Source organism: Ursus arctos, unplaced genomic scaffold (assembly GCF_023065955.2).
Source record: "Ursus arctos isolate Adak ecotype North America unplaced genomic scaffold, UrsArc2.0 scaffold_12, whole genome shotgun sequence".
NCBI lineage: Eukaryota > Metazoa > Chordata > Mammalia > Carnivora > Ursidae > Ursus > Ursus arctos.
The window spans coordinates 34,256,151-34,328,239 of record NW_026622786.1 but is presented as its reverse complement, the minus strand read 5'-3'; the positions used below and the strand labels follow the sequence as shown (position 1 = coordinate 34,328,239).

Sequence of the window (72,089 nt, the reverse complement as noted above, 5' to 3'; positions counted from 1 at the left end):
TGTCAGCTGAAGACAATTTCAGGAGCGGCGGGAAGTGCATTTGACAGGGCACGGCCGGGGAGGAGAATGTTTTTAAAAGCGGTTTTATCTGGTCCAAGATGGCGACGTAGGAAGACGCGAACCCGCCCCTGCCAGGGGCGCACCAATCCTAACCCTCTGTATAGAGCGGTTCCTCCCGAAGAACTGAGGGCTGATTGGACAGCTTCTGCACAACAAAGGATAGGGCGACCACACGGAGCACGGCAAGTCTGCGACGTGCGCGGAAGGGAGCCCACACCCCCGATACTAGGGACCACCATGCGGCGACAGGACTAAGAGAGGTGGACAGATTCGTCTGCGCTGGGGCACAGCCTGCCGCCTCAGCACCCTGGCAGGGCAGAGCACGGAGGCTCTGGGGAACAGAGAAAAAGTCGGGCTTTGAACGATCAACTAGAAAAGAGAGGAACCAGGCCTAGGACCCTGCCAACAGCGAGGGAGCTGGTGGAACTTTCTCGGGGTCAGAGGGGTTGGTGAGCGCCATGGTTTACTTCCCCCTCCACCTTGATAGTGGGTAGTGTGGCCGGGAGCAGGATTCCGAGTGTCCCAGCCAGAAGGCTGCCTTAGTGAGCCCCACTGAGGCACAAACGGCGCTACCCCTGGTCCGTGATCACTACAGCTCCAGCTGTGACACAAAGGTGATACAGGCACAAGGCACCCTGGAATACTCCTTGTCTGCACGACTTCTGCTCCAGATGGCTTGCTAGGGCACCTTTGGCACAGAGACCTCCTGGCTCATACCTGCTGCAGCTGTAGCCGCGTGCCCGGGTGCCCCCTGTGCAGAAAGCCGTCGGACAGAGCAGCTTGCGCTCACTTCAGCCTCAGCTATCCTGCCAGGGTGTTCTCTGTCTGGAGATCTCCAGGAATCCCTAGCCCATGCCCACTTCAGCTCTGGCCATCACACCAGGGCAATCCCAGCACAGAGTGCCCCGGGACCCCCAGCCCATACCAACCACAGCTCCAGCCAGCCAGCCAGAGTCACCAGACACACACAGTGTACACAGGGGACAGCTATACACAAGACCATTCCTTCAAGCTTAGGAGAAGTAGCTGCTCTGCCTAATTCACAGAAACAAGCACAGAAAGTGAAGCAGAATGGGGAGATGTAGGAATGAAAGAACAAGGCAAAAACTTCAAAAGAACTAAGTGAAACAGAGATAAGCAATGCCCCTGATAAAGAGTTTAATGATTGTAAAGATGCCCACTGGGCTGGAGAGAAGAGTGGAAGAACTCAGAACTTCAACAGAGAGAAAATATAAAAAGGATGCAGAATCGCAGACAAGAATTGAAATGAAAAATACACCAGGGGAAATCAACAGTAGGTTAGTGGATGCAGAGGAGTGCATCAGCAATCTGGAAGACAGGCTATGGAGAGCCCCCAAGTGGAACAGCAAAAAGAAAAAAGAATTTTAAAAATGAGGATAGGTCAGGAGATCTTTTGGACAACATCAAGCAATCAAATATTTTCATGATAAGGGTCCCAAAGGAGAACAGAGAGAGAAGGGACAGAAAATTTATTTGAAGTAGTAGCTGATAACTTCCCTAACCTGGAGCAGGAAACAGACATCCAAGTTCAAGCAGCACAGAGAGTTCACAACAAGATGAACCCAAGGATGTCCACACCATGACACATAATAGCTACAGTGTCAAAGGTTACAGAGAAAAAAATCAGGTAACAAGTGTGGTTGTACAAACTGAACACATTTGAGAAAAAAAGAGGCTGAGTGTTTAAGACATTCTGGACTAGAAGACATTCCTATCTAGGGTTTTCATTCTTCTCCACCTGCATTGATTAACTCAAGTCTCTGTTTGGGATGCATCATTACTCCAATGTGAATGTCTCCAGTGGTAGTTGGAGAGAGCGTGACACACATGGAGTTTGCCTCCAGATTTTACCCCCTACCAGCATTGCAGTCAAATAGACCTATGTTCTGATCCTGGTTCTGGCACTTACAGGTACGTGAAATTGGACCATTTACGTTACCTTCTCATCTATCAAAGAGAGATAATGCAGAGCTCATCTAGGATGTCTGTTATCTATTGAATTTCTTAGGGTACCCCAGACATAGGCCTATTATTAGTGATTGTGTTTCATATAACACTTTGAGAATAATTCCATTGAACATTTTGAAGTCACCCTATTTTTTTTTTTACAAATTTATATTTATTTATTTTCATTTTTAATTTAAATTCAATTAATTAAATATAATGTATTATTGGTTTCTGAGGTAGAGGTCATTCATCAGTCTTATATAATACCCAGGGCTCATTGCATCACAGAAGTCACCCTGTATACCTTTGTCAGTAACTTAGATGAAATAGGTTCTCCTTATTTATAGTTTATTTTTTATTTTATTTTATTTTTTAAGATTTTATTTATTTATTTATTGAACAGAGATAGAGACAGCTAGCGAGAGAGGGAACACAAGCAGGGGGAGTGGGAGAGGAAGAAGCAGGCTCATAGCAGAGGAGCCTGATGTGGGGCTCGATCCCGTAACACCAGGATCACGCCCTGAGCCGAAGGCAGACGCTTAACCGCTGTGCCACCCAGGCGCCCCTCCTTATTTATAGTTTAAACTGAGTCAATGCCCAAGAAGGTTTCAAAAGACCTAGAATAACTAAAATATCATTTATAATGCCTTATTTTCCCTTAGCATATTATGTAGTTACTAATAATATATTCTCCAACAACCCTATGAAATAGGTGGTTTATGTTTTCATTCTGTTTCTCAAATAAGTGGGTAGTAGACCTTAAAGGATATATATATATATATAATTCTTCAGGCCATCTGTGGTCCAACTGGGACTGTCAGTGGCCTATCTCGCATGTTGTATGTTGGGTCATGGTCATCCCTGCATCTTCTACTTAAGGTCCTCTTCACTACCACTTCCACAAATGGGCAGTTGTCCGTTCCAAAAATAGTAATGGTTTCACTGTGTCTGAAATGGTCAGGGCCTCATCTACGTTAAGGTTATGTAACAGCATCAGAAAGAAGGCAGGCCCCCACAGGCATAGACCAAGGTGATAGGTGAATGAAGTGAGGGACGGGCTTGTGAGGCTTTGTCAGTTACCTTGACAACACCGTTTTACAGATGTACGCATGCTGATCTGTGTGATTTAAAGCAATGAAATGATTGTATTTTCTTCTTTTCATTTTGTATTTCTAGGGAAGGGCCTGTCAGTAGGCTCAGCTTATAGCCATAAGGGAGTAACTATCAGATGTAGTCTAACAACTGGCTTGATTTGCTCCCAAGCTTCTTCAAAGAGACTGGGGTCCACACTTGCTGCCTTGATATTTTCTTTTTCTTTTTCTTTCTTTCTTTTTTTTTACTCTTCCTCACTCCACCAGCTGCTATTAAATTCACTGAGGAGGTGTTACTGCCAAAGCTGATGGACAATGTTTGGTCCTTACTTATTTGACCTTTCTGAGGACTCTGACTCTGCTGGCAGACTTTCTCTTCTCCAGTCTATTTGTCTCTTGGCTTCTAGGACACCACTTTTTCCTGCTTGCCCTCCTTCTGTCCAGTGTCCCACATCTTGGGTCTCTGAGCTCAGCCCTGTCTCACTTCATTTGAATTCTCTCTGGGATTCTCAGTTTCAACATGGCTTCAAACACCCATGACCCTTGAATCTTTACCCCTACCACTGGTAGCCCAGATGTGATTTCTTTAACTACTCGACCCCTCCTCAGCTACTCCCTCCTGTGCCATTGCCAAAATGACAGCTCTTCTGTAATCTCAAAGTAATGTGCTTGCTGTTAGCCCCCACCTCCTATCTTTCCAGCTCATTCTGTGTAGTACCCGAGCCTGAACAAACCCTTGGTCACCAGGACCATACTCTATTGATTCTTCCACATTTTCACATCCCTCACCGCTTTGATGTCCTCATTCTTCTTCATACTGGGCTTAAATTCCATGCTCAATCATCATAATTACATCCTGCCATATACTGTTGACCCCCTTGCCCCTTTCTCATTTCCTCAGACTCATTTGGCAAAACCACAATCTTGGTTAAAACCAACTCTCTTCCTCCTCCATCCGTGCACCTGAATATGACTGGGAAAAACACACAGCCATGCAGATAGGCCTCACTTTAAATTCATGACCATGAACCTTTAGTGGGCCCTTAACGCTTAGTTCCTGGTCCTTTCGTTTTCTCAGTTAACTCATTTCCTCCCCCAACACTCACTCTCAGCTAATGACCTTGGTTCCTACTTCACTGAGGAAAATTGAAGCCATCCGACGAGAAAGTGCACAGTTTCCCACCCCACCTCCACCCACCTACTACCATCTGCACCTACAGACAAGGCCTTGCACGCTGTTCCTGCAGAAGAGCTACTGTGTTCCCATTTCCAGCCAGTCCCTCTGCCTGTGCGTGTTGCCCTATCCTCATCATTGACTCAAGGGTACTGCTACAGCACCTCTCCCATCTTCGATGTCTGACCCTCCACGGGGATATTCCCATTAGCATGGCTCCCAACTCAGAGGAGAAGCCAAAGTTCTTACAGTGGCCACACAGCCCCACAGAATCTGGCTCCCCATCAGCTCTCTGACCTCATTTCCTGTGTCTCTCTCCTTGCTCCCATTACACACACTCCCTGACTGCCTTGCTGGTCTTCCAACCTCAGGACCTTTTTCCTTCTCTGCCTGGAAGCTCTTCTCCTGCATCTGCTTGGCTTCTCCCTTATCTACTTCAAGTCTTTGCTTGAATCTCACTTCCCAGGGGAGTCTTCCCTGACCACCCTAGTTAGAACCACAAAATCTGTCTCCCCAACCTCTGTACTGCTGATCCTCCCTACTCTGTCCTATATCCTACTCTTTTTTTTTTCTTTTTGCTTATCATCTATCTTCTTATGTAGTTTGCTTGTCTATTAGGTTTATTGTTGTCTGTCTCTGCATTAGGATATAAGCTCCTTAAGGGCAGGCATCTTTGGTTTGTTCACTAGGCACCTGGAAGAGTACCTGGCACAGAGCAGGAGCTCAAGAATTTCAGCAGAGGCTGACTACCTTGTTGGTGTTATCCATGTGGATGCTCTCTCTTATCGTTCTGGCTGAATTTCATACATTAGTTCATATAATGAAAAACTTGCCATTTCTCATAAATACTACAGCCTCTCCTCTCCACCACTCCATGGGATTAACTTATGTTCCAGTCACACAGACATTCTGGCCATTGATTGCTTATGCCGGGCTCTTCTGTACCTCTAGACTTCTGTTGTTCCCTTTCCCTGGGAAAGCTCTCCACTCCCTTGTCCAAATGTAGAATTCTGCTCAAGAGTCAGCCCAAATAAGTTCTCTTTTGTGAAGCTTTCCTGGGAATTTCAGGCTTTTCCTGGGCTTCCAGACCACCTTGTATATCACTTTATTACAGGGGAAGAGACTGTCTTCATCTTCTTTGTGGTCCCAGTGCCTTCTCAGTGTTTGACACTGGGTGAATGAGTATACATTCAGTTCTTCCCCACCCCCAGCTTTATTGAGATATCAATATATAACACTATATAAGTTTAAGGTGTACAACATAATGATTTGATATCTATATATATTGCAAAATGACTGCTACAGTAAGTTCATGAGCAACATCTAGCTCCAGGAATAGTTGGATCCGGCACTTCAAATAATGTTTATCATTTCTTTTCTTTGCATTGCCTATGCTTGGTTTAATTCTCAGGAAGTTTCTTTCCATGAATACCAAGATGACTTCTGATAACCCCAAATAATTATATTTCTCAAGAACTGTGATAAAATACCAGGAAAGATAGATTGGTTTGACTGAGTCCTGTGCCTACCTCCGAGGTCATCACTGTGGCTATGAAACTGGAGGATTCTATCAGCTAGGATTAGGTTGACACAAAGACCTTGCATGTGTTGTGTGGAGGGCAATTTGTGGGTATGTTGGCCCAAACTAAGCTGCATGGATTGAGCCATATTATTATAGAATGGGTGAAGGATAGAAGAAGGATAAATGATGAAGGTCTACAACAGAAGCAATCAAAAAAAGCTATCAGACTATGTGGAATAGAGATCTTTTGCCCTTTTCGCTCCACAAATATGTTTAATAGATGGCCATTCTGTCCCTTACTTGAATCTTCTCAACTGCCTGGCCTTTCTGTTTTCACCAATTTCTAGATTTCCAATCGTTGAACTCAAGAACCATGTGTTCATTACCTTGATGACACTGATCATTGGTCTGATGGGTAAGTTAAATCCTACATCCTTGTTTTTCCTTATCTGCCACATCCCATTGCTGATTCCTGGATCAGTTTCAGTCATGTCCTGAACGTGACAGGGTTAGCACCTCTGTTTTTGGTGTAATGCTTAGCATAATTTTTTGATATGTTACCACATTGAAATAGTGTTTTGTCTGGTAAGATGATACATGAGGATTATGGTTAGTTTTTTTGTTCTTTAGGAAAATTGTTTCTTTTGCTTCAAGTAATCTTTTGATTTAGAAACAGTGATATTTGCAAATTTTTTTTCTGATAATACTTGTTCATTGAAGAAAATCTAGAAAATACAAAGGAGTATGAAACAGGAAAAATGCATATTTCCTTACCCCTAGTGAGAATAATTATTAAAACTGTTTTCTATTTCTTGCTAGATTTTATTAATGCATAAGTAGGTCTATATGTGTGTATAACTACAAAATTCAAATTATATACATCATTTAAACCTACTCATTTGCTTCATATAAACATGTAATGTTTCTTGTATCGTCAAATATTCTTCTAAAAGATGATTTTTTTAGTGGGGCAGAGTCCAAATATATGGCTGTTGCTAAATTTATTTAATTAATTTTCTCTATTTTGGGTATTTAGGTTGTTTACAATTTTATATCATAAATAATACCGTACTATGCATCTTTGATTTTTCATGCTTTAAGTGTGTTTTTAGATAAATTCCTGGACACTGACTCCTGAACTATTTTAGGGTTTTAATACATATTCAAGTTCAGAAAAGTTATACTGCTGCACACACCTACCCAGTATGCGTGAGCATATACATTTCCCTGTATCTTCTTCAACATTGAGTAGTAACATTAAAAACTATTGATTTGATGGGGGTGGGGAGAAAGCATCTCATTTTGTTTTAGTTCATATCCTTGATTACTGGTCAGTTTGCCCAATTTCTTCCCATTTATTGGCCATTTGTGTCTCTTCTGTGCAATGTCTGCTCTTAGGCTTTGCCTATGTTTCTTTTGCTGTGTTTGTCTTTTCTATTTTGAGTAAGACTTTGGTGACAGACCCTTTGGTGGAATACCACATACTGGCCAAGAGACAGAACTATTGGGTTCTGCAGTTTCCATATCTGTAAGATAGGGTAATATTAGATGGATCCAAAATCTATTTTAATAGGTCACAATAGTCAAGTATCCCCATTTCAGATAATTCAACCCGTAGACTTTGCCTTGCCTCTCTCACAGGGAGCTTAAGAGACTCAAAATGAGTTGAGTATGCAAATGTTTTATGAGCAGCAAACACAAACCAAAGTAAGGAGTTCAGTAGTACATCCATGGTAATCTAGGCACAAGCCATTTTACCTGTGATATCTCACTTATTTCTCACCACAACCCTGCTAAGTATATTCTTCTCCCCATTCAGCAGATGAGGAAGCTAAGTCCTATAGCTCACAAGAGGCAAAGCTGAATATTAGCCTAGGATGTTCGGCCCCCTGGCTGGTGATCTCTCTACTATGAGATCCTGCTTCTCTCCAAGTCCTTTATAAAGGACAGTAAACTAATTTCCTTCCAGGCATAATCTACTTCCGTGGCGTGCTAAGCAATGGACATTAGCCAAAGCTATGCAGACACAGGATCAGCATGGTCACTGACCAACTCTCGTTAACAGCATAAAGAGCATTATTGAGTGTAATTATTTTCTTTGGAAGTGATTGTGTTTCAGAGACTTGCAATTTTGGGCACCTATGAATGTGTTTGGTTCATAGGGCTAACTGCTATAATGATTTGGAATCATGGCCATCTTGGGTAATTCCTTAGGTCATTCTCATTTACTGTCGCCTAGGTTATGACAAGGCAGATTCACATCCCTTACAATGCAATTGGGAGAATAATGCTTTTAGAATTCTGAAATTTCCGAAGAGGTATCATGTGCTTCATAGTCCCTTACCTCTCCATCTGGGCATGTGAGAATAAACAAAATCCCTGGAAGAATAATATTTCTAGAAATATGAGGAAAAACTTAATTTCTTTCATTTTATATCCAGATGTTTTCCAGCAGGAAGGAAAATCTCCATAGAATGTAAGGTTTCCAAACAAATAAAACTTCCAAAAGAATTTTCCTTTTAGCAGATCTCATTGTATTACTTGCAAACTAGCTGGTGAATAAAAGATGCTTTGAAGTTTGCATAGTCAATTAAAAATGTTTCTTAGGGACAAGGAGACACATTCATAATCTATCAAGGGGTATTTTTTTCTTGATCATCTCCTGTGTTTAGTTAATCTTTCTATGTAGCACTTTAGCAACCAAAGCAGCAGTTAGAATTTATGAACAAGACCCTAGGCCAGGTGGTGTGGAGATGCCAAATGAATAAGTCTTGGTTATTGACCAAAGTGGCCTCGCAAATTAGGAAGGGGATTAAGTCTAAGGCAGAAACCTATAAATTTCATGAAGGAGTTACATAGGAAATCCCTTGGGAGTTAAAGTGGGAAGGGCTCACCTCTGCCTGTGGAGAGAGTAGACTCCGAGGAGGAGGTGGCATACGGGATGGGAAGGCTTTGGGCAGACTGAGAGCGGAGGTAGGGGATTCTGGGCAAAGGAGATAGCAGAAGCAAAGTTGAGGGGGTTACAGTGGCATGGGGCTAAGGTGAGGTGGGGTCAGGCTAGGGGGTAGGTGGGATGGAAAGTGGGTGCGGAGGCAGGGGATGGAGCTCTGGCAAAATGAGCCCCCTGGGGTTGCTGCCATCCACCTTGCTCCTCACCACATCCTAGTCCCTGGCATAGTGCCTTCCTTTCCCAGGAGGCGCTTCAGGATATCAGTAAACTCAGGAAATGAACAAGCGAAAGAAAAAAGACCAGAGGAGCAATAAAGGAGGACAAAGCCTTCAGGTTTGTGGCTGCACATTCTCTTGTCTAATTCACTGTCTGGGCACTTTGTAAGTTGGTATATTTATCTCCTAATGTGGTAGAATTTTCCACTTCAGACTGGTAGTTGGTTACCTGAAAAAATCAGTTAAAAGGAGTATTATAGAAAACTATGCGTTTATTTCTTAAATATTTTTATTTTATCTTAATATATATAAATGAACTTTCATTTACTAGCCCTTTCCTTCCTCCTTCCCTCCCTTCCTCCCTTCCTTCTTCCCTTTCTTCCTTCCTTTCCTTCCTTTCTTTCCTTTCTTCCTTTCTTTCTAATATAGAGCCAAGGCTTTTTTCTTTGAGTAAAAGGTCCACTGATTGGATCTCCCCCCATAGTTTTGCATAAGCCACACCCATAACTCAATACCTATGATTTCCAGCTTGGTTTCTTTTAATGTAGGAAGCAAACTGAAAGACTCCTGTGAAGCAATCTGAATGCAGGGCCATTTTGAATTTTTACTATTTTGCCCAATTATTTACAGTTGTTTTGCCCACATCTCATTAGACAGCAATTTTTTTAAACAACTGCCTTTACCAATTCTTTCCAGATTATTCTGGTTTAGTTTTCACAGAAACAGCCTTTTTTGGTCCTCAGAACTCATATTTCATCAGGTTACATAATATTGACCAAAATTATGTAATTGTAATAGCAAGGTAATTTGGAAGAAAGAGTCTAAGCAACAACACAACTGATTCTTGATAAGCACACACCTGAGATTGTAGGAATAGAGGCCTGTGGATTCCTAGAGTGGCCCTTGCTGTTGGGTGTTCACATGCTGAGGGCCTCAGTCAGCGTGTCCTCCAGGGGAATGTGAGAGCATCTGCAACCTGAGCAGCTGGCTAGTCTTGAGTGAGAGAGCTTCTAGGGTTCCACTAGCACCTCTTCCCCCAGTGCACTGAAACCTCAGCCAGACCGCATGCGTGTCCCGCACACTCGACATAAAGCCGATCTGCCTTAGAGTGCACCTGAGGTGCCTAACCTTAGAAATGCCAAGGAGATACTGCTTTAACACTTCTACTTATCACAGCGTCCCATGGGGCGGCCTTCACAGCAAGCGTTTGAGTGAAGCTCCAGAGTGTGTAATTGTTTTAGCATAAATCAGTCCAAAGTGGGGAGGAAAGCTCTTGGGGATCATGGAACAGTGCTTGGCATGTTGCTAATATGTATTAAATAGCTCCAAATAAAAATGGACATGGCTTTCTGCTACACTAGGCAGATTGCTTGGCTCTCTGGGAGTTGAGTACTTGGAGGAGAAAAATGAAGGCTTCCAAGACTCTGGCTGGTGTCCTAGCAAAATTCATTTTCCCTTGTCAAGGTGACTGGTTCCCTGCAGGAAGGAAGGGAAGGCAGGCCCACCTGAGCATGTCAGGCCAATGCCTTAAACTCTGATGATTCTTGTCCTGCACAAAGCAGGTACAATGACCTCCTGCAGAGAGAACCTGGGTGGGGGTCAGGAGCCAGCCATCCTGTTCTTCCTGGTGCTAAACTGGCCACATAACCTAAAGAAAATTCATTGATCCAGGAGTGCCTCCATTTTTTTTTCTCTCTAAAATGAGGATAAACTGAAAGTATTTGTGAAAGTCATTCACCATTCATACCAAGTCATGTGCTATTCAGGGGCAAGGACCATGCACCCATCTGCCTCCTCATCCTCTCTTCACTTGAAGGAACTGAGTAGGATCTGACTGACGTGGGTCTCCCCAGTGGTCCACCCACAAGAGTTAATTAGTGTCTCTGCCCTTGAAAGTGATTCTGCCCCTCAGGATTATCCTTGAAGCATACAGATCATCGCCTACAAGAATATGGGAGAATCAGGGAGCTGAAATACCGCAGTTGTTTTGATTTGTTTTTCTGTCTTCTGACTGCTCTGAGGATTTTGAAGATCCTTTGCACCTACACAATCCCCTTCTCTGAATACCTAGCATCTCCCTCTTCCTGAACCTCTACCACGGAGCACATGTTTAGAACCTCCCATCATGGAGCATTGTGGCCTTTCTCTGCATCCCAGTCACCTATGGAGTTGAGAAGTCAGGCGGCAGAGGAGGCAAAACAGCTCAGCTAGTGACTCCAGGAGCCCTGGGCTTTGTGATTCAGTCTCTGGAAACTCCGTGCTCCCGCATTACGGAGAAAGGAGTCAAACAAGCCAGCGGGTGAGTCCGCTGGTAAAACGTTCCATTACCCTGCATGGCCACCGCCGTGAAAGCAAGTGACACCAAAGTAAAACACCGGCGAACAAAGTGAATGGTGGTTATATCTGATAAAGAACAAGTGAACCTGTAGTGCTTCCTGTTTAATAGTGGCTCAGGCCCAGGAAAGGGTGTAGAATGTGTTTCTGGAAGTCGTAGAAAACAAGACTTTCTTTAGAGCCACCTTTGAGACCTGGGGTTGGGGTGAGGAGGACGAGTAAGTGAAGACCCAGGGAGGGAGCTCTGAGGACTGGCAGGGCTGGGAGGGCCCCAGGCAGCTGGGACCAGGTGACACTGCCATCTGGCTCCAGTTTCGTGGGCTTTGGAAAGTAAGTCGGTGTTCTGAAGGCAAGGCAAGAAGGTTCCCAGTGCCAGAGAACAGAGTAAATGAGAATTTGTCTCTAGGCCACGGATTCTGGAATTTCCCATAATTAACATTCCAGCTGAACATTCAAAAGGCCCAGGCTTTTGGTAGGCCTGTAAATTAAAGCAGGATAAACTATTTAGAGTCTAGTTGTGAGGGTAGTGGTCTAAGAAACCATTGCATTTGTTATCTGTGAATTGTGACTCAGTTTTTGCATCTGTAAAGTGGCAATAGATTCAGAAACTTTAAAAATGTTAATTCTGGCAAGGATCTTAGAATTAATCTAGTCTAATTCCTTTATTTTGGAGAAAAGGGGTCCTGAAGCCGGACAGGTGAAACTTGTTACTCTAATAATATTATTACTAGAATTAGTGCTGTGCTGAATGACCTAAATATAGAAATTCGTTTAATCCTCAAAAATTCTATTACCCTACTTCACAGATGAGTAAACTGAGACTTAAGAAGGTTGAACGTCTTGTCTAAGGTCATGTAGCAAGTAATGGGCACAACTGGGACTTGAGATCAAGTCTAGTGCATTCTGGATTCCAGGATCTCAGAGAAATAGGTCACAGCAGCACATGCAGAGAGTTTTTCTCTTTCATATCTCAAGGGTCTGGAGAGAGCCGTAAAGGTGAGATGTAAGGAAGAAAAGGGTGCATTTTAAAATAGCCCCATGCTGCAACATCTGACAATAATAATGACAATAATAATAATGACAAAGAGTGCTATATGTTAGATACTGTATTGATTTATATGCCTGGATTACATCAACCATTTAATCCTTATTTCAACACTATGAGAGAAGTGATCTCATTATTCCCATTTTATAGATTAGTAACTTGAGGTGCAGAGGTAAGTCAAGGTCACACAGGTAATAAATGGTTGAGTCAAGGTAACCCATGGTCCTGACGTTTCTGCTGTAGGTACAACTGGCATGCGTGTTATTGAATATGTTTCCACACAACTGCCATATAATGGCAATTAACATTTATTACGATGGCTTTGATCATTAAAGACAGATTATAATGTAATCACCAAGATGCATCTTATTGTACTCAAGTATTTTGAAGACGAATAGACCATCTAGTCTCCAGATAACACTTCTAGATTAATGTCTCAATTCCTGACCATTCACCCGTAAGGATCTATTTGCTTAGGGCAAAGGGATTGACCTGGCTGCAGCTCACCCTTGTTCTGCCCTTTCCTCTTCAGAATTGGGAACCCTGCCCTGGCTTTCGTCCCAGCTTTGCCCCCTTTGATTGGTGGTATTGACGTCATGTTGCCGATGGGACAAACATTAGGTTTTGTGAAATTGTGGCATGTATTGGGGTTGAAAGGTACAGAATGAAATTACTTAAAGTAGAAGCTCTTTTCCAAATGATTTCATGTCTAAGATTTAAATTATTCACTTGTGAAATTAATCAGTTTGGATTTTAGAAGTTACTGTAGGGTGGTTTTTTTTCCTTTTCTTTTGCCTCTAATGGATAATTTGAGGGATTGGCTTTTATATTAAGAAGATAAAACATGAGTTTGCAAAGTTAACGTCTGATCTTATTGCCTGGTGGGATGCCTAGGAAAGGGATTCTCTGAAGAGTCTTGGATCCCGAGGGGCCTGACGGCAGGAGCTACGTATATGCTATTCTCTTTGTCTATTATTTAATGCAGAACCCTGCATAACTGGATACCAACACTTGCTTGTTAAATGACAGGAGCTGATTTGAAAAGTGAAGGTCCCAACTACAGAGCTGACCCCTTTCTGGGCAAACCATCCCTCCTTACTTGGCCTCCTTCGTCTCAGCTGCCTGCCTGCATCGCTCTGACCTGGACGGTCATCCCCGTAAGACACAAGATATGGGTTCATAGAGCGTTTTATTGAGCCTGTTCCTTTTCTGGAATAAGGCCCACTGAGTCATGCTAGTCCTCTTAGCTTTAACTCTTACATGGTAATATCTGTATCTGAGCATGAAACTGGCCCCAAGTGTGTCTATCTGTGGTCCCTAAGCCCATGAATGACTGCCACTCTTTTGCTTATCTACTTGTTTAATTTTTCTACTCATTTTCAACACTTTAAAAAAGGATTACTCTTCCATTCTGTATTAGCAATCCATGCCCCCTTTCTTTTCCTTCACTTTAGTTTTACATTGTCCAAGGAGAGATCTAGTCTTAAAATTGCCATAGTTACGGTTTATTGAATGCCACTGTATATCTGGATCTATGTTACTAATTTGTAATAATTGTCATCACTTACACTTCCTATGTGCCAGGCACTGTGCTAGGTGCTTTTCAGACATTGATTCATTTAGTCCTTATCACAAGCTTATGAGGTGAGTATTATTATTAAATCCATTTCACAGATGAGGAGACCAAGATCAGTGAAGTTAATTAATTCTCCTGTGGTTACTCAGCTAGTAAGAGGCAGAGCCTAGAATCAGGTAGTCCAACTCCCTATCTTATACTCATAACCACTATAATATATAGTCCCCCCCCTTTGAATCTGCAGTCTTGCAGATTCTTCATAACCAACCTGCAAAGTCATGTAATTACTGTACATAACTAATAAGATCCATATTTTGATCTCACAGCTGTCTGCTTCCCGAGCCCATGCCCTTTCCAGTCTCCAAATTGCCTTTGAGAAAGATAGACTCTGAATTGCCAACCATCACCTGCCCAATTATTCCTTTCTCAGGCACAGAGAGATAGGCAGAATTATTTATGCCACACATGATGCCTAAGCAAATCTAGTGGTTTAGTCCATCAGTTTACCAATGACTTCAGCCTAAGTATCCTTTCTTCAAATTTTATATGGTAAACCAATATGTTCAAGAGATTAAGACAAAGCTCCTGGGCTTAAATTAAGAGTAGGGGACTCTGGGAAACTAACTGAGGGCTTCGGGAGGTGGGGGGAATGGGATAGGCTGGTGATGGATATTAAGGAGGGCACGTATTGCATGGTGCACTGGGTGTTATATGCAAGTAATGAATCATGGAACATTGCATCAAGAACTGGGGATGTACTGTATGATGACTAACATAATATAATAAAAAATATTATTATTAAAAAAAAGAAAGGGCAGTTTAGGTAAATTGGAGCCTTTAAGAAACGACAGTATAATAAACTTGATGGCCCAATTTGGCAAATAAAAAATAAAAGACTAGGGGACAGTGCCCTTCTTGTGCCTACCTCCCATAAGTCATGGTTTCTTCAGCAACTCCCATCAAATTTTGAAGGACACCAGAAAGCACAGCTGGAATATCACTGATCTCATCCTAAATCAGGGACACATGGCAATCATCCCTAAGTGGAAAGTTATTTGTCCCATTTCTACATTTATCAAGCATAATATTATTTTAAGACATCAGTGGTTTCAAAAAGAGAAGTATTGTCCTAATTTCAGTCAAAGGTACATATTATAGCCTGTGTTCATATGGTGACCATTAAAAGAAATTTATTGGTAAGATCAAATCAATAAGCACTCCTCTAGTGCCTACTAGTCTTGTGAATACAAAATTCAGTATGACATGGTAGCTTCAACTCTAAGTTGTCATATAATTATTATTTTCTCAGACTGATTTAAGTCCAGGCAGTTAAGGCCACTCTAGGACCACAGTAAAAAAAAAATGAGCTGTCTTGGATTTTTCCTCCCATAGGAACATCAATATCCAAGCCATGAATACGTCACAGAATTTGGTCACCGTATGATTTCACTAAGCAACTAGAATCAACCATAGCTCACTTTCTTCCTACAGACAACCCAGAGAACATGGACCTCAGCCGCTGGTTTCTAAAATTGATCATAGATAATTCATGATGAAATGTAGAGTATCATGAAGCCAAATTTAAGTTTTCTGGCTGCATCTATTATCTTTACCATTTTATTATCAGATTAATCTTCTGAATTTTGACTTTCAGATATAATGATAGGTAAATCTGATGTTTCCGGGGTGAGGGAAGTGGGAAAGATGCCACATTCATCTTTCAGGTTATGGGTATATGGGGTGTGGCAAAGAATAGTATGTGTGCACCAACTATCACTCCTTTGTCTTTTATGCACACACCTAGACTACATTTCCAAGCCATCTTTGCAATTAGGTGGCATCATGTCACTGAGTTCTGGCCTACAGATGTTGGCAGAAGTGGTGTGTACCATTTCTAGGCTGGCCCATAAAATTACCCTACACAACCCTCCATGCTCTCTTCTCCTGTATTTTCTGGCTGAGTGGAGAGGACTCTGAGGATTTAGAGGAGAGTGAAGTCAGAGGGTGGAAGGAGTGTGGGTTTCTCAATGACTATGTAAAGCAAACCCCCTCCATCAACCTGCACTGGACTGTGACAGTGAGAATCAAGATTTCATTGTGCAAAGCCACTGAGATTTGGGGAATGCTTGTTACAGGAGTTAGCCTACTCTGACTAATACAGAGGTACAGTGAATAGAGCATAAGAATTAGACTCAGACAATTCTGGGTTCTTTACAAACTTTTCCACTTACCAGCTGTGTGACCTTGCACCAATTACTTAACCTCTCAGAGTTTCAACTTCATTTGTGAAATGGGAATATAATAACACTTACCTTATAGGATTGTAGGAGAACTCTATGAAAACATATGTGTGTAGTGTCTGTTACATAGCAGGTGTAGCAAGATTACAAATTTACTCACAAAATCCAATTGTGCAAAGAAAATGTAATTTCTTTATTTCTCCATAACTGACTGAATTTTCTTCAAGATCCTTCAGCCCTGAGGTAGCAGGAAAACAAATGTGAACTTTAAATGAGCCAATTAACAATATGTCAGTCTCCTTTTGGTTGAAAACCATCTCTTTCAGGTAAATGCTCAGGCTTTCGGAATCCTTCCCCTCAAGGTGGTAGATGGGGGAGTTTACTCTGTCTCCATGGCAAAGAGGAGTGGTCCCAGACATCTTCATGCAGGCTCTTGGGGGCTCTCGGAGTCCACACTGGCCCTGCTGGATCTCGTATCTTCCCTGTATTGTTAGTGCTTGCCCAGCTGGCATCTGCTCCTGGAAACTTCAGACCTCTTTTCTCTCAGTTTGGTGATGGCCTGTTGGGCCTCTCTTTTGAGAGCACCCACCTGGTGCCACATAGCCTTCTGAAGTCTGGCTGTGACCCCCATGTGCTTACTGGCCTGGACTTCCCTTGGCTGCAGGGTCATTTTGCTCCACCCTGACGACCGCTCTGGTAAGCTGACTATCCAGCAAGTCAGTTACTTTCCAGTTCCTTCTCTAGCGCACCCAGGAACTTCTGAATACTTTCCATATAAGAAGGAGATTTCAGGAGACCAGCTCAGGCCTTCTCTCAGCCTAACCCCATGATTTTGCTGTGATATGGCTATCGCTGGGTATGGGGGTAGGGGCAATACTCTGCAAGACAGTCTTTCCTCAGAGATTCAGATGAGGACAGGGGCCTCTCTGTTTTTGGTCAGGACTAACAGACTCAAGGGTGACCCTGTGTTCCCCACTTCCTCCTCCCCTTGAGTATGGGTGGGACCTGTGATTGCTTCTCCCAAACAGAATATGGCAAAGGGATGCAGTATCAGTCCTGTGATTACATTATATTATAGAAGACTCCATCTTGCTAGTAGATTCACTCTATGGACTTCCCTTGCTGATTTGATGAAGTCGCCATGTTGGTGAAGCCCATGTGGCAAGAACTGTGGATGAACTCTAGGAACTGTGGGTGACCTCTAGGGTCTGTGGGCCCAGCAGACATCAGCCAATAAGGAGCAAGGGCCATGAGTTTTACAACCACAAGACAATGAAAACTGCCGACAATCTGAGTTTGGAAGCCTGCCTGCACATGAGAACACAGGCTGGTTGACGTCTTGATTGCTGCCTTGCAAGACAATAAGCAGAGGACCTGTGATATAATACATGCATGTTATTCTAAGATACTAAGTTTATGGAAACTCATTTTGCACCAATGATTAACTCTCAAGAACTAGCTGAGAAGAATTGTTCACAGCATTCATGTCCCATCATTTCTCTCTTACCTCTGTTCCCTTATGCTTCACACAGTCCACTGGGGGCTAGTAGGACAGATTTTAACTTTCTTCTTCAGTCGAGTGGGAGGAACCCTCCCTCTGTCCCTACCTACACACACATCATTACTTCCTCCTGCCTGAAGTTCACTCTCTACTTCCTTTGTGCTCAAGGTGTAGAGTGGCTGCTATGAAACATAAGTTAGAAGAAGAGGTAAAAGGTATAAAGAGCATATTACATTAAAAATATTATCTTCATGACATAGATTCCCTTTAGTTAATATGAACCTCATTATATTCCCAGGTCAGGAAGTTATACAATGCATTTTTAACTAGTTTTCTCTTGAGTTTTTCCCTATCTTAAACTTCTCCTGGCATGAGGAAGGTCATCAAAGCCAGGTGGCCTGCATACTCAGATGTAAATATGACTTATTACAAATGCTCAGAGAGTCTGGTTTCCCATGGGAATGCTTCTTTTGGAAAGACGATCAGGATAAGTAACTAAGAAAAGGGTTCGTGGAATATAATCACAGATTATTTGAGCTGGAAGGGGAAGTACAAAGTCTAAATACTCTCCTTTTATAGAAAAGGAAACTGAGGCCCAGGGAAGTAAAATGACTTGCAAAAATTGACCCTCCTAGTTATTCCGAAGTTGGAACCAGAATCTGAACATTTCAACAAGCAGTCCATACACTGGCTATCTTAAGATATCATGTACAGACTACAAGTAAGTGTGTAGCAGAAAATTCTTTATGAAGCAATTTTTGCCAGAGTGGATTGTTTTTTAAATCCACCTTCTTGAGACCTCTTCTTTTTACAAGAATTAAGTTTTATCCTTTTCTGCTGGTGAAAGAAAATCTTCCCAGGAAAAGTCAAAGAATAGCTGCTTCTCTCTGACCCACCAAATGGTAATAACAGCTGTAGAAATATGTCCCATCATATCCGACGGAGTGAGATATGGGGCATTTACAAACTTTGGGTTCCAGTTGGGGTTGTCTGAATCTGAGCAGTCTGCTGACCTTGGCCGGAGACAGAATTTTTTAAACTGTGCTTTCATGTATAGTCTCTTCTGTCTCTATCTATCTTTTTTTCCTCTTAAGAAGGGGAGCTAGTCTTTATATCATTTTTTCTTTTTAGTCTTGAGTTTCTGACAAAGCCATGGAAATATGAATACAGCCTTTGTGAAAATGAGTGAGAATCTTTTTAAAAAAACAATTCTTTTATCACTTTTATTCATTTTGCAGAGATTCCTTTCACTCCTAGAATTAGAAAATGGTCTGGGTCATAGAGAATGACCTTTCTAAAGCATGTTGTTATCTTATTCCTAATTCTCATACGAGAGCTCCCTGCAGCTGAGTAGCTCGAGACGCTGTTAACGTTGCTTCGTTTTATTCTTTCCCAGTGCTGACAACAGCCAGTTTATGATGTCAAGCATGGGGCCGTCTTTCCATTTTGTGTGAACCAGTGTAGTGTGGTGGATAAGAACTCTAGTTATGGAGACCTGAGTTCAGAGCTCTGTGATTTTGGGTGAGTTTGTCTTAGTTTCCTTATATGTAAACTGGGGAGAGTAATAGTGCTGAGCTCATAGGGTGTTATGAACACCGAGCCCAGTGCTTGGTGCATTGAGAGTGCTATCACACAGGACACTTTATTAGAATTACTGTGCATGGGACGCCTGGATGGCTCAGTTGGTTAAGTGTCTGCCTTCGGCTCAGGTCTTGATCCCAGGCTCCTGGGATGGAGTCCCACATCGGGCTCCTTGCTCAGCGGGGAGCCTGCTTCTCCCTCTGCCTGCTCTGGCTGCAGCTCCCCCTGCTTGTGCTCTCTCTCTTTCTCTCAAATAAATAAATAAACAAACAAATAAATCCTTTTTTAAAAAAGAATTACTGTGCATATTGGATTGTCCATATTCCTAGCTGCTCTGAAAATTCCAATGAAGCAGGCATTAATGTCTGTCTTGTGCACTGTTAAAATCCCAACATCCAGCTTAGTGCCTACTGCATAGTAAGTGCTCAGAGTATATTTATGTGAATAAATAGATGAATGATGGTCAAAAACTGGTAATTGTTATTAGTGTTACCTTGGACTTGGGCTGCACACTAGTAGATCACACAGGCCAGTTGAGTCATCTCCGCAACTTCTTGTCCCATATACACATTCAAGCTTGCCCGTGCAGTGATGTGGGTATCAACTGCTTCTAGGCCTCCTACTTTGGATATATTTAATTCAGGTTTAGCAACTTGGATAGGCATTCCTTCATAATCTGGCATTGATGGAAGCCTATAGAAAATCCTAGCAGCCAGGCATTTAAAAAACAGTATCTAAAGAAGAGCTAGAAAGGGCAAGTGCTAAAATAATCTGGTTAGAAAAGCAAAGTTTCTTATAACTTAGTTCTCAAAATTCAAAACCCAATGTGAACCCCTCATGAGTTCAATAATTTCTAAGGAAACTGAGGCTTTTAATGTTCCTGTTCCATTATAGATAATTTCCTTCTCATAGGAGGCCTCTAACAGCAGTTGAGATGGAAATAAAAATAGTCTGAGGAGAGAGAGTGGGAGAAATAAAAAAGGAACATAATATGAAAGTGAGAGAGATCCCTAGGAATTGGAGAGTTCTGTAAACAAGCTCTCTCTAGACAGTGTTTGGATTCATTTTTATGTCTCTAGAGCCTAGCGCAGAGCATGGGTGTGTTTGCTGATCACACATTCTTGGGGGAAAGGGTCCTACCTATAGGTGAAGTGGTGGCAGAGGGGATGGGGCCGGAGCGCAAAAAGTTAGAGCAGAGGGCACCAAAACAGAACAGAAAAAGCACTTGGAAGGAAAAAGGGGGGAAAGACAAGAAGCTGGAGTGAGAGGCTCTTCTACTTTCACTTGTACTCTATTGATTTCTTTACTTAAGCAACAAGGGAGAAATATCAAGAGCAGAGAGTTCTAGAAGGAATTGAAGGCAGAGATGGGAGATATGACTAAATTCCTTGTTCCTGTTTTCGTTCTGAGATTGTTAGACCTCTAGTCTGATTCTACACTTCCTCTTCCTATTTGCATACATCCTTATTTGTCCCCCTCACTAGACCATAAGTGACTTGAGGGCAGAAAATGTTTTATTCCTCCTTGTCTTCACCACTGAACCTAGATGGGCACCTGGCTCATTGATGTTTAATGAATTGAATTGGCAAGAAGGGTTGATGGTTATCTGTGAGTGGATGTATTCATACACAGAATCTGCACTTCTCCATCGTAATGGGGCAACCAATTCTTTCTCTGCCCTCTGTCCCATTTGGAACAGAAAACTATAAATAAAAAGGGAAAATTTGTGCACTTCCACACAAGGTGTTATTGAAAATCGCTAGAATAATTTAATCAGAATAGTATACAACATAAGTCAGCTCTATTCTTGGGGACTGTTAAAGGGAAAGCTTATCTCCAAATGAGACAGAAAGCACACAGAAGCATGCACCAGTGTTTCGTTATAATCTACTAGTTCTCATCTCAAATTATTCCATGGGTATAAGTAACACAATTTCTTCCAGCTGTAAGGTCCTCTCTATTACAGGCCATTCAGTGTCAGAAAGAGGTAAAGTCATGACCAGGGATATGGCTGGAATATATGTATATTTGGTTCTGAACCTTTAAAGAGAAAAATATATCGAGCTCAAGAACACTGTGTTTCCTGTGTCATTGGGCCAAGGGTACAGGACAAACCTAGGAAACAGGATATACATAAACAAAAACATTCATGGTAACAGACTGGAAAACTAGTGCCTTCACGATTAAGTCTCTGTTTCCTCATCACTCAGCAGCATGTTGGGGATCCTGCGACTGATGGGGAACAGATGCCCAGACTCTGGGCACTGCAAGGTGCCCTCCAACACATCCTCCTCCAGCAGCACGTGGTGCATCTGCCTCAGGAATTTCTCATCATGATCATATCCTTCAGTCAGCCCTTTGGGCACCTCGACCAGATGCAAGGTATCTGCCGCCTCCAAAAGCACTGCCCACTCCACCTTGGGTATCATACACGCCAGGAAGTCAGGGTTGAACTCCATGGGATTGATGCGGACCTCGGTGGCCTGGAGGTGCAGAGGGAAGCCACGGGGCCCCACCCCCTGCACATGCGAGCTGGGCAGGTTGTGCGTGAGAAGCTTCATGTCACCACAGCGTGCCCTCAGCAGGCCGGAACCGGAAGAAGGCAGAAACTCCGCTTGGCTGGAATATTTTTAAAATATTCAGATGACCTGGAATGGAAGGATATAGAGAGGGAAAGAAAGTAAGGACAAGAGGAAAACAGAGAGGAGGAGCATGATGATCATGCAGCAGAGAATAGTAAAGGTGCATTGTTCTTATCTTTGGTATGTATAATTGATCAAGTCTATATTTCTGCATATTGAGATGGTAAGTTGTGGTTTTAACATGAGTTGCAAGTTGGCCCTTGAGTGATGGAAAAAGTGTGTCATGTATTTCTATGTGCGATCAGGTTCTCAGCCCTTTCTTGTTCATGGAGTCCCTTTTAATAATCTGATGAAAGCTAATGGGTCTTTTCCCCAGAAAAACACACAACCATCCAAAATTTTGCATGTGATTTTGATAGTACATAGACTCCTGCAGCCCATCTATGGACTCTGTGGCAAGACACCTTCTGATAGATAAATTCTCAGTGTTCCTTACCTCTTATGCCAGATTTAAGCTTTCAGTTGCCATTTAACCCCAGAGCAGATGAGACACAAGTGCTCTCCGTCTGTGGGTAGGGGTTATCTGGTATTTCCTCTGTATTTTTGGTGCAAACAGTTGGCCTTCCTGAAATGGGAACCGCTATTAATAACTAATGTTTGGCTGAGGCAATCTGAAACAGTTTTCTCCAAAATGCTCTATGGGCGACATGAGTGAAGGAGACAAACCAAACACTAATGGTTTACTTGAGTCTGTCAAGGGATATGCAGGGATTAGTAGTAAAGGAAGGGGAAGAAGAGGCCATGTATCAGTGTGAGATGCTCAGAGCCAGCATGTGGCAATGTTACTATGTGATGTCACACATCTGTTTTCAAGCTGTGATATGCTTCAGACTAGAACAAATAGATCTAGCAAAAGGTCAGGAATGGCAAACAGAATTCATCTTCCTTGGCAGTTCCAGTAGATTGTGTGGTAGTCAGTTATATCGGTGCCCTCCCCCAGCCCCCAGTAAATTGTTCCTCCTGGTATTCTCATCATTGTGTGACCACCTTTCCTCAAATTGAGGCCACTCCTCTGACTTGCTTTAACCAGTAAAGTGTGGCAGAAGTGTGGTTGTACAGTTTTGGCTGAAGCCTTAAGAAGACCTGGCAGTGTCTGCTTTTTGCTCCTGGGAGCCCTAAGCTGTCATGTAAGAAGTCTGTTTGCCCTGCTAGAGAGATCATGTGGAGAGGCCATGTGGAGAGAGGAGGGACCCTGAGACTCCATGAAGGAGAACTGGGGAACCCAGCCAGCAGCTGAGGCTCTAGCCATATGAACCCAGGCAAATCATTCCAGCTACCCCCAGCCCTTTGAACCATCCTAGCTGAAGCAACAGACACATAAGTGAAGAAGCTTCTTTGGATGTTCTTGCCCCAGCAGAAGTTATGAGAAGAAGATATAAGCCATTTCTGTTGTGCCCTGTCCAAGTTCCTGACCCACAGAACTCTGAGAAACAATAACAATGGTTGTTTGAAGCTACTAAGTTTTGGAGTAAGTTTTTTTTTTCTCCAACAATTAATAGACTACAGAAACAATAATTTTTACCTAGAAGTGGGGCATTGTTGTTATAAAAACATAAACCTATGGCATTGGTTTTGGGATCGGGCAGTGAGTAAACTCTAGGAGAATCTTGAGAGGAATGTTAACACAATGCTAATAACAATAAGAAAATTGTATTGGAGACTAGAGAAAAGGTGACCTGAATTATGTAATGGCAGTAAGTGACACTGTAATAACATGGAAGATAGAAAATATTTATCTAATGAACTTGTGGATTTTCCTGAGAAGATTTCCTGAGAAGAAGGGCCAAGTGATTGTTTTTTTGTGGTGCCTGATAAGGTACAGATGGAGAGAGATAAATTAGAGAAGGAACCATTTCGTTTTCCAGCAGAATCACGAGGGAACATTCCCAGCCCAGGATCTGCTGAGCTGGAAAATAAAACAGTTTCTCATTCCCAACCTCTCCAGCCTATAAAAAAATTCTTAAAGTAAATTAAAATCTGGAAACAGAGATTAATTCCATGACACTGCCAGTAAATCATGACCTTGGAGGTCAAAACCAGATCAAGGATGTGGTTGGAAGACCCTTTGTGAAAACCTCAGAAAGATTTAAATTTGTGTCTTGTAGATCTTCTAAGCTGGACAGTAGGGTTTTAAGAATTGTAAGAACCTATTACCTGTACTCTCTCATTTTAACAAAGAGTTTGCAAGAGTCTTCATGGCATTTTCCCATAGCACCTTGACTCTCAGTTCAAGGCAGAGAGGAACTTATTTTGGAGAGATTTATGAATGTGGGTTGTTTTTAATAGATTAAATTATAATTTGATATAGCAAGCCCACAAAAACTTAAAATAATTATGTCAGCATGGACTAAAAGGGACAAACATACTTAAAAATCAAAAGTAGTCTCTGAGGCCCTAACCTCTAATGGTCAGGAAGCAGATTAAGAAAGCTAATCTGCATCAAACAATGCATTTCTAATGAAGAAGAAATGACTCAGAGGGCAGAACTAAGGGCCATGGAAAACTACTTCACGGGGCAGAAGTGAGCCCTATGCCAGGAACATTGGAGGATTTCAGAATTGCTATGGACCAGTGACTTCCATGTGCCTCTCATAGCCCTCCCGCCTTTATGAATGGAAGCATCTGTTGTGGTTATCCTGTCCCTTTCTCACTGCTGTATGCTGGGTGTGTGGGGAGTAGAAAACTTACCTTTACTTTACTTGAACTTGAGGAACCATACCTGAGTGTACGGAGGGGACCGCGCATCTGCAGCTATACCTGATTAGATAATGAAATCTCAGACTTTAAGCTGATGCTGTAGCCATGATAGGATGAGACTTTTGGAGATCTAGGGAGAGAGGGAATATATCCTGCACATGAGAGGAGCATGAATTCCTATGATATTTCTGTAGTAGCTCTCAAAGTTTGGCTCCCAACATTCCTCCCCTGGCAGTATGTACAAACTGCTCTTCACGTTAAGAGGTGGGGATAATTTCTCCTTCTCATACTCTTGAATGTGGGTTGATATTGTGACTGACTTTGACCAATAGAATGTGGTGGAAGTGATGTTTTAGAATGGGCAGCTTCTACTCGTCAGCCCATCTGCCATACCGTGATAAGCCCAAGTGATACAGAGAAGTCAGGTAGAGAAGAACTGAGATTCTTCAGTTGATGGCCCCATGTGAGCTCCCAGCTGAAAGTGAGCGCCAACTGACAACTAGAACGCGGAAGCTCACTTGGACATTTTAGCCTTTCCAATAACTGTAACCCAGGCATCATTACACAGGTTAGAAGACCATCTAGCCACGCCCAGACAACCCACAAAACTGTGGGAGATAATAAAATGGTTATTATTTTAAACCATGAGTTTTAGGGTGAGTTGTTATACAGCAATAGTTAAGTGGAACAGGTTGGTAGTGGTTTTTGGAGTACTGTGTTGAGAGGATTTCTAGGCCAAATCCAGGCTTGGTAGGAAATATGTCATGACTGATTGCCAGTCTCTCATAGGGGCAGGAAGGGAGACTGAAATCCTGTGTAAAACAGGACTGGAATTCCAAATCCCACTTAATGCTATCTCAGTAGTGCTCAGAAAGAGCCACTGGCAGCTTTTTGTGAGAAAATTGTGACTTAAAATAAAAGTAATTAAAAACCTTGGCTTTTGATTAGCTCTGAGTTTTTCTGTGTTTTGAGGTTTGAGTTTAACAGTTTCTGAAGAACTTTAACTCAGAAGAACTGACAGTAAATCAGTGAATGGGTCAAGTCAAGTGAAACCCTAAGGGAGTACCACTAGGATTCCGCCATCTCTGTTTTCTCCCCTCTCTCCCACCAAACTCTGGGTTGTGAATAGCTGTGAAGGGTCCCTGGAACTGTTAGCATCCCTGCATGTTGGTCTGTATTTTCCTGAAAATGTCTAAGCTCAAGCCCAGTATAATATAGAGGTGCTGAACATGTCTGTGAAAACTTCACTTGCTCACTCATTCATTTAAATTTATCTATAATTATCTTATGTGATGTGATGTGGCGTGATGTGATGTGATATTATATACGGTTTTGTCTATGCCAAACACCTCTCCAGGGACTGGGGAGAGAGAAATAAAAAAGGCATAAGTTCTAAGCAAGTCATGGCCCCTGTCTTCAAGGGGCTCATGTTCTAGTGTCCAGAAATTAATCTGGATATTACAGCAGGATAAAAACAATGCAGCAACAGAGGTGAACATTATAATAGTAATTAGCATTTATTGTACACTTTCCATGCCAAGTATCTTATATAATCTTTAAAATTTTTTAATTTTAATTATTTTTTATAATAGCTTTATTAAGATATGTTTCCCATATCACAAAATCCACCTCTTTAAATATAATGCAGTGTTTTTGGTATAAAGTAGTGCAAACCACCACCACTATCTGATTCCAGAACATTTGATCACCCCAAACAGAAATACCTACCTGTCACCAGGCACTTTTTATTCCCCTCATCTCCCTAGCCCCTGGTGATTACTAATCTACTTTCTGTCTCTGTGGATTTGCTTATTTGGATCTTTTAATATAATTGGAATAATTCAATATATGACCTTTGGTGTCTGGCTTATTTCATTTAGCACAGTTTTCAAGGCTCATCCATGTTGTAGCAGGTATTATCTACTTCTTTTTATCACAAATAATATTCCATTGTGTAGATATGTCATATTTTGTCTCTTCATCAACTGATAGACATAGGAGTTGCTCCTATTTTTTGACTACTATGAATAATGTTACTATGAACATTCGTGTATAAGTTTGGACATTTTTAAAATTTTTAATTTATTTTTATTTATTTGAGAGTGAGAGTGAGGAGAAAGAGAGCACGAGCAAGGGTGGAGGGACAGAGGAAGAAGCAGACTGCCCATTGAGCAGGGAGCCCGATGCAGGACTTGATCCCAGGACCCTGGGATCATGACCTGAGCTGAATGCAGATGCTTAACTGACTGAGCCACCCAGGCACCCATGTGGACATATATTTTTTATATTCCTAGGTATGTACATAAAAGTGCAATTGATGGGTCATATGGCAACTCTCTGTTTAACTTTTTGAGAAACTGACAAATTATTATTGTCCATATTTTTATTTTAGCCACTCTGATGGGTGTAAAGTGGTATCTCATTGTGGTTTTGATTTGCATTTCCCTAAAAACTAATGATGTTGAGCATCTTTTCACGTGCTTGTTGCCCATCTGTGTATTTTCTTTGGAGAAACATCTATTCAAATCTTTTGCCTATTTTTAAATTGGGTTGTTATGGTCTTTTCATATTTGAGTTTTAAGTTTTTTATATATTCTGGATACAAATTCCTTGTCAGATCTATGAATCACAAATATTTTCTCCTATTCTGTGGTGACATTTTCACATTGATAATGTCCTTTGAAGCCTCTAATTCTTTAATTTTGATGTAGTCTAGTTTATTATTTCATCTCTTGTGTTTTTGATGTCACATCAAATAACTGTTTTCTAATCCAAGCTCATGAAGACTTACTCCCATGTTTTCTTCTAAGAGTTTTATAGTTTAGCTCTTATATTTAGGTCTAGGATCCATTTTGAGTTAATTTTTATATATGATGTGAGGTAGGGGTTCAACCTTATTTATTTATTTTTGCATGTGGATATTCAGTTGTCTCAGCCTCATTTGTTGAAACATTCTTTCCTGTCAAATTGTCTTGCAATCTTTGTAGAAAATCAACTGGCTACAAAAAAAAGTAAGGGTTTATTTCTGGACTCTGAATTCCATTGACCTATATGTCTATTTTTATGCTAGTTATTTAATCTTTATAACAGTTACATAAAGAAGGTACTACTAAGACTCAGGGACTTTGGGTATTTTGTTGAAGATCATGCAGTTAATATGCAGTGAAGCCAAGACTGGAAACTTGGATTCTATGATACCAAATTCCAGGCTAGAAAGTTAATACTCTGCTCTTCCAGAAGGGATGGCTGTAGTATGGATTTCTGTAGGCAGGGAATGCCAGGATGTAAGGTATTTGGATTCAGGGTATATACAACTTGTAGGGATGTGGAACTATATAAAGCAATGTCAAGACCCAGGGAACAGTTGGAATGGAAGGAGGACAAGACACCACAATTAGGGCCTTTGAAAGCTCAGAGGGAGCAACCTAACTAGCCTATGTGGTTCAGGGATGGTTTTCACAAGAAACTCATGTTCAATCAGTGTCAGGTAATGTCTGTATAAGTTTGCCAGGTTGTGTATGTGTTGAATGATGTAGGAGAGGGCCTAAAGGGAGTAGCATGCATGAAGACCTAAGGGTACTAAAGAAAATGTCATAGCCAAGGAATGGCGAGAACCCAGACAAAACGTCGGGGGACCTTTAGATATTAGCTGGAGAAAAAACTGGAAAAGTAAGTTAGGAGTATAGGGGTCATGAATTACTGCCAAGGAGTTTGGTTTTTCTCCCGGAAGCAACCGTGAACAAATGTGGGTTTTATGTAGAGGAGTTAGGTATTCATGTAATTGATAGCACAGAGCAGGATAGACTAGTGAAGAAGGAAACAGCGCAGAAGATGTGGATCAGGAGCTATTGCAGGTGAGATGTTGAGGAGAGTAGGGATGGAGAGAAGAGGGCAGTTACCCAGGATGCATAATCAATAAGGCTTGATGACTGATTTGTTATGGGAGAGTGAGAGGCAGAGAGAGACAGAGGGAGATGGAGTAGGACAGAGAGAAAAAGGAAGAAAGTGAAGGAAATATACATTTTTTGAAGGTCTAATACGTGATAGCCTTGTTAATATGTTTCTATTTTCAGGCGAGAAAATATATTCAGGCAAGTTTATCCAAAGCCACAGAGCTGTTAGTCAATGGTTAAGGCAGTTTTCAAATTCAGTCCTGTTAGACCCCAAAGCTCCTACTCTTTCCTCCATACCATATTATCAAAGATAAAGCTCAGATTTTGGATACAGGTGAGAGGATGAATACTGATACCATTTATAAGGAAAGAAAACAAGAAAGAGAAAAAAGAGCTGGTTTTAACAGGAAAAGGGCACAGAGATTCATTTGAGGGCACATGATGTTTGAGAGAGCTGTATGACACCAATGAGGATGACCTTCGCATGGTTAGAAATATGGGACCAAACCTCAGGAGAGGCACATGGGCTTAAGATACCTCCCCAGAACTCTCTTCTTTCCTACTCCTGAGCTGAGATGTTGGGTGATGCCGTGGGAAACAGCTGAGATTGTCCACGGAAACATATGGAATGTGAAGAGAGGGAGAACAAAAAAATGAACTGCTCACATGGATCAAAGATGAGGGATGGGAGAGTCTAAGGCATCTTCTCTGGTGGCATCAGTTCATGGGCATACCTGGATTGTACCCATAGTAATTTGGCTCCCAGGCCTCAGTCAGGCTTTAGTGGCAGCGGTGAGGGGCCCTTTTCTTCCTGTAGTGAACACTCAATAAATGATCACTATTAGTATTACTGTGGTTATGATTCCACATGGAGTAAAAATCAGCGACTATTTTTCAGGAGTGTATTTTGTATAGTCCTCTTCAGAGGCAGGAATATGGGATAAAATGATTTCCTGTGGTCCTTCCCAGCCCCATGGCTCCATAATCCTCCGCTTTAATATGTGACTAGTGAGTAAGAACTATCTTGAAATTTTGATTTCTGGTACAGAGTCTATCATTATACTTCCAAATTTTCTTGGGAAATATTTGAAGCCAGAAGAGACTTTCATTTTGTTCACTTTAAGGAATGCTTCATTCATATTCATCTAACAAACATTCATTTAACACTTACTCAAATAAATAGTCCTGTGCTAGATGCTATGTTGAAGCCAGGTTAAGTACAAAGTCTCTGTTCTCAGGTCGTTTGTAATTTAGTTAAGAGGGGAAGACGAGCATAGCTGTCAGTGGAGTGGGGAACTAACCACAGTCAGAGAAGCGGCCTGAAGCTAGCCTTGAGATTGGGCATGGTTTGGACAGTTAGGGATGAGGCAAGTCCAGGAGAGAGAAAAGGGAGATCCGAGTAGAAAAGAGGAAGGACAGGTAGCCCAGGTGTGTTGTAAAAGCAGGAGTCAAGCAGCCTGAGGGAAGCAGGGCAATGGTGAGGTATAACTTTGGAGTCTAAGTTAGAAAGGGGAAGGCAGGTAATTCTAGGTAATGAGGCCCATGAGTGTATCCTCATGCAACCACTCAGACTGGGTTCATTCTAGACTTCTTGTGGGTATGCCATTTTCTGTTCCATATAAAGTGGTATCTATAGGTAATTTGCTCCCATTCCAACCTTCTGAGATGCTTCGAAGAAATGAGGTTATCGTTATCTCCCAGCTATGGGAGAAACCCATTCACTACCACATATATTGGTCACTATTGCCATTCTGTACATTATCCAGAACTTTTTACCATTCCTCGAATGTCTCCCCTATACTCTTTTTCCCAAAGCCATGAAGCCAGCCCCAGATGCTTCCATGTTAGAAAGCAGAGGCAATTGGTTCTGAGGACAACTGATTGAAGTGCTGTCTGATTTCTCCTCCCCATAGCTCCTAATCCCTCTCCTTAGTAATTTGTATGTGTTCTATTTATTTGGGATAAAATCCCCCCTAGAGGGGCCTGGGGCAACTCTGTTTTGTGTAGCTCCTGGATGGCCAAGGAAGGGGCCTAGGGAGAGGTTTCTTAGATACCAAATAGCACATAGATGATTTATACATAAATGAGTCAGAAATATGGAGATTAAGTTTTCGCTGAGATGCACATGAATTAAGGAGAAAAAGTGTTTGAGGCAATTTAAAAAGAAATGCCTTGGAACTTAAAGCATATGGAAAATAATACAAGATGCTGAAGAAATCTCAAAACGGATGGGGTTTGGCCTAACGAGTCCTTGGAGCCCCTCCCCATTTCACAAAAATCTCCTCATTTGAAGAAATTAACATGACTTTAGAGACTGGCTGAAAAGGGTCCATCTCTCCAGGTTTGACTGGCTCATCCCTAGTCTAATTGTTTGGATTTTAATTTTTTTTTTACCTTGTTCTGCGGTTCATGTCTAAATACTCGAAGATGTTTATATTGCATACATTCAGCTTTAATTGGCCCTTAAAAGAAGGTGTTGATTAGAATCTGCTCAACATCAACAGCTAGCTCACACAACATTCTGTAATTACTGTTTATTAATTTAGTTCAAGTGGCATAGTTGAAAGCCCTGTTCAGATGGGAGAAGTAAATTGTCACTGGTATTGAATATGTAAATTATGTGCATTGTAAATTTCCATGAAGAAATGTTTAAAGTTAAATGCTGTGCACATAAACCCTTCCCGTTTTATCTAACCCAACCCTTGGAGTCGAATCAGGTCTTTACTTAGAGAGCACATGGTGGAAGAACCCTATGGGGGTGCTGGGCCATTGCCCCAAGGAGGTGCATCTTACCTTGAGTTTGTAAAATGAGATTTTGTAATCAAGTTTTGTTGTGTGTGTTCCTTTTTTCATGAAACAAGGCAACGCTAATGTGCTTTCTTTATCTTTGTTCACAAAGCCCTTCGATGGAGTGTCCCAGCAGATTTTCTAAGGCTGTTTGGCAATCCAGCAAATTCCCCTGCCTCCCTGAGGAAGCTTCTAGATGCTGTTGGGTGGCATGCCACAGACAACAGGAATTGAAGACAGCTTTTCTTCAGCAAATAGCTGAAATAAGTTACTATGAGTGTATGTGTGTGTTTTCTTCCCCTAGAATATCAAAGAAGATGGCAGAAACAGAAGCAAATTCTCAAGTTGGGATTGTTTGTTAGAGCCCAAATCAGCTCATCTCTGGGAACTGTATTATAGGCTCTGCGCAGCTCTTCCCGGGAGAGAGAGTGGTTGAATCTGGCGGGGGAAAATTTATTATATCAAAGGTTGTCTTCAATTCTTGCTGTGTTTAGGTAGAAGTAAGCAAAATTTTCTTTCAAACTTCAAGAAGTAACCAAAACACTTTGCTTTTTTCTGTACTAATGGTACTTTGGCAAGTTACTTAATCTAGCTGTTTCTTGGATTTTTACCCGTGAAATGGGGAAGATGATGGTACCTGCTTCATGGCGTGGATGCAAAGATTAAATGAGATAATACCTGCTCAGCGCTTACCACAGGGCCTGGCCATAATGTAGGGACAATACATGTTAACTGTTATTTGTCCCTGTGAAAGTTTACATATTAAAACTGGATCCCTGAATGCTTTTATACATTCACTAAAAGATTCCTTTTTTAAAGATTTCTGATTATTTGGGGAGAGGATACTTTAAAAAAATAGAGAAGAAAACCAAGGGTTTGTAAGTGTGAAAATTAGTTATAATTTTTTTCCCTAAGGTTGAAAAGAGTAGTTGAGGCAAAAAGTACATCTGGCTCCTATGTCGCTGAAGCCCACACATGCCCATTTGGGGGGCTTTCTGGCTTTGTACAAGTTTTTCAGCCCAGATGTTGGATGTTTTCAATTTTGTAGAATCTGACTATAAATGAACTGAAAAAAAAAAATGGCCCAACTGTTACTGGGACTAATTATGATAGTTCCAAGGAGAATGTGCATGCTTTCACTTTTCCTTTATGAAATGTTCCTCAAGAAAGCCTTTTGATTGAAATAAGCCTTTCAGATGATAGCTGACATTTTCAGTAATAATAATCCTACTTCAGATTCATAGAGAGGAAGTAATGGAAATGCAAAGTGCTTTACAGATGCTGCCTTGTTTATTTGCATCACCCTCCTGGGTGGCAGGTGGCAAGAATTATTCTCCCTGTTTTACAGATGCAGAAACTGAGGTACTGAGAAATAAAAGCACGAAGCTTAAAAGTTCTAGAGCAGGTCGGTGATAGAACCAGGAAGTCTTATAATCTGATAGAACTAAATTCAATCTAGTTAGTAGCCATCTACTAAGGACACTCACGCTAATGAGAGCTCCTGCCAACCAGGTGAACCTGCCTTCATGGATCAGATGTGTTGCAGCTAAGTTGTCTATCCATTGCTGTAAAGCAAATCCCATTTTCCTGTTAGTGTCTTTCGAAAAGACATGGGCCCTCAAATTACTCCCATAGTTAGAGCTCAACATTTTTGACATGGGAGAGAGCTGAAAGTGGTTGCTCAGGCTCCGGCTATTTTTAATCACTCCACCTCCCACCCTACTCCCACCTCATTAGTGTTTTGAGAAGTCGGAAAGAAAGATGGTATGGAGCTGAGAGGAGAATGCAGTATTCTCCCCCCTCCCCATTTGGTGTTCACTCTGAGCAGTCATTTTCTAAGTCACCGGGAGTTCTGCCCAGCCAGAGGCCCCCCAGAGCAGATACTTAATACCCCTGAAATCTGACTTTGCATCTTCCTTGGGTGGTACTAAGCTGTATTTTCACAGATCACAAGTAAGCAATACCATCTTATACTTGGTTTAGTTTCTTAAAATATTTTGTTTGTTTATTGATGTTTGCCCATCAATGCCCTCCTTGCATGTCAGGTATAGACTTGTGGTGGGAAGAGGTGAATAGAGAGATGAGCAGGGGATCTCTACCTTTGAGGGCGTTGGAGCTCACACCAGGTGGGAGGACAGGAGCAAATCAACACGTAGCCCTGTCCTGTGTCCCCTAGCTTCCAGGGGAACTGTGGAAGAATGGATAGGAATTAGCCAGGTGAGAAGGCAGTGGGATGTTATTTCAGGCAGAGGGTGTAGCATAGGTATAGTAACTTGAGAGAGCTTGACCTCCAGGGAGCAGTGAGGAGTGAGCAGTGTTGTATGGCTCTCATGTATGGTGCACACCCAAGTTGACTGGACATAGAATTGGAGATAGGTGGAAGCCAGGCCCAGAAAGTTCTTTCATGTTGAGAAACATTTTCCTGAAGACCATAGGGCATCCTTGAAAGCTCTGTTATGACAATGATTTGAGTACAACCAGCTGAAGTCTTCCAGTTCTACAGAACCAACTGATTTCCTACCTTGCCAATGGAGTAAATCTGCTGTATATTTATGTGTTTATTAGTCAGAGAAACAGAACCAATAAGAAGAGTGTGTGTGTGTGTGTGCATGTGCACACGCATGTGCACATATTTTAAGGAAATGGTTTGCGTGATTCATGATCATGGAAGCTGGCAAGTCCAAAATCTTCAGGATGGGCCATCAGGCTGGAGACCAGGGAAGAGTTGATACAGCAGTTCAAGTCTAAAGGCCATCTGCAGGCAGAATTCCTTGCTCAAGAGAGGTTATTCTTTTGTTCTCTTCAGTTCTTCAACTGATTGGATAAGGCACACCCTATTATGGAGGACAATTTGCTTCACTCAGAGTCCACTAATGTAAATGTTAATTTCATCCCAAAACTCTCTCACAGAATCATCCAGAATAACGTCGATTATATTTCTGGGCACCATGGCCCAGCCAAGTTGATATGTAAAATTAACCATCACAAAGGGAATATATATATATATTCACATGGGTGTAGTATTCCTACAATCCTGTTTTCTGTAGAACTCCATTCATTCATGAACTCTTTAAAAATTACTTATTGAGTGCCAACTTTGTGCCAAGCTCTGGAAATCCACAAGTGAGCCAGATAAACAGTGTTGCTGACCTCTTGGAACTTTTTAGTAAAGCAAGGATTGGCAAATTATGACCCTTGGGCAAATCTGGCCATAGCCCGTTTTTGGGAGTTAAGATATTTTGGGACACAACCATGTTCATTTATTTATGAGTTTATGACTGCTTGCATGCTACAATGGCACCACTGAGTCATTACTACAGAGACAATATGCCCTGCAAATTATAAAATATTTACTATCTAACACTTTATAGAAACTTTGACAATCCCTATCTTGGAGTATATAGATAGTAAGGGCATAGACAAATAGACGTATAATATAATGTCAGGTAGTCAGTAGTGCTTTGAGGAAAAAATAAAGCAGGACAAAAGGCTAGAGTGATGGGATGCGGTTTTGACGTGGCCGTTAGGAAAATGCTCTCTGTAAAGATGATATTTGAGCAGGGACCTTAATGACAGAAGGGAAAGCCATGAGAATGCCCAGGGTTAAGTGAGTCCCAGGCAGAGGACACAGCAAGTTGCCTGGCATGCTTGCCGGTCTGGAGATGACAGAATGCTGGGGCTGATCGCCTGCAATCTAATTCTCTCATCTCGTGCATCCAGGATGGCCTGGGTTTCACTAAGATTGGCTGAGAGATTAGATTCTTGCAAAGCGTGTTTTGAGTTTTTGATTCTGCAGTATTGGAAACCAAGTCTTCATAGCTTCCTCATTGGTCTACCGAAGCCCAGGTGCGATCAGATGCCTCCATGTCACTCTCTCTTCTTCTCAACTCTCCACCATTGCAGAGTGCAAACTGCAAATTGCTCAGCCTGGCAATTCAGGCCCTCAGTGGTCCATCCTAATCCAGCCCCCTTTTCTGACATGGCAGTCTTGTGTCTTACCCGTGCAGTTAGCACTGCCCCCAAGCTCGCTCCCCTCAGAGCTCCTGTATTTCTCCTTCCTTCATGCTGTTCATCTTCCCCTCAGCTCATGCCGTCCTATTCCTTCTGCAAAGTCTCACTCCATCTTTCTCTCTTGCTCTCTCCACTTCCCTCTCCCTTTCTTCCCTCCTCCTTTTCCTCATACCTCCAAGTCCCCTCCCACCATTGCTTGTTCTTGACTTTCCATCAGCATTGACTGAGTTAATCTAATTGTGTTTGTGCATCTATATCTCTTTTCCCAGGAGCCTATGAGGCCTGGACAGCAGAAATGCAGTGAGAGCAACATTGCTTTTTCTCTGCAGAAGGAATGCAGTCAAATAAATGACCATCACTCAGCATTTTACTAGAGACTTGTTTGTACCTGGTACTCTGCAAGAGTCCTAAAGAGATAGCCATGAGTCAGACATGATTTTGACCTTTACAGAGCTCACAAGTGTAATAGGGGGAAAACATTCAAACAAATGCATATGGTACAAATAGATGCTTGTAGAATGTGCTTCAGAAACAGAGATGGTGTGTGGCTAGCTCTGCCTGGATGAATGAGGGAAATTTCTCTGAGGATATGACATTTTAATAAGGTGTAGGTGGAAGAAAGGAGGGAGGATTCCGATCAGAAGAAGCTCTATGTGCAAAGGTAGAAAGCTGAGAAAGGAGCTGCACTTAATCTGAGACTGAGCGAGAAGTTGTAAGTAGTAAAGACGAGAGAGTGCAAGAATGATAGGACACGGGCTAGTAAACATAAAATCCTGATGTAGCTGAGCAAGCATGATCTCCAACTTTATCTTTGTATCTCTGTCACTTAGCCTAGCACCTTTGAGAAAGTTGTGAATACTTTGTGGTGTTTCAATTTGAACTAAGCAAGTTAAATTTCACTATATATCCTTAAGACCCATTTGAACATGGTATGCCACTAATTTTTGTATATGGTATACAGAGCATATAATGATTGTGTCAGATATATGCATTACACTGCAACGTATATCACAGAACTTTACTGAGCCCATGACCTCAGCAGGTATCTCTCGATGATCTTCTTTGTGGTTTTCTTGGTGGGACCGATTTATTTAATATGCCTAAAAAATATACTCTCCATTAAATAAGAATTATGCTCTGTGTTTCAGTAATGAAATAGGATGAATTCAGGGAACCCATGCGGATTTTTACTTTTATAGGACCCTCACTGGATAGTAATAAAGTCAGGACAAGTGGATGTGACAAGGTTTCCTTCAGGAGGGACTATAGAAACAATGGCCAATGATGACTTAGTGTCAATATTAAATTACTCAATGAGGTGAGTGTGATCTAATAGCAATGTGATTTCCTGCCCAAATAGCCCAAGCCAAACCTTTTTTACAAGGCTATCCATGTGTTCTTGGCAAGAAGCTAACACAATAACACCATCTTAAAGATGAGTTTGTTCTCTATTAGGTCAATGAGGAGTGAACTAAATATTTTCTACTTGGGTCTTCACATGATAAAAGCTTAACAGCTTTGAAGGAGCTATTACAGGCAAATGTCTAAAAGAAATACCCATTTGAAAAGTCTATAATTATGTACTTCTATAACTGTGTAAAGGGATCACAGTTCCCATCGAGGGTTATTGAGTAAATAGTGAGTTCTTAAGTCAGTAACTACTTACTTGCATGATGGTTGGTAATGGCAATAAAGAAATCATTGCAAGCTGCTGAGCAGATCTTATTCATCCATGTACTTGGGGCTCATAAGGTGCTGAAGTCTGTTCTTCACTCAGGCAAGAAGAAACAAAACAAAAAACACCGCAGTAACTTGGAGCAAGGTGAGGTGCTATCTTCCCATTGAGCCAGGGGATGCTAATGAGTTCCAAAGGCTCCTGCTAGTGATTTAGGTTCAAAGTGACTGGAAGAGCACTGCTTGAAGGACATCTGCCTTTGACTACCCAGCCTCCATTCTCCTTTCTTCTAATAAAAGCCATTTTTCCTTGAGATCTACCTTTCCCACATTCCTCGTACTCTGGTAAGGCTGTCAATCAAATGGTCAGGTTTCTCCATCAGCAAGTGACCCAAAGAGCACTCTTAAGAGTCCTTTGGGGATTTGATATAATTTCTGGGAAAGAGGAAGACATAGTTTTTTCTAGGATGCCCTGGTAAAGGTCAGTGTAAGCTTGGATCTGCTGATGGTTTTCTTTACCACCAGGTAGAAAAATCTTGCCTGAAACTAAAACTAACACAGAATAAGGCAGAGGTAAGAGATGATGAGAAAAGATACAGATTTCCGAGCACACTGTTCGAGCACCTGGGTGAGCCTCATCTGAGGCTAGAACTCACCTTGGACTTCCCAGTCACATGGGCAAGAGATTTCTTTTTTATGGTTATGTGGTTTGAATTGAGTTTTATGTCATCATCACTGATGGACTCCCCAATGTGGGGTACCCTATTTGTGATTTTTCTTTTTCTCTACCGCCCACCTCATTTTATGAGAATTCCTTAGTGTGTTTGTCACATGACGTGCATTTGTGTATTGGGACAAATGATCTCTCGCTGGTTGACTTCTGCTGTCAATAGTCCCAGAAGTGATTGTGTAAGAAGTGGAAACTAAAGGTTTGGCTTTCTCTGGCTAATGCCCCCTCCCTGAGCAGGATTCAGCAAGAGTTACCCGCATGCTTGCACCTGAAAGACAGTCCCAGGAGAGAATATCCCTTCCCGTATTTTTCATTTCATTTCTTCTTTTAATCTTTGTCACATATATGAAGTTTCTACCTTTTTAACTTTAAATCAGATGATTAGCACAAGGAGATGCTCTATTGCAGAACATTTTACTTTAATATTTTCACACTTGTAAAAAAAAAAAGCGAGGCTGGGAATGACGTGCTCCAGAGACTGTGATTATGGCTGAGAGATCACTCACTACGGCAGATGGAGTCACACAGTCGTTGTAGATGTGAAGCCTCCAAGAAGATGAAAAAATGTAATTTTAATTGACATCAGTCTTTATAGCCAAAAAGAAGCCTTTACAGTGGAGTGAATAAAAATGCAGGATTTTGGCAAAGCCCTGAAGAAGTGTTCAAAAGGGTGACTGTAAAGTCACTAGGAAATGAGATTGCCCCAAATTAGGCTTCAGTCTAATTTTTTACTAGCCAGAGGTTAGAGTTAAGAATCAAGAACCAGACTGAGGCCTTTGGGGAACATGGATGCCCTGGATGCTCTTGGGGTCTCAGAGTTGGGGATCAAGAATCAGGGATTGGATGACATTCTTCCCAAGTATTGGTTCTGGTCTTTACTGGTAATGTCATGCTTTCATTTTGGTTGGTGTTTGTTTCAGGGTTTCTCAGCAACTACCATTTTTGTACCAGCAACGGACCAGCAATGGATACGCATTTCTTAATCTTGCTCCAGATGTGGAAAGTCTTAATTGGTGGAGTGAGAAAGGCTGAGAAAAGCTGAGTGCTGGGGAGAGCGGCTGTGTCTGTAACGGGCATCAATATCATTAGTTGGAGGACTTCTTTAGTGTTGTGCGTGTGGTCTAGAGGAATGCGGTGCTTATCATGGAACAATAAAAATAAAGAAGTTGGGACAGAAATGTACAATAGAAAAAAATAAAGCTGAATAACAGATGGTAAAAATCTAGAGGAAAGAATAGAAGATGACATACATTTAAAAGAAAAGAAGAGGAAAAAAGATGCCCAGAAGAAGGGCGGTGGTGGAGGAGAGCCAGCGAAGGATGAACAAGGGCAAGTTTGAGAAGTCTGTTGCTGTCGCTCATGTCTACAACCCCAGATTCCCCTGGGATGCACACGCCAATCACTTCAGAAACTTTCGGGGACTAGCCCGTGAGCACACGAGTGCTATGCAGTGTTATTCTCCATGTCTACTTCACAGTGTTCTTTCAATAGGAGACTTGAGCTGAAATTGTACAAGGAAGTCTCAAACTTAAGTTTTTTCACTTGCATTTGGGAATCTTAAATCATTTGGGCAAGAATGCTGGAGAGGATAAAGGAGTAGTGCTTTCACACCGAGTTGGTTCTGTTCTATTATTGATTTACAAGTTTAATTTCCATCAAAATAGCAGAATGAGAACCTGAGACATTTCCAATGGCTTCTGAGAGGCCCAGGATTTGACTTGGCTGACAGAACAACTAAAATTACCTAGGGCTCTTCATGTGTGATTAAAATTTGGGAAATGAATTCTTTCTCAGTGGCTGCCTTTTTTCCCTTTATCATGCTTGCTAATGGTTTCATAAAACCTCTCTACCAACTAATGCCCCCTCTCCTGCCCTATCCTTTCTCCTGTCCCTGCTTGAGTGCTTCCCAGAGTGCTACTCCCATTCTTACTCTCTTTTCCTGCCCTCGATTCATCTCTGTTTGGGTCAGAGTAGCACTAGAAATGGGGGAAATTTCCACCAGGGTATATTATGTAGTGGTCCCAACCATCATGATGGTAACGACCATGGTGCTCAGAATATCTTCTGTTCTTTAGCATGGATTTATGAGGTTATTATGGTCCAGACTATTCAGAACTTTAAAAGCCCCATCATAAATCTGAGGACTTGATGTATACATCTTCTAGAAGAGCAAGTGGGACAGTGGTCAACCTAAACTGTTTGCTTGATCGTTTAGTCCTGTACATCCTAAGTCATTTTAGTGAAGAGTTTATTTGCCAGTTGGCACCTTAATAAATGGTACTGTAGCCTGTACAATGATCATTACAATTCAGTGGCTGGGGAAATGAAAGCATCCAACCAGTATGCTTATTCTAAATATTAGTTTTATTGAGGGGAAAGTATAGAAATGCTATCTGTTCAAGTCCTAATGGAGCTGCTCCCATTACTCAAGGGGTTATCACATAGTATCAGAGAGATCTCAATCTTTAAGACTATGGAATATAGAGTGATTAGGCTTCAGTGTCTTTAGGAGTGTTTTTTTTTTTTTTTCTTTGTAAAAAAATGCCTCTTTCCAGATGTAGAACTGAAGTATCTGTTGCTTCTGATGTTGCTGTCAGAGGCCAATTGGGAAGCAAAAGTATCAAACACAATGGCTCCTTTGAATTCCGTTGCAAGAGACAGAACATTCCCAGCCTCAAGATTCCGGTCCTTCTTGCCTTAGTGTTTGGAAAAAAGCAAATCCCCTCCAACTTGAAGAAAGAGTTTTCCTCCTCCCCACCCTTGACCCGACCTCTGAACCCAACCAAGTTTTGCTATTTCTTAGGAAATGGTTTGGTTTAGAAGCGTGGCATTTGAAGGTGAAAGAGAGGGAGATTAGAGGAATTTGAGCCTGTTTTCACAATTCCAGTTGGGATGTTGGAGAAAATTTCTGTGACATTTAAACTGCCAGTTACTTTATTAGATTTTCATTTCTAAAGCAGAACTAAATAAGTGCAGTCAGTCAATGACTCTGGCCAAAATAATGTGCGTGATTAGGCTCATTAAGAGTCTTTCTTCCCTTAACTGAGAAGTTTTAAATTCTGGCCTTTAGTGGAAGCACCGTGGAGAATCAAGTGTAGCAAAGTTTCTGATTTCAGTATCAAATGGTCTCGAGCATTTTTTGGTATAAGGAATAAAAAATTGGGGACTAAAAACATAATAAAGTGCTGAGTCACTGCTGTTCCTTTTTGAATGCTGGGTTTCCTAAAAAAAGAGAGAGAGAGAGAGAAAAGAAAAAAGAAGAAAAGGACAGAGAGAAGTGGATCGATTTCAGTAGTTTTAGGCTGTATAGTTTTGAAAGCAATCCTGTTGCTATCAGTACCTGACGACAGAGCTAGACAGAACACAAATAAGAAGTGTCTTCTGTGCTTCCTTCTCCTCCTCCTTGCCCTGACCCTCTTTAGAATATAACTTAACTTAGAACATGTGTAGATTAAATCAGGGAAAAACTGGATGGGGACAGTAGGTTCAAATTTTTCTTGCGGTTTTTTGTTTACTTATTTGTTTTCCTACTGGCTGTTTTGGGGTTAGGGGGAAGGGGTTGTGCGTTTTCAAGACGGAATTGCTCTCTGGGCCTTCTTTTATTATCTTTGAAATTAGATTCTTCTCAATTATTCAGGAGCAGATTATCTAGTTTGCAGACTATCTGGGTATTTTGTTTCTTCCCTTTCCTCTCTCCTTGTTGCCAGTGTTTTGACAATTTCCTCATGCTGCTGACATCCACAAAATTGACCATAAAAGGAGACAGGAAACATCCAATCAGTTTTGTTTGTTAATTGCTCTGGTACAATTTGTTCAGAAAGAAACTAAAATATAGACCAAACTGGAGTTTGAAGATTATCTGTGAATCGAATCTTTCCATACTTTCTCTAAGCCTCATTTGTACAGATAATCGAGGGTTGGCAGAACTTCAGAGAAGTATCTCTTAAGAGAGATCAAACACTTCTCAAAACCCAGCTCCCTCTGAAATGGCAAATTTTTTCATTCCCATGGGAAAGTCATTGCTTAGAGAAGCAAATAGAGAGAGGTGCTGAGAGAGAGGGAGAGAGAGAGAGGGAGAGAATCCCTCTGGTCTGATCTACCTTTGATGGAAGAGGCTCAGTAGAGACTGGCTAGATTGGTGATTTGTTCTGGGCCCCGACTTGTGTATAAATATGTGCGCGTGTGTGCGCATGCGCACACGTGTATCCTACTTAAATCCACCTCGAGGCAAGATGCCAGGAGAGGGGTATGGAGGTCAATGCCTGTGAGCTGCATGTTTCTTCTCAATAATGAGAGCTCTCTCCAATGCCCGGCCCCTCACTCGCCAGTCTTTTGGGTTTGGGGGCTGCTCTTCTAACTCTGACCACCCAGTGGTGTGAAACTAATGATTAACCCTTTGGCACCAGTGCTGGAGAATTCGCTCCACTAATTGGTAATGCAAAACCCATTAGTGATTAGTGTGGGGATACTCCGAGTCCAGATGTCAGAAGGTTAATGAAAAATTGAGTATTGTATTTTGCTGGGGGATTAAAATTTTTTGGGTGGGTGATGTCTTTTTCTCCTTTCCGCCAGCTGAGGTTGAGCATCAAGCTGCTGGCCTCCATGGGCTGGCCTGCTTGCTACAAGTTGGTTGGATTTTACCTGGAAGATCAGAAAATCTTTGTCATCAAATCCAAACAAACACCATCTAGAACTATCCTTCACAGTTCAGAAATGGAGATGGCTCCCAAGGGCCACATGAAGAAGTAGATTTAATTGCCCAATAATTGCAAGAGTTTTGCCTGCCAATATATTGGTTAATTGAAAAAATATTTTTTTTTGCCATATTTGGACTTCTGGAAATGGATAAGAGGGAAATTTATTGGAGAACTTTATTTGGACTGGAGGACCCATTTGTGCAAGTACATTCCTTATTAATAGGGCTTTGTTCTTGCTGTAACCCCTCAGCCAGGTATTTTGAGAGGCATACTCATTTTCTTCTAAGTCATATCAGCATGATAATCACTTTTGGCTGAGAACCAGCTGCCATTTGCATGTTTAATAAAAATATAACACTAATACCATATTCAAAACTATTTTTCCTTTTAGTCTGAGACTTCAAAATAATCTGCTTCCCTATATCTACCATAAATGCTGTTTACCCTGGTTGAAGTCTTTAAAATAGGGAGAAATGCTAAAACAGTTTGATGACTCTTTCTTTCCCCTATCAGTCACCAACCATCTCTCTTAATTATGGCGTAAGGACATTTACATAACCAGGGGGAGTGTCCTATAACTACATTTCTATTATGCTTGGCACTTGTGTGAAAGGATATTATATTCATGTGCATTAGAGATTGCTTATAAAAGATCAAGACAATAATAGCCGATCAGACAATAAGGGTCTCTTTTCTCCTCCCAGACAGGCTGTCTCTGACAGAAGAATACAGTTCATCAAAAGTGTCTGCAGGTTGTCAAACTCAGGGAGGTTTGGGGACCCTCTGAGGCTGTCATGGTCAACAAGAAGATTTTCTGTCGGGCTTCGCCATCACTCACCCTGAGGAAATAATCACTCACTACATTCTGCATGTTCTCATGATAGAGCTCTCCATTTGAGAGAAAAGAGCCATTTTATCAAAGGACAATATAGCCCTTCTCTGAGTCCACGTAGCTTCCATTATCAGACCATAATAAATCATATTTATGTTCTCAGTTAATAAGACTGATTACAATGCAGGTTTCAGACGTGGGAAAAGCAAAGCAGGTGAAAAGACGTTTTAATGAAAATATGATAAGAAAACAGCTACTTGTGAACATTTTGTGCTATTATTTGTAATGATTACAGACAATTTTTGATGCATCTTCTTTAGCAGTGGTTTAAGCTGCATAAATTGGCTCACTGGTAGATAAGTAAAAATGATAAGAAAAAAATCATGAAATTGTCTTATGTTGTCGAGAATCATTATGTACATAACAAGTGCAAAATGGGTCTAATGTATGTGCTGGGGATGGAGGTAAAACAGATTTCTCGGGGAAACATGGTTTGGGTATTATTCAAAATGATTTAGAAATTTTCTCATCTCACTTATTAAAAGTGCATGTTCCCTGAAATTTGGGGTTGCCAAGCATTAATTTCATCTTTGTAAATGAATCAGCAACTCTACCTCTTTTATTCAATCTCAGAGTTGTTTTTCCTTTTCTTCCCCTCTGTCTCCCTTGGAGCTCAGTACAAAGAGACAAAGAGATATATATTTCCTACTCAGTGTTTGTGTACAACTGCCATTAGTGCTAATGGGAGTTAAGTGCCTACTTGGGAAGAGAACAGACCCCAAAGTTTAATATTGAAGGGTACCTTATTAAAAAGGCCTGGACATTTTTAGCTTCAGTGAGTTCAATTACATTAAAGTACCAACTTTCTAAATTAGTACAAAAAAGAAAAAAAATTGGAGAAAGTAGCGAAATAGCTTTAGCCTTTCACTGTGTAATGCAGAAGAGCAGCTGATGGCTGAGGAAGGGGTGCAGTCTGTCTTGTTCATTCATACTAACTTGCGGATTTAATAGTGTAACAAATAACAATTCCAGGTTAGCACCCACAACACTTAGAGCACTTTTTTCTACTGTCCATTTGCAGCTCTGATGAGAATTTTATTAGCCCTGGCTTTCAGGTTTCTAAAGACAATGAGACTTCTTGCATCCCATGTTATTCTGGATTGTGGTATTCTGAAACATTGGTTTAACAAAATTTACCACAGATTTAGCAAGTGGTTGGGACATTTTCTTTATTTGGGGGGAAAGGGGATTGGCAGGCCTCACTTTGTACACTTATGAGAGAATCTTTTAAAATTTGTTTGTAGAATCACCATTGTTACGCACTGAAAAAGCAAACATTCTCCATAATGAAGTTATCATGGCTAGACTGCTGGAGAAGGCACAATATTGATGGCACTGGAGACTCTTTTTACCAAAAGCAAATTTAAAATCAACCAGAGTCTCTATTTTACTCAGAGGTTCTTGGATTGTATTTTTTCTGAGCCAGTTTGCACTAACGTTAGATATTGGGAGAGTTGGTAATGTTAGTGAAGCCTGGCAGATTAACTTCACAAGTCAAAAGAAAAATTCATAGGGAAAATGTATGATTTTAATTGATAAGTTAGGCATGTACCCTATGCGGGGGTCCCATGTTTTTCTGCAATACTGCTCTTTTTCCTGAAATTAAAAACCTATTGAGATTCAGTCCCCTCCCCCTAGATCATTGCTTTCTTTGTTGGCAATTTCTCTTTGTTCTATTCTAACTTGAATGGAGGAGGGGAGAGTGATTGGCCCCATGTCAGTCACATTGTCTGACTTCCACAGAAATAACTGCCAAGACTTTTGCTGCATCTTCCTTTGATTTTCGGCCCCACTCCATTTTTCTTCTCATAGGTTGGCCAAAAACTATTGCCTGCAAGAGCATTCTGTAATGCCACCATATATCTAATATCTATGAGGCGTTTTGTTTTAGCGTTACTGGACTTAACCACAAAAGACACTTGACATTGATAAAGAATCTGTCAAGTCCACCCTGATCAGTGCACTGAAATCGCTCATGACAGGGAAGACATCAACCCCCTAAAGCAGTGGTAGATTAGGAGAAAAATGATTAGGAGCCTCGTCGTCGTGAAGCCATTTCATGTTGGACCATATACTGAGCCAAATGTGTTTTACTTGTCACACTCCATTAGCATGTGTGAAACAGTTGGGAAAATGGCCGTATGATTAGACAGAAGGAAACCTGATTCTCCATTATCGGAACTTGTTACTACTGAATAATATCTATGCAAGAGGGATTGGTTCAAGTTTCGTAAATTTCTTGTACGATGGAAAATGAGTGGCATTTATGAATAGCACCAACATAGTTCAATCACAAGCTGTGCCTCTAAATCTCTCCCAATTTTCAATATTTTTTTTTAAAGTCTTGGTGAAATCCACATTTTTATTGGCAAGAGCTTTCATGGGTGTTTGACTCCTAAAATTTTCTCCCTCAATCTCTCTATTGAAACCAGTAGATTACATTTTCCCAGGGCCCAAGCAGTCTTTCTGTGGCTAAGAAAAAAACAGAGGACCGCCTTGAGATGAAGACTCATGTCTGGTGTAGTTCTTATAGTTTACATTAAATTTTTTTAAAGAGAGAATGTCATTGAAAAGATGACTTTAAGGATGAGAAGGTAAGAAAGACTCAGATACAAAAGAAATTCCCAGCAATGCTTAAAACACCACGACCACAGCACCGTGAGGAAAAGAGAGAGTAGGCAGGATTTTCCTCTTGGGGGTAATCTGTTGAAAACCCACATCGAATGAAAGAAAATCTATTGTGGGAAAGAAAGAGAGCTCTCTTGAATGTTGCCTGCACCATCACATATCTGTGAGAGTTAAAGTTCTTTAGAACAAAATCTCGTCCCACATATGACTGGGGAATTATTAAATGTTGACTATTAAATCTTTTAGTGAGTTTCATACTGTTTTTATTTCTCCAGAATGATGAATATGCAGATTTAAAATTGAATGCCTTTGTTCCCAAGAAAATGAAAAAACCAAGTCCTTGCCGAAGTCTAGCATTTACAGATGGGTTCTCTGAAGCGATGACTCACCCCAGCTGGTGGCCGCCAATGTCAAGTAAGACTTTGCCACCTCCCACCTCCATGGAGAAGGGACCATTTGGATTGGGAAACTGCAGGGACTTTGATGATGGTCCCTGGGCACTTGTGCAAAACTTTGGCCTGATTTAGTCATTGTGGATAACTTTCCCCAGCCCCAAACCCAAGCAGAGGCAGCAAATAGACATTATTTCCAATAGCAGGAAAGGGCAAGGACAAACCGAAGGGCAAGGCAAAGAGGTGTATGCCCCTGGACAGACCAGCAAGGCAGGCAGCAATTAGTGCGAAACACCCACCTGTGTCATTTTTCTTGCACTCTCTCAGCTTGTCAGGCCCCCAAAGCTTCGTAGTTGGTCCAAGAATTCAGTGCAATCCTCCCTTGTGGCCACACAGAATGTTTGCAGTATTGAAGGCCGGCCCAGGACTAATTTTAAAAAGCAAATCTGGGAAACAGCTTAATTTCCTTTCCCTTGAGATTTTTCTGGGACAAAGTTAGAAATTATGACAAGTTGAACAAAATAGCAGTTAGAGGCAGAGGCTACTTTGAGCAAAAGTCTCCTATATTATCCCATTATCCTTGTTCCCAAAATTCTACTGTGAAGGAAGTTTAATGGATTTTCAGTAAATGGTGGTAGTTTTTCATGCTACACTACAATGTTTTGCAACCCCTGTGATGCTGGCGTGAACTGTGGGATCTTTCATTAGAGTGCCCTCTTGAACACGCAGGAGAAAGACATAATCAAATGTACGCAGTGACTTGTGGGTCTCAATTTCACAAGTGGTTACTGAACACCTACTATGTGTCAGGTACTGTGATTCACAGACCAGGTGTCCTAGACCCATGCTGTTTCTACCACCCGACACACTCTTCATTGATAGGATTGAATGAGTGAGGAACCCAAAGTTAGTGCTTCTGATTTTGAAGGCCTCAGTTCAAAAATAGCCATTTTGGCAGAAATTCTAAAATACGGATGTAAGTGAATGATATGCTTACCTTTTCTAGAGGAGTGAGTCGACAATGATGTGCATAAGAACATAGGCTTGAAGTTCTGGTCCAATCATGGCTCCTTTGCTTTTCAGTTAGTTTGTCCTTAGACAAATTACTTATTTCTCTAAGTCTCAATTTCCTCATCTATAAAATGCATATAATAATATGACTTATTTTCTTAGCATTGTTGTGAGGATTAAATAGTGAACAATTGGCACCACGAAAGCCAAATGAAGAGCTGGGCCATCAAGGCAGCTGCCTGTGGGGAGGGGGGTTGTGTGTCAATGTTTAAGACACACCAGACACCTCCGGAATAAGTGATAAATCTCCGCTTTCTGGACATGATCCTGACTTATCCGACTAGAAGGAATTGATCTTATCCTGCCAGAAGAGACAGTATCCTTCAGAGGAAAAACAAAATCCCTATTTGCCAGTGTTGCTGGGTTCCAGGCTGCTGCCACCCACCCTGAGACCGAAAATCAGGCAAATAATGCCTGGCCTGTGGCTGTCTTCTGGAGAATTATGCTGTTATCTAAATCTGAATCCTGATACCAACCTTCCCAAGCAGTTGTTTGATTTAGAGAATCTTAAGAGAATACAAAAACAAAAACATGGGAAACATTCTGTCAAAATGAAAAGTCAGAAAAATTAGATTTTTAAGCAAAATTTGAACAAGATTTTACAACTCTATCAATATAAGTTATCTCTGTCCTTTGAAAGAAGCACTATTTGGTTATAAGACTAAAAGAAGTGAATGGAAGGCAATTCTAATAAAGTTAAAATGTTTCAGTGCATGAGATGATTCTCTTGTTTTTAACATCAAGAAAGACATATTTGAATTATATTAGTAGCAAATTTGTTTTTCCCATTCTCAGTAAATGACGGTTGGTCAGTAGGATATTGGCTTGTAGGGACACCAAGCAAGTCTCCCCGGGCTCCGCATGTTCTGCCTGGCCCTGAGCTCAGTGCCTAGCACACAGTCGCTCTCGCTGTGCCTTCGCAGTTAGGTGAACCTACGTTCAAGCATCTGGTTATGAATTCTGGAGCAAATGTTGATCAGTGACTTCAGGACTTAATTTGTGGTGCAACGGCAGGGGAAGACGCTGAGCTGTTGGAAGGGCAGTTCTTGGCATTCTGGGCTGCTCTGGCCTCTGTATCTCCCCTCTTTCCTCTACCTCCTTCTCCTTTGCAATCCTTCCTTCTCTTCTCCTGGCCCACTTCTTGCCCCGGCTTCTTGGCACATCGTGCACCTGGCCCCATTCTCAGTGCGCCGTCCCATCCGTGCTAGCTCTCTTTCCCTTCCTCTCACCCTCTCATCTGCCTCTCCCTCAGTCCGCGTGAGGTGCTGGTCAGTGCACTGCTGTAGGACAGTTCAAGAGAACGTCCTCTCTTCTCTGAGTTTCCATATGTGGACTCTTGGCTATGGTTTTATCTGGCTGTTTCATGCACGTGAAGTGAGGGCTGGTGGCAGAACGGTGGCCGGTGGGGGGTAGTGGAGAGTCAGGAGAAGGGGCTTCACATTCATTTTTGCCTCCACCAGCCAGATCTTGGCATGGTTGTGAGGATTAAATGCATGTAATAGGCAGATCTCCTGGACATCAGAATCTCCAGGAGCAAAACAAGGGAGCTGGAATATACTTGTAAGTGTTCACACATTTTTAAAGATGTAAAAACCTTTTTCACAGACATGATTCTATGTGAGATCCAATATATAGAACTCATGAAGCAGGTGAGACTCTAGAAGCAGGAGACCAGGAGCTCAGCCTCTTAGGGCTCATCTTCCGCCACTGCTCCAGCCCCTCCCCTGCTCTCAGGTGGCTTCCCAGATCCACTTCAGACACAAGGTGACTCCAGTAGCGGTAAGTTCCTTGAGGGCAGGTGCTGAACCTTATCCTTCCGATCCCTAGTCTCACCCCATCCCCTCAGTGCTTCCTTAGCAAAATGCTAGATAGGTGTGAACAGTTCATATCTATTTACTCCAGCCAACTTCCTGGTGACTAGAAAATAATTAGGAGAGTATTACTGTGTGCTTATAATTACAGAGATTTCATCTATTTGAGGTGACTTTCAAAGGACCATCTCTCCTCACTCAGCCCTGCTCTAGTTTATGGGTCTGGGTATGAACACTGACCCAAACCAGGCCAAACAGAATCTTCCCTTGGGGTTTTCCAAATGGGAATCAAGAGATGATTGTGCACGTCTTTCTGGGGAAGCAGCTCTTGGATGCTGAACCCGAGAGCTTTCCGAGCTGTGGTCTCTGGCACATGAAGGCAGGCAATCCGTGGAAGAAAACGAAGCCTCTCCCAGGGAGAAATAGAGCCATAGATCAAATAGAGCCAATAGGTCAAGCTCCAATTTCAGGTTTTTCCTGGGCCCCTGCCTTTATTATGGTCCTGTATCTTTCAGTTCTCTGTTAGGCCCAGCTCAGTTAGACTCAACTTCTGTCACTTTCAACCAAGAGAGGCCAGACTAATACAAGAATCTCTCCTTTTTCTTCTTTTTATCTGATGTCATATTAAGTTTTTCATAATATTAGTACTGAGGAAATCCCACACTTTATCCTTCTGTCCTCGACTTGAAACCTGGGGTCAGTCTGATCATCTCCCAGCCCAGAGGGCCGCCTCCACAGGGACACCCTCTCAGACATAGAGTAGTTGTGGGTGACTGCTTTCCGCAAGACTGGTTGGGTCCCTCCTTTGTGTTGGCGTGATATCCCCTAGTAAATAGCCACTTAGGATACTTATGAACTGCATGGTAACCATCTGTCTGTTTCCTCTCCGAAGCTCTAACTTCTTGAGTCAGGAACACTGATCGATTTCTTGATTCCCAATGTCCCAATGCTTGGGACATTGTAGGTACTCAATTTTTTTTAATGTTTTGTTTGTTTATAGAAAATGCCTTGTCAGATAGTATTTTTTTTTGTCTCTCTCTCTCTTTTCTTCATCAAGGGGTTCATACTTTCAATCACGAATGTTAAAAAGTCTTGCCATCATTGAGAGTAGTACCACATCCCACAAAGGGTAGAAGGGAAATTATTTGGGAGTCTCCCTTACACAGCTGCAATGTCTTTGAGTCCTGATGATGGTTTTCCTCCAAAGGGTGTGTGTAAGGTACCTTTGAGATACCCAACTCAACTTACTGTAGGAGAGAGTGAATGAGTGTTCTAGGACAATCTGGGAAACATTTTGAGTGTTGAGGGTTTAAGATAAAAACCAAAGCAATTGGACTCCAAAGGTGGAGCCCTGGAAGGAAGAAGAGTGGGGATCTGAACCCCTGAGGTAGTAGACACTAGAGCCAAGACCAGCTCAGTGCCTCTGAGGCTAAGGAGTGCCAAAGAATGGGAATAGAGAGCAGGGCATGAGTCGCTGCATGGTAGGAGCACAGATGTGGGAGATTCTCGCTGCAGCCGGCCCTGAGGACATGGCGCTGTCCTCCTTTGGAGTGGCCCGGCAGGCCTGTGCAGAGACCTGGATCTGTGAGGCAGCGTTCCCCAGGGAATCAATACCATCTGCCAGACCCCACAGGACTGTCACTGTGTTGCTAGGAGAGGCTGAGTGGTGGTGAGGAGGCTGGTGGCCTGAACAGCCTCCGGTATTCTTCTGGGGGTCTGTGCACGAATCCAGTCTTCCTGGATGGTCAGTCAGGGAGCAAGGAGGTGTGAGAGGCACCGGAACAGCCTGTTAACAGTAAGCCTCCAGCAAGTAATCAGAAAAAGAAAAGTACCGACTGTGACCAGATTTTGGATCTCAATTTTGAAAGACAATTAATACTGCCTACATGTTGAATAAGTAAATGTGATGTTTGGGTCAATTCTGTTGGGCTGTGTCACAAATTTCAGTATGTCAAAAGGTCCCTACTGGACTATTACAACAGAGAATGCCAGATGTTTATATGGGTTTCACTTCTCACAACAGTCCCGTTAAGATAACAGGGCAGTTAGCACTATCTGCATTTTCAAGGTGAGGAAACCATTGCTCAGAGAGATGGAGTGACTTGCCACTGTTACAAGGACAGTTAATGGCAGAGCTCTTCCCACTATGCCAAGGTATCTCCTTCACCAGGGTGAAAAAGTGGGGTGAGCCCTTGGACCTTTGTCAAGAGGTCTGGCTTCGGGTTCTAGCTTTTCCACCAGCTAGCTGGGTAATAGCTGGCCAGCACTCTTTGGGGGTTTCTTTTGATTTCTTTCCCTCATTTTGGGGGATAAGCCATGGCCTCAAAGGCCCTTTTGAGTGTGAACATCTCTTGGATTTGGGGGTATAAAGAGAAGAGATGGCTCATGTATGGGGTTGGGGGAAAAACTGCTAGTTAACCTCCAATGTCTAGTTTCCTCTTTTTTTTTTTTTTTTAATTAACTTTCATTTTAAATTTTTTCCTTTTTTGAGAGAGAAAGTGTGATGGGGGAGGGGCAGAAGGAGAGAGAGAGAGAGAGAGAGAACAAATCTCAAGCAGGCTCCATACTCAGTGAAGAGCCCAATGAGGGGCTTGATTTCAGGACCTGAGATCATGACCTGAGCCAAATCAAGAGTTTAGATGCTTAACTGACTGAGCCACCCAGTCACCCCAAATAAACTTACATTTTAGAACAGTTTTCAACTTACAGAATTTTGCAAAGACAGTAGAGTTCTCATATATCCATGCCTAGTTTCTTCTGTTACTACACCTTATTTTAATACAGTACATTTGTCACAATTAATAAACCAATATTGATGCATTATTATTGACTGAAGTCCATATTTTTTTTCAGATTTCCTCAGTTTTTTTACAAATACCTTTTTTTTTTTTATTCCAGGATCCCATCCAAGATCTCACATTATACTTCTTAGTCATATATCCTTTGACTCTTCTTGGTTATGACAGTTTCTGAGACTTTCCTTGTTTTTGATGACCTTGACAATTTTAGGAGTACCAGTCAGGTATTTTGTAGAATGTCCCTCAATTGTGATTTGTCTGATGTTTTTCTCATGATTAGATTGAAGGGTATATGCTTTTGGGAAGACCACAGAGGTAAAGTGCCATCCTTATCATGTCACATCAACGGTAGATACTATCAACATGATTGATCACTATTGATGTTAACCTTGATTACCTGGCTTGAGGTAATATTTGTTTGGTTTATCCACTGTAGAGTTACTCTCTTTTTCCCATACTGTAATCTTTGGAAGAAATTCACTTTTAAGTGCAGCCCACACTTAAGGAGTAGAGAATTATGCTTGACCTCCTTAAGAGTGGAGTATCAGATTTGTTTATTCTTTCCTCTTTGTTTAGTCAACCATTTATTTATATTAGTATGGCCAAACGTATTTTTTTTTTACTTTGCATTATAATTCAATACTACTTTTTTTTGTCGTTCCCTTTCTTTATAGTAGTAAACTAAATAAGTGTTTAGCCGCATAAACGGCTATCATGAGAAGACTACATTTCCCAAAGTGCCTTGCAGCTAGGTGTGACCATATGATTAAATTCTAGCCAATGGTATGTGAGCAGGAGTGACAAGTACCACTTATTTCTTTTCTTGAATGTATTTGGTGAAATGTGGCATTAAAGCTAGAGCTGGAGTAGCCATCTTGAACAAGAAGATGACCTTGGTAATGGAGACCACAGATGGTGGTGCAATAAGATAAGAGCCTTGGTCCCTGGCACTGTGGAGCTCCATAGAAACCCTGGACTGACATGTCTGCCTGTATGTTACCTGAAATAGAGAAAAAATTTCCACCTTGTTTAGGCCTTATAATTTTGAGTTTTCTGCTACTCCCAGAAGAACTTAATTCTAACTAATACAGTGTTGCATGAGTGTGTGTTCTTTTTTTTTTAAGTTTTTTCTTTTTTTTTAAGAGAGGGTGGGGGTGGGGCCAGAGGGAGAAGGAGAGAGAATCTCTAGCACACGGGGCCTGATCTCACAACCCTGAGATCATGGACTGAGCCAAATCAAGACTTGGATGCTTAACCAGCTGAGCCACCCAAGCGCCCCAGGTGTGTGTATTCTTATAAGTGTGTGTATATAAGGAAGAGATGGCTCCAGGAAATAAAACTGACTTTTAAAAAAAATACACTGGAATCTTCTAGTTAATTTTCCAGAGAAGAATAATTTTGTTACATTCTATTATTTTTAGTAAAGATACAGCTATGGGTGTTATTTGCTTTCTGTCTGGTTCTTTAACTTCCTTTGTTTTGGGAAACTCACTAAGATTTGTTCTTGAGTCACAAATATAAGGCAAGTTCCACCCATTATCCTTGGAGTAAACTGTAAGGGCACTAAAAATCTCTCTGCAGATGATGCAAAGTGTTCTATTTAGTAACCTAAACTGGGTAGTCTTTTGCTCCTATGTTTTTAGGGGAAAAAAAAGGAAAGAAGATTTTCTGAAAAGGATTTTGTTAGAGAAGTGTGCTTGTGTTCCCTGACATGGGTTTAAGATTGAAAGACTCATACTTTGAGAACCAGACTGTGGATTGTTGCTTCTGTCTTGTCTGGGTATGGAATTTTCTCCTAGCTACAAGTTGGGGGAATGAGGGGAACAGACAGTTTGGATGGACTTGGTGGAGAAGGTTGGATGGGCTACAGGGGGCTAAGTAGAATATACAACTTGGGACGTGGGGAAGAATTGAGGCAGGATTAACTTTGAGAATGAGGACCAAGGATTTTAGGGAGGGGAGAGTGACGCAGCCATGAATTAACGTGAAGTTTGGAAGGTGATTATGAGGTTGTACGATGCAAAGTCAAGAAATGATGACTGTACAATCTCAGCTACAAAGAAGGTATTACCTTTAGGACGTTGAGGCCCAGGCGACTCAGTATCAGAGCAGTGTCACAACCCATGTAACCAAAGGAATTTCTGAGTAGCCCAATTTCTTCACTCTGCCTTCTCAAAAATCATGACTAAGACTCAAAGAAGAACACAATTCCTTTTCCTCGCTTCCTTGTTTCCATTCCCGTGGCTATTCCAGTCTCTTCTTCTTAGACCCTCACTGATTTTTCTCTTCCTCTCCTCCCTCCCCTCATCTATATCTTTGTTATGTTAAGTTGACCTAGCCCATCTCCAGCAAGACTTTTGAGGAGAATGCAGGTGCAAAATTAGGATGGAAGTTACAGGGTTCTGTTTTTGCATCCTGGAGGATGTGACAGGTATTATCTCTCCACCCAGTTTTATTAAGGAAGTGACAATGTGAGCACCAGGCTATAAGCGTCCTCTAGAATATAAGCTCCACGAGGCAGGATTTTTTTCTTCTAGTCACTGCTGTATCCCAAGTACCTAGAGCAGTATCTGACATATATTACGCACTCAATAAATACATTTATTGAATTAATGAATAAATGCATCCAGTCAAATACTTGCCTTCCCAGATTCCTTAGGAGTTGCCAAATGACAGTTCCGGCCAATGACAAGTAAAAATCTGCAGAGAGTTTCTAAGGATATTTTCATTTCCCCGGTAAAGGTTCTTCTATATGGCATGGCTCCTCCCTCTTTCTTCTTACCTTGAATGAGAGCATGGTGTTTGGATCTACAGCAGCCACTGTGGCCATGAAGTCACAAGCATGAGAGAAAGTCCATGAAAAGCACAGAGGCATTGGTGTCAGCATGCGTAAGTTGCAGAACTCACACAGAAGAAGCCTGTCTCCAGACTTCTTGTTACATGAGAAAAATGAGCCTTTTTATATAAGCTACCGTTCGTCAGGTCTTCTGTAACTTGTGACCTGACACAGTCAGAACCAATGCAAGAGGGGGAAGACTGCAAATATTCTCATGATAATAATTTCTGTTTCACTTTATGTATGTGCTATTCATGGGCCACTTTCTTCTGCCTCATGTGGGACTCTCGCAGCAGATGTTGACAAGATAGGTGTCATATTTTTTTCCAACTCAGGACAAGCTTATGCACATAGGATTTCTATTGGCTTTGGGCAAGGAAGACTTGAATTTGTCCTTAACGTAGGTGTTATGGGCTGGATTGTGCCTCCCTAGGCCCCTTTCCAAAATTTATATGTTGAAGTCCTATAACCCTCGCTACTTCAGAAAGTGTATTAGTAGGTAGGATCCTTAAAGAGGTAATTAAGTTAAAATGAGGTCATTAGAGTGGGTCCTAACCCAATATGAGTGGTGTCCTTATAAGAAGAGGAAATTAGGACACAAATATGTACAGAGGGAAGACCATGTGAAGACACGGGAAGAAGACTGCTGTTTACAATCCAGGGAGGGAGGCAACCGAAGAAACCAACCCTGTCGACATGTTGTCTTGGGTTTCTAGCCTCTAGAACTGCCAGAAAATAAGGAAATACCTGTCGCTTAAGTCACTTAGTCTGTGATAATTTTCTATGGCAGCCCTAGCAGACTAATACAGATGGGTATCAGACTTAACCCACTGATAAACTGTTGATTCCAGAGTTCTCTCTGCATGGGATGCTGTAGCTAGGGACTCATGGTAAAACCTTTCCAGCACTTCGTACTTGGTTCTCGGGCCCGGGTTCCTGTTTCCTTATCCTCTAGACTGAAGATTCTCATGCTTTGGGCATAATACAACTACCTGTGGAGCTTTTTCAAATACAAATGCCCAGCCCCCCCCCCCAAAGATGCTGATTCAGCAGGCCTGGCAGAACCCAGGAATTGTTAGTTTCCAAAAACTTCCCCCAGGTGATTCTGATGCCCCCAGAGTTGAAAGCCACTGCTCTTATCTTCTATCCTAAATGGTCAGATACCCTCCACCATGACTGACTGTGAATGGTCAACATTCCTCTGCAATTTATCCTCAAAGAGACTGCTTCCCCTCTTTTAGGACTTTCAGACCTTTTAGACTTTTGGGGATTTGTATGACCCACTTTAATAGAGGCGTATCCTAAGAATGTCTAGGGCAGATGCAGGGCAGCCCTGTTTCAGGGGGCCTCTTCTCCCTCACACAGTCCTCCTCTGTTTATAGTGGCTGATCTTTCTATACTTCTAGAATTGCCTATATTCCAGATGTGGGAGACAGAGGTGAGTGTTTTTTGCCAGAGGTCAGAAATTGAAGAAGGGCTAGTTGGCTGGGAAAGGGGGTGAAACTAGGCAGTGAGGGATTTTCATGGCTGAGGTCAGTGGGGATAGGCAAAGGACCTGGCTAATGGGCAGAACAGGGGTCGTCAAGGTTGCTGGAAGAGGGATGGAGTGTGAGCTTTATAGCAAGAACTGGATTTGTCTTGACATCTCCAGTGCCTAGCAAAGAGTTGTGCAAATAAATGAATGAATGTGTGAAAGAATACCAGAATGAGAGGAGTTACCATGATACCTCATACCCCTGGGGTAACTCTCCAGCCCCTGGTAACTACCATACTATTTTCTTTCTCTATAAAGTTAACTATTCTATGTACCTCATGTGAGTAGTTTCGTACAAAGTTCCTTTTAGGCCTGTATTATTTCATTTAGCATAATGTTTTTAAAGTACATCCGTGTTGTAGCATGCATCAGAATTTTATTTCTTTTTAAGGCTGAATAGTTTTCATTGTATGTACATGCCACATTTTTTTAATCTACTCATCCATCCATGGATACTTGGGTTGTTTCCACCTTTTGACTATTGTGAACAACGCAGAAAGGAACATGGGTGTACAAATATCTGTTTGAGACTCTGCTTTCCACTCTTTTGGGTATATAACCAGAAGAAGGATTTCTGGGTCGTATGGTAATTCTGTATTTAATTTTTTGAGGCGCTGTCATCCTGCCGTCCGCAGCAGCTGCACCACTTTATACTGGTGTGCCCAGAAGTGTACAAGGCTTCCAGTTTCTCCACACCCTCACCAACACTCGTGATTTTCTCTTTTTGGATAATGGCCCTCCTAACACTGGAAGATAAAAAGGGATGGTTTGTGTATGCCCAGCATCCATTTGCCCTTTTCTGGTAAGAGCCTTTGGTTTCCTTCAGGGAACCCTGCTCCCATCCTCTCATTTCACGCGGCTCTGGTGACATACAGGGGTGGTAGGCATGTGAGGTGCACCTGAACAAGCATGATTTCATCCTCCAGGCCACAGTGTTTGGCTCAGAGATTAGCATGTGGCCAGAGTGGACCATATCAGAATCAATCCAGAGTTACACCAGAACTCTTGGGAACAAGATTCTGTCTGATGAGGTTGCAAACTGCTAGAATATACATCTGGAGCTGCTGGGCCACTATGTCCCCGCAAAGGGAGCCTTCCAAAGAATGAATTGGCACCAACCCAGAGGTAGCAGATCTGAGGGTAAAGACAGACGGGCCCCTGTCTTCATCTTCTGAACACCCGGGTCGACTTTTCAAGTTAGAAGAACCAATAAAGTCTTTCTTTTGCGTGAGCCGGTTTGGAATTGGTTTCTGACACTGGCCATCCAGAGAGTCTTGAAAAATATAGACTGATACAGGAAGGTTTACATTTTAGAAGGATCTCTTTGATGATTCTGTGAAGGGGAGAGCTGAGAAGGCCAATCTGAAGGCAGAGGTCTCGTCAGGAAGCTATGGCAATAGACAAAGAGAAGGCTACGGTAGAAAGTGGGACAGGAGCAGCAGGGGCGGCAAGAAGTACATGGGATCTAAGATCTGTGGAGGTGGTGGGACGATCAGAAGTGTGTGACTGATTGGGCTGGGCTCAGGAAGCAGCAGGATGACGTCAACATTCTGGTCAGGAGACCGGACATGGGCATGGCACTGACTGAGAAGAGCATCATGAAGTTAGGTATAATTTGGTGGAAAGACAGACGATTCGGAACATGTTGAGTCAGCATGCCTGTAGAATGCCCAAGTAGAGAGGATTAGCAGGAGTTTGGGCAGAGGGAGTCAAAAGTTACAAACTTCCAATTATCAAATAGATAAGTCCTGGGATTGAATGTACAGCATGGCAAAGATAGTTAATAATACTGTGTTGCATATTTGAGCATTGCTAAGAGTATTAAGCTTAAAAGTTCTCATCACAAGGAAAAGAAGATCCATAACTATGTATGGTGACAGATGTTACCTAGACTTACTGTGGTGATCATTTCACAAAACATACAAATACGTTTTGAATCATTATATTGTACCTGAAACTAGTATCATGTATGTCGATTATACCTCAGTAAAAAAAAAAAAAAAAAAAAAAGACTACTTGCCTATATTAAGGAATATTTCAAGGGTAGGTGATTCTCCTTAGCAGGAGGCTTTCCTAGGCTGTCTTCTATTTGCACAGAAGATTTAAGCCCCAAAGAAGATAGATGTGGGGAAATTTACAACCCCCCCCCCATCATTCCACACTATGTGGGTGACCCACACTATAATCTGGCAGCCCAGAGTTAGGCTCTTCTTACTCACGGAAGTCCCATGGGAAGAGTGTTTCCGAGTGCTACCTCACAGAAAGGGCAGAAGCAATACAAGTTCACTCAAATTTTGTTAATAACATTTTTGTTTGCAATAACCTCTAAATGATATCCTATAAAAATGTAAATTATTTTCTCTGGAATCTGTTACTTAGGAGCAATATTATAACAACAATAAAGGAATCTAAAAATGATCTAATTTCACATTTTACTCCAAAATGTGGCCCAGGGATAAAGGTCCCAGTGACAGTGGTGTCTGGAAATGTAGATTTTCAGTTTGCAGGTATTGATGGCCTCTGCAGGACTGATTGAGTTGGTCAGACTTAAAAAGAGGGAGACTTTTTGCAAATGTTGGGATCATGGATAGTCTTTCTCTTTTTGAGGATTTGAATTTTAGAAGATATATTCAAAGGTTTTCCACATATATTTTTTTGTTCAATGATTTATATAAACTGGTTTAGTTAATCAATATAGCTCATTTGTATTAAAATGATGTTATTTCATTGGGTTCAGACCAGCCCCTGGGAGGTCTGAAGAGTGAGGAATTTCATATTCATGCAGGGAGACACAGACAGGGAAGAGCAGAGGTGGGAATGGAAACAAAGAAAGAAACATTCCAGAGAATGACTTGTGGATGACGGCGATGGTGTCACAGTATGTGCCAGAGAGAGCATGGGGTACCATCCTGGAATTCTGTGCGGCTCCCTCCTCTAGTAATTGAGAAACTGGGGGTTCAAAGGCATCAGACGGTGTGTGTGCTGTGCAGTTTTTTTGCCATACCCTGTTGCCTTTTGAGGATCTGGCTGTGATACTTCTGTGTACACCGCAAAGAGAACTCGGCGCATATTACTCTTAGGAGATCAGAAAGGATAGTAATCTCCCCCCGGACATCATCTTGCTGTGAAGCCTCTGGATGAGACACTTAGGGTTAGGTTCAAACTTTGACTTTCTTATAGGGTTATACCTTGTCTAACCATCTGAAAGTATCAGTAGGCAGGGCGTTCGATCATACCTTTTTTTTTTTTTTTTTTTTTTGATAACCTCGGAACTGATGGCTCTTGACAACGGGGCTCTGAATTAAGTGTTTAACTTGCGGACCAGCAGATGGCGCCATTTGTCATTCATTGACACCCGCGTACAAAAGCGTGTGGCGCGGCTTCTTGCCTCTTTAATTTGGGTAGTAGTATAAGTGAAGTGTTTTCAGCTGTTTATTATGCATGAGCCAAAATTCCATGAATGTGTAACATTTTCTCCTGTATTTCCCTTTTTTATAACATCATTTAAATTCCTTATTAATAATTTAAAAATGTTCTGGATTTTAATCACTTTTCTCATCACTAAAATATCTGATGAAGGGATGTTTTTTTCCCCTGGCTGAAGGTGAGATAGAGGAAACCATGAGCAAGCAAGGAAGATGAGAATTTCACTCTTAACTCAAGCCCGTGGCCCCCTCGCGCATCACCTCATCTTTTCAGTTTAATTGAATAGTATTTATTTAATTAATAAAAATATCTGTCTAGTGCAGGTTTCAGAAATCCAAGGCTCGAATAGGCTGCCATTAATAAAACAAGTTTTTTTATATCCAAGTTTAATTATGGTGGTGTTTGTTTGATAGCTTGTTACTGTAAATAAAAGAGATAAAGGCAGCCCTTCACTGGAGTAGCTCGAGAGCTGTGAAATATGTACCTAATTAAAACTATTGGTGTAAGAGGCTAATAAAGTACATGTGCCTACTAGATGTCTTATTCTAATGAATCTCGGCTAATTTGCTTTGACTGATGAATTTCGGTGTTAGTGGTAGGGGCTGAATAATTATGAAATTTATCACAAGATACAAGGACTCATTAAGGATTACTCAGGTTGAGTTAGAGGAATGTTTTCTTTGTCAAGAACACAGGCCTTGACCAACATAATTATGGTGATGCCCAAAAGTAGCCAGATTGCAGTCCCAACCCAAGGGAATGCTGAAGGCCAGGCAGGGCCCACGTTATGGGGTGGGAGGTGGGGGCGGACAGGAGACCATCAACTCTGGAAGAAACACCTGTGTGGTATTCAGGACTGAATTTTAAATAGAAGCATTCAGTGCGCACAAACCTTCTTGTGGATGGTCCTATTGACAAGGACTCCCTTCTCACTCTTTTATTGAAAACATTTCCCCCCTCTTCACGAGGAAAAATAGAGGAGACTAGCATTTATTTAGCAAGGACACTGCTGTAGGAAGCACATTCAGCCCCAAATTCTTTTATTTTTTTTTCCTATTTATAAGTTTTAGTCTTCTGAGTCTCCCAGCTTATTAATTAATCTGATTTTATTAACTCCTGGGTGGTAGACCCCCAAACTGAGGCCATGACTGGAGCCCATTTGGGCCGGTCTCATGTAACCGTTTGCAGAACACCCAAGAGGTAAAAAATATCTGTTTCTCTTAGAATGAAAGTTCTAACCATTACAATGTGTGCTACCAGCAATGCAAAGAAGGGCTGTCTTCCCAATGATGAACTGGACGGTCCACTCCTCACCACCCAGAAACCAGAGCAGAAGGTGAGGGCGGGACACCTTCCATAGGAAAACAAGAAGCAGAGGCAGGGAACCAACTGCCCTCCTGCTGGCAGGCAGGACCGCAGATCAGAGCAGGAGAGCAGGGAATGGAAGACCACTGCGAACTGGGGCTGGTCTCCAGCTCTTCTTCTGGGGACCAGGAGGAGGGGTGGGAGAGGCGGGGGAGGAGAGACAGCAATGCTCCAGTGAGTGATAGGTGATGACACCCCAGCTAGAAACCTTGTCAAACAAATGGAGACCTATTTTTCCCCCTGCCACTAGAGATGGTTGTTCCCAGGGCTGAAATCAAGGGGAACAGCCCAAGGTCTCATGGGGGCCTCATGCCCCTGGCCCCAGAGCAGTCACAGTGTGAGAGCATTTCTCTTCTTGTTCACATATGAACAAAGGACTTTAAACTCCATGACATCAGCCCAGATATATAAATATATCTAAAATGTATATGTACATACATAAATATTTGCTTCTAAATGTGATTTAAAACGGAAACAACTAGAAATTCAACTTGTAGGTGTTTTAGTACCAAAGCTTTCCAATCAATTAACCCCTTGCTTTATTTTTCTTTTCAAAATATCTTTGACACAAACTTTCCCAATTTACTTAACTTTGAAGAGAAATGCCAGGCATGACATTAAGCGAAATTTCAACCTTCATACCAAAGAGCAAATCTTATTAGGTAACTCACTGAATTTTTAAATTATTGTTTTCTAACTGAGGAGGGCATCTCTTTTTCAGGAAAGGAAATATCTCTGTGATTCTGAACAAGAGTGATGTAGGCTTTAGGGTTCCCCCTTCCCCATCCCCCCTTTCTCCTGACCCTTTTGCCTAAATGAAGTGATAATAATAATAAATATTAAGTGCCCGTTGGGGCACCTAATCAGTTAAGCGCCTGAATCTTGATCTCAGCACAGGTCATGATCTCAGGGTCCTGAGATTGAGCCCTGTGTCAGGCTCCACACTCAGCAAGGAGCCTGCTTGAGATTCTCTCTCTCCCCCTGCCCCTCCCCCGACTTATGCTCATGTTCCGTCTAAAATAAATAAATCTTTAAAAAAAATTAAGTGTTGGGGCACCTGGGTGGCACAGTCGTTAAGCGTCTGCCTTCGGCTCAGGGCGTGATCCCAGCGTTCTGGGATCGAGCCCCACATCAGGCTCTTCCACTGGGAGCCTGCTTCTTCCTCTCCCACTACCTCTGCTTGTGTTCCCTCTCTCACTGGCTGTCTCTGTCAAATAAATAAATAAAATCTTAAAAAAAAAATTAAGTGTTTACTGTGTGCCAGGCATGGTGCTTTACAGTATCCTCAAGACACTCCTGAGAGATGGGAACTATTATTTTCATTTTATGAAAGAAGCAACTTCTGCACAGTAGCTCTGCGAGCTGAGGGGATTTGCTCCAGGTCCCGCCCAGCAGTGGATCGGCCTCCACCCGGGTCTGCGTGTCTACTTAACTACTATACAGTGTTGTCTTCAAATTGAAAGCTGCTCTGTGTTACCTTGAGAATCTTCTAGTAGTTCACCACGGTTTTTCCTTTCTTACCACGCAAGCAGAAAGAACCCATAGCTCTAATACAAATTAATGCCAGCACCGCAGGTTCAAGGGCAGTCACATGGGGTTAGCATCTGTTTTCAAGGCTTTGCTCAAGTGACTGTGGGTAGGAAAGCAAGAGGTTGGGCACCAAACTGGAAACTGAGCCAGGGTGTCAGCATGGGTGAGCCACTATTTTATGTTTGTTTTCCTTTTGCCTTGGGTCCATCATCTGCAAAATGGGGATGGCCAAACAGTCCAAATGTTGAAGGGTTGAGAGCCTATATTGAGGGGCCTGATATGTGTCCCCAGATAGATCTGCCTGCCCCCTAAAACCTTGCCTCTTCCCAAGCCATGATTTATATACACTGCTTTGTCTTTTATGGTTTCCTGAGTTCGTTGTCTCAGACTAAAATTTGTGTGTTATAAGCCTCAGTGTGCATGATTTCTTAGGTTTTTAATTACAAAACGTAGTTCTGACCTATTAAATCATGTGTGAGGTAAATTTACCATAATAAAGCCTTATTAATCCCCCACAATTAAGAATTTACAGTTCTTTTGCTGAACTTTTTATTGACTTTCCCATGAGGATGCTTGCACAACTATTGCGAAGAAACTTTGTAGCCTCTCACCAGCAAGCCAGCAGTGTAGGGATAAGAATACGATTTAGGAAATGACTTCATATGCGGAGCCAGACTTCCTGTTTTTGCAAATGGCGTCTCCTTAAGGTCTTATAATAACTGCGTGAGATAGGCACTGTTGTCCCCATGTTATAGATGAGCAAACCGAGGCACAGAAATGTAATATGACTCGACCAAGGTTACACAGTCACCAAGTGTCAGAGCTGGAGTTTTGGAAACAGTCCCATCTGGCTCCAAAATGCGTACTCTGAGAGAATCTACACACTCTCTCTCTCTTTTTAAAAAGATTTATTTGTTTATTTTAGAGAGAGGGAGAGAAAGTGCACACATGAGTGGGGGGGAGGGGCAGAGGGAGAGGAAGAGAGCATCTCAAGCAGACTCCTTGCTGAGTGCAGAGCCTGATGTGGGACTTGATCCCAGAACCCCGAGATCATGACCTAAGCCCAAATCAAGAGTCAGATGCTCAACCGACTGAACCACCCAAGCACTCCTACACTGCCTCTTTTAGTAATAATAACAGCAACAACAATAGCAGCAGCCACAGACTCACACAGCACTTATTATGCTCCCAGCACTCTCCTGCGATAATATGTATGTTAGCGCGTTTATTCTCTTAACAAGTCTGTCAGAGGGGTGCTGTTTATTGTATCCCCCTTTTATAGATGAGGAAACTGAGGCATAGAGAGGGTAAGCAACTTACTTGAGGTTCCATGCTGGAAGGGAGTCAGAAGCGCAAGCAGTGGGCTGCAGAGTCGCTGCTGTTCCCCCGGGTGACTGGTGACCCTGTGTCACCCTCTCCTCACTCCCTCCTCCCCATCCCACCAGGAACTTAGCCACAGCAAAGACGCACTCATGTCCTCTCTCCAAACCCACTGGGCACTTTCCAGCTGCGGGGCCTCTTCTCCAGCTGTTCTCCCAGCCTGTGAGGCTCTGCTCGGCTCCGGAGGCAGATAGGCTTGGGTTTGGTGCCAGCCTGTGCGGCTCCATAGCTCAGCAGCTCCTACTCGGAGGCTCGCCTTCCTCAGGTGTAAAGGTGGGGTCCTTCCCTCTTCACAGGGCTGTGATGATTTTCTGGGGTGATGCATGTCAAGATGTGGGTACATCTGAAGTGTTCAGAGAGTGACAAGGCTTCCGTATCTATTATTCTCAAAGCCGGGTCAGGTCCCTTGGCGGCAGGTTCTTGCCGTGGATGGAGGGTTGGCTAATGGGTGGGCCGCTGAGCCTCCCCGGCACTCAGTGTACAGATCTCTACTGAGCACTAATCACGACTTGCTTTGCCTCCTGCTTACGTCTGTGGGTGTCGGACTCTCCGTTAGACTTCGAGGTTCTTAGGGTCAGAGACTATGTGTTCTTCATCTCTCTGTCTCCAGATGCAAGACCAGGACTTCACGTACACAAATTCTTAAACATTTTTTGGTGAATTGAATTCAAAAACAATGTGGCAAAACCGTGGGCTCCGTTAACTTTGTGCTGCGTGCCCAGGTGTCTCTCTCCGGAAGGCTGGGGGTCCCTCCCACCGTGGCAGTTTAGAAATGGAGGCAGGCCAGCTCTCCCTTCATGTGTCCCCACCCTCTGCTCTCTGCTGCTCAGACCCCCGACAGCCCTCCTGGATGGGGGCTTCCTTCCTCGGTGTGTGTCCTTTGCTGCAGCGTGCTGGGGCTGGGCAGCGAGTCCTGGGTGTGATTGGAGTAGTCCTCTGCCGTTGACCCGGACATTGGCGGGTGTACCAGACTTGCATCTCTCCCAGGACTCTTTCACATGACCTCCCCTGAGGTCCAGAGCTTCTGACCTACAATTTTAGATTCAAAGCGTCATCTTCCCAAGTTCTAAATTGATGGAAACTTGGGATACACGGCCAAAGGCTCTATACATTAACCCAGTTTCCCGAGGCACGCCTTGTTTGCAAGCCTTGTAGCAGAGAGCTAGGCCCAGAGGTTTGGGACCTGAAGGAGCAGCTTTTGACCGGAGGCGGGCATGTGGGTGGTGTGTGAGGAGGGGACCGTGTCAGCACAGAGGGCCAGGACATGGAGGCCTGGAATGAAGCTGAGTCTTAAGCATAAGAGAATGGAGGATGGAGAAGATGGGGGCGGGGAGGGGGGAGGTGTGTCCCGGGGGTCCCTCTGCTTCCCAATTGTGCCTGAAGTAAACTCAGAGAAGTCCCCTATTGGATTTTCTGGCTAGTGGTTGAAGGCCACCCTGCAAAAGAAGAGACTTCATCCCCATGGTGTTGCTTCTGTTAAAGGACAAGGAGAGAGGCAGCGTACTGTGGCTGCTGAAAGATCTGACTTTGGGGCCACACAGGACCAGCTTTCGATGTGGGTTCTGCTAGGGACTAGCTCAGTGACCCTGCACAGTTAGTTAACTCCCCTGTACCTCGCTTTCCTTGTCTATAAAATGGGGACATAAATAATCATGTCCCATGCAGTTCTTAGGAGGCCGATAGAGGATCCTGGATGGTAAAAGACAGCCAGTCTTATTAAAGAGGTGGCCCCAGGTGTTTTCAGCATCTGTGCCTGGGATCCGCTGAGGAAAGTGCCAGACCAGTCAGAGGGACAGTGATGAGGAGCAGGCAGGCCATGACCCTGGTCTGCTAGAACTCACCAGTGTTATTAGTCCTGGGAAGGTCTGACCCCAGGTGGTAATGGGTGAGGCCTAAAGACTTAGCCACATGGCTACGGCCACAGAGCTGAGATGGTACCAGAGTTGGGCTTCCACCTGGTGCCTCGTGGCTCGTGTCCAGCGCCCCATAAGCCAGAAGCACAGGGAGCAGCGGGCTTTGTGAGGAAGGTCCGGCCGCTTCCCAGACATAGTCGTCACCATCCTCAGACCAAAAGGCTGACAATTCCATGCTGCATAGAAGGAGGAGAAGGCCTGCAGAGCCCAGGTTGTTGGCAGTTTGGCTCTTTGGGTGAGGACAATTCCTAGGCACTTAGCGAATTCAGCCCATTTTTTCTTCTTTCTGACCCTCATCTTCTTATGTAGGTAATTCTTCTTTCTTCGCTCTCTGGGCTTAGCTCCCTGCTCTGGGCCTGTGGACTTTCCCTTCCCCCATGCTCCTCTGCCCTCCCTGGTGCCTATCAGGGATAGGCAGTGATTGAAATTATTGATTCAATCTGTGTATCCTCCTGCCGAGATGCATCTTGGCTGGATCACGGATTCCAGGGCTCAGCCGCGGCACAGTCTGCTGCTTTCCCCCGCTTGGTGCCAGGGGCAATTGGAGCTGCAGAAACTCCTGGGGAGTCATCAGTGAAGACCAAGGACTGGACTGGTAATGGACTCCGGTTCTCAAGCCAGCTGCAGCTACTGAATCCAGGGAATGAGTGACACGGCCGGCTTCTCCAAAGGCAGGGCCCGTCAGCACGGTCCATCGCAAAAGAGGCAGACTTGACTCTCAAGCGCCAAGTGTGAAGTTCCCCCAGACCCGCATTGTGAACTCTTCCAAGAAATCTCCCCGGGAATGCTCCTTTCTAGAGTATGGAATAATTTGGAACTGCAAGAATGAAGACATTGCTATTTCCTAAGTGATAATAAAAGCATCGTCTTGGGGGCAATTGTGACTGGACTTATTGTAAATGCCTTCCTCTTTTACTAGACCTCTGAAGTTCTCCTGCCCGCCCTCATTTATTTCCCAAGAATTCTGTGTAGCTGAAGTAATGTGCATGAATATTGCGTAACATTCTGTGGACGGATACAATATCGTAGAAATAATTTAATTGACGACCTGTAATGAAAAGAGAGCGGGGTAAGTCGCTGGGGTTGCAATTTCTCTATATATTTTTACATTGCCAGGGATAGTGCTGTTGACGTGAATAGGCCAGTATTGATTTCATTTAAAATTTTCAACATCTGAATGATGTGAGCAGTGATCTGTGGGAAGATACTGCGGAGTTGTCTGCACATCCCCCGCTAACAAAATACCGTTTTAAAAAGGATTTTTCTATTAGCATTCACGACAAGAAGAGAGAGTGAAAAGGGTTATGAGAATGTTAAAATTTTCACTGACCAACGAAATATGAAGTCACCGTCTTCATTTTACTCTTAATTAATTGAGTTATTGGAGCTTATATAATCCTCTGTGAAATACCTGAAAGAAAGCAGGCAGGGACCTTGAGGTGTTGTAGAGAAGACTTTGTTTTGTAAAGGTAGTGACTTCAGTGACCCCATGAGAAAGTCCCTGATGGCACTCAGACTCCCCCCTAGAAATGGATTTCAAATGCAGCAGCAACTCCTTAATGCCGCCCTTTTAATGAGTTCCAATTCAGTGGTTACAAGTTACCACCATTTAACAACAGGAGCACAAATTAGATTTTCTAACTTCAGAGATGTGGTTTCTCATGGTGCCTGAGTCCACCAGTTGGATAACAAAAGGTGGAGGGGAGATAGACACTGGGCACATAGCCCCAGGAGTGTTTTTTTAATAGCACCCCTGTGCTAAAGTAGGGACACTGATCAGGTTCCATCTGGGGAGCCAGAGTTTGAGGTGCTCTGTTTGCTCATCTTGGAGTGAAGCTTCTAGTGGAAATGTGGACAGTGTGTAAGGTGGCAGCTCCTGCCTTCACGTGTTTGTTGGCCTGGAAGTTAACACGGAGAAGCAGAGAGACAGTGTTGGGTGTGAGTGGCCATCCAAGTCCCTGGAGTGACACAAAGCTGCCTCAAGCAGCCTCAGCCTTCCTGCCTTTCTAAGGACTGGGCCTGGCTTCAGCACAGGTGGAGCGAAGAGGTTCGAAGGGAAATATAGAGAGGGAGCTTTCTAGAATCACTGGTGACAGGTCTGGTAGAAGAATCCTCTGAAGGTAGAGTCCTCTGGCTGTGGATTCTTCCAGAAGAGGGGCTTCTTTGGGTAGTAGGATTCCCTTGCCTGCCCAGCCAAGCAGGGGGGCCGGGGGAGGACTTGTCAACCTCGGGAAAGGAGGCCCGAGAGGAAGGACCAACCCAGTGCACACCAGGAAATGGAGAAGTGCCCCCACCCCCGGATGCTGCTTTGAAGGGAACGAACTCCTTCTGGCTTCAGTTCTTCACAGTGGGGAGGGCAGAGGCAAGGCTGAAGGGAAGTCATGGCAGTGGCTTGGGCTTTCACGCTAAAGACAATAGAATGGGAAGAACAAATTTTTTTTAAAGATTTATGTATTTATTTGAAAGAGAGAGAATGAAGGGGGGGAGGGTCAGAGGGAGAGAACTCAAGCAGACTCCCCGCTCAGCACAGAGCCCAATGTGGGGCTTGATCTCATGATCCATGAGATCATGACCTGAGCCAAATCCAAGAGTTGGATGCTTACCCAAATGAGCCACCCAGGGACCCGGGCATGGACATATTTTAAATCAACAGAGACACATCAGTTTCATATATGCCCGGATGTGTGGGCTAAAAGCAGTGCCAATACTTTAATTGACATTCTTAGTACATATTCTAGATTGTAGAAATATGTATCATTTCCATGGTACTCAATAAAGCTATTTTCATTTTGAAAGAAAAAAAGTTCTGTAAAGTGTTTTAAAAGCCTGGATTGGTTTCTTGTCACTGACAAAGACTTTCAAAGAGGCCGCTCTAATGCTGACAGGTACCGGCCAGGCACATGGCTAGGCCCAGTGTTCTTCCAGACTCTTCTCTGTCCTCACTTTGACTGTGCTCCCACGAGTCACAGAGTGGGCAGTCAGAGGAAAATGTCCACCACACTTGGGTTCTCAGGACGCCTTCCCCCCAAATCCCATGAAAAGCTTGCACTCTGGAATGTAGCCACCCCACAGGAGTGTGGTCTGCCGCAAGTGTTTCCTACAGCAACCGGATGTTCCCGTTGTCAGAGACAGGTCTGGGGGCTACCCACCCGCTCCCCAGACCCCCCGAAGTTCCAGTGGTATTGTTTGAAGCTGTGGTGAGAATGGGCTGGTACTGTATGATATTGTATCCAGGGACCCTGGGCATCTTCCTGGTTGGCCACTCAGCCACACTCTGAGGAGAGAGAGAGAGAGAGAGAGAGAGAGAAAGAGAGCGCACGAGCGCAGGGGTGTGTGAGAGAGGGAAGAGGAAATGGGATGGGAAGTTTCGTTTCATTATGAGCTAGTGCTGTGATTTCTATTAGCCCGAGAAATCTGGAATGCTGGGCTGGACCACACGGAAGGCTGACCCCTCTAATCTGTCCAGGTCCGAGGAGCCTCAGACTACAGCTGGCTCAGTCTTTCCTCCCTTCGCAGCCAGGCTGGGGGCTTACTGCCATATTGCTACAAAGGTTGACCCAATGCACAGGGGGCAATAACAAGGAGGCCAGAGAGACAAAGTGAGTTTGTTCTCAGTGCAGAGCAGGGGGGCAGCTCCCCTCGTCCTGGGCATTAGCCCTGGGCCCAGAAGCCCTGTGAGAAGCAGAGAGAGCATCCAAGGCGAGGGAGGGGCTTGCCGTCCCTGGGCACCACACCTTGCCACACTGCTGCAGAATGTAACATCTTACCCACACGCCTGCATACTGTAACCCCTTAAACCAGAAGGGTGAGACCCTTCTGCCTAACCAACTTAGTACCTCTGTCCTTGAGACACCCCACACATTGTCTGGTTAGTTCAGTTTCCATATTATAGGGCTGCCTATCAGTGTGTCCTAAGGGAGGGACAGTATATTTAAGGTGATCTGGGGTGGTTCGTGGACACAGGTATCAAGGTATATTGCTTCATTTAGTGAGAAAATTATTCTTTTTAAATTCTCTTTCAATCCTTCTAATTAATTCAGCAGGCTGTCTAAATTGATACTGTGTCTTTAACACCTTTTTAATAACTTATTTTTAAGAAAATACATTATTGAAGTATAGTTGACATGCAATGGTGTATTAGTTTCAAGTGTACAACATAGTGATTCAACAATTCTATACATCTCTCAGTGCTCACCACGGAAAGTGTAGTCACCGTCTGTCAGCGTACAGCGTTAGAATATTGTTGACCATATTTCCTATGCTGCACTTTTCATCTCCGTGACTTATTCATTTTACAACTGGAGGTCTGTACTTCTTCATCTGCTTCACCTATTTACCCATCCCCCCACCCACCTCTCTCTGGCAACCACCAGTTTCTTCTCTCTATTTATGAGTCTGTTTTTTGTTTGTTCATTTGTTTTTAAGACTTCACATATAAGTGAAATCATATGGTATTTGTCTTTCTCTGTCTGGCTTATTTCACTTAGCGTAATACCTTCTAGGTCCACCCATGTTGTTGCAAATGGTGAGATCTCATTCTCTCATTTTTTTTTTAATGGCCGTGTAATATTCCTCTGTGTGTGTGTGTGTGTGTGTGTGTGTGTGTGTGTGTGTATACCACATCCTCTTTATCCATTCATCTATCGATGGACACTTTGGTGGCTTCCATAACTTGAATATTGTAAATAATGCTGCTATAAATACAGGGGTGCCTGTATCTTTTCAAATTAGTCCTTTTTGTTTCCTTTGGGTAAATACCCAGTAACAGAGTTATTGGATTGCATCGCATTTCTATTCTTAATTTTTTGAGGAATCTCCATACTGTTTCCCAAAATGGCTGCAGCAATTTACATTCCCACCAACAGTGCACAAGGGTTCCCTTCTCTCCACATCCTCGCCAACACTTGTTATTTCTTGTCTTTTGATTCTAGCCATTCTGACTGATGTGAGGTGATATATCACTGTGGTTTTAATTAGTCTCTTTTTTTAACAGAGAGTAGGTCTCATTGTCAGAGTCTTTAATTGACAACAGTATATAGCAATAATGTAAAGACATGTTTTTATTTTTATTTATCAATACATTTGTTTTATTTAAGGTAAGTGATACAGATTATCCTCTTATGTTGATGATAATAATAATGATAATAATAATGAGGATAATAATCAAGAGTTATTCAGTATTTACCAGGAACTAGAAACTGTTCTAGTGTTTCATGTATTTTAGCCTACTTAATCCTTAAAACAACCCTATAAGATAGAGCTTTACCATCCCCATTTTACAGATGCAGAAACGGAGGCAGAAAAAGTATAAAGAGCTTGCCTAAGTGATGCAGAAACTGAGGCAGAAAAAGTATAAATAGCTTGCCTAAGTTTACCTAGTTAATGAGTGGTGAAACCAAGATTCTGATTCAGACATTCTGACTCAAGAGGGTGGGTGGTGGGGTGAGTGTTACTCACATGCCATCCTGATCCAGTCAGTGGCTCCTCCTGAAATACCCTATCGTGTCACCTGTGTTATCTCACTTAGGCAGAAGGATGAACTCTAGGCCCAGAATCAGAACTCCAGTCAAGTCCAGGTTGGCCACATTCCAGCCATAAGGCCATGGTCAAATCATTCTCCTCTGAGCTTCTTCTATGTCCACATCTCTGCCACGGAGGCTAACAGTGGTATCACCCTTGCTGGGCTATTGGGAGGATTAGCACAACTTTGACAAATGATAGGATGCCCTGCAGATCTTCCTCTAAATAGAAGAAAGGACATGATATCTGCAGGGTTGCACATGGCCTCCTTCATTGACTATCGTGAGACACCAAGGAGGGCCCCACTGGGAGTCTCACTTGTCCTATCTTCCTGTCTCTGAAACAGGAATTCAAACAGTAGTGATCTGAAAGAGATTTTTATTCTATATGCTGTTCAAGAACCTTTAGGATCAGTGAGCTGTATCCCTGACTAAATTTTTTTCAGAAGTGAAACTGAATGGTGTCATGTCACTAACTTTGAAAATCTCCACATTTGAAAAACATTTAAAAATATTTTTATATTATAAGCATAATTTGTGTTTTATTATAGAAAAGAGTTAAATATAGTTAATGAAAATAAGGGTCCCCATTAACACTTTGGTTTA

The 72,089-nt window shown here is 42.5% G+C and overlaps 1 protein-coding gene across 1 annotated transcript; it reads right to left on the bottom strand.

Annotated features, from left to right (window-relative positions):
• Positions 1 to 21,054: 21,054 nt before the first annotated feature.
• Positions 21,055 to 46,781, bottom strand: LOC113254449 (multifunctional methyltransferase subunit TRM112-like protein). Its single transcript, XM_044383674.2, has 2 exons — positions 46,600 to 46,781; positions 21,055 to 21,905 (listed from the first exon to the last, which is right to left on the bottom strand). Exon 2 carries the CDS (start codon positions 21,816 to 21,818, stop codon positions 21,441 to 21,443), a length of 378 nt encoding a protein of 125 aa, XP_044239609.1. The 5' UTR covers positions 21,819 to 21,905; positions 46,600 to 46,781; the 3' UTR covers positions 21,055 to 21,440.
• Positions 46,782 to 72,089: the final 25,308 nt, after the last annotated feature.

What these genes read in the sequence shown, in the direction of transcription:
- LOC113254449 (XM_044383674.2), bottom strand. Translation starts at nt 21,818, where the DNA reads ATGAAGCTTCTCACGCACAACCTGCCCAGCTCGCATGTGCAGGGGGTG.